The sequence below is a fragment of the Elaeis guineensis genome, chromosome 2 (genome assembly GCF_000442705.2).
Source record: "Elaeis guineensis isolate ETL-2024a chromosome 2, EG11, whole genome shotgun sequence".
Lineage (NCBI taxonomy): Eukaryota > Viridiplantae > Streptophyta > Magnoliopsida > Arecales > Arecaceae > Elaeis > Elaeis guineensis.
Genome location: NC_025994.2, coordinates 54,718,923 through 54,779,870, shown reverse-complemented (window position 1 = coordinate 54,779,870; position 60,948 = coordinate 54,718,923). Strand labels below are relative to the sequence as shown.

The following is a 60,948-nucleotide window of genomic DNA, read 5'->3' as shown; positions in this document are numbered from 1 at the left end:
TTGATGCATGAATTATGTTAATTGCCTCATGTTTGAATTTTGAAGTACATGCCTCTGTTTTATGTCATGCAGAACCCTATGAGCTGATCCCTACTTCCAGAATGTAACTCTTTCTCAAACTTATTTGGCGTTATAAAACATTGCATGAAGAACCCATTATTATAGCTCACTGATTTTACAACAAATTGAGGAGCCCTCTGTTTCGGGTTGATAAGGAAAGCAATGGGGTTGGATTTGGTGCACCATGGTGTTGGTTCATGGGACTTCGTCTTTTCAAACTTGAAATGTGTTTATGGAACCATGGCTGTTAGCGGTGGGTAGAATGTCATTATCGACCTCAACTGAGCTTGAGAATCGATTCAGCATCAACGGTTCTTCAAATGGTAGAGTGTCAATCTCTGGTTTAGGCATCGTCGAAGGGTGGAAGAGGAACTATGGCTGGTCTCATTGCCAGCCTTCACGCCGGATTCCTCGCTCCTGTAGACGGTGGTTGACGAGGAAGGAGACCTCTGCGTGGCTGCTGCTTGAATGAGGCCGCAAAAATCGTGGTCTTGATCCACTTTTGCCAGATTTCTCACCATTCAGTAGATGGTGGTTGAGAGTCCCATCGATGAGTATGAAGAAGACAAGCTGCGGTGGCTCAAGGGTTCATAAGGATGATGTTAGTATGTTAGGGTTTTCTTTTAAGGTATTTTGGGCTTTAGGCCCATCCGACAAAGTATGATTAAAAATAAAATTAAAGAAAAAAAAATCTGTGCTAACTGCTCGTTTAGTCTTTTATCTTATATAATATTTACTTGAATGCTTTCTGCTGTTTATTTATTATTTTATCTTTGTACTCCTCACTTAGATTTAGGACTTTATCCGCTGTATATTATATTTAAGTGATCAGTACATTAAGATTAAGGAGTAGCCACAGTATCCTTAGTTATAACTATACTTAAGGAAGATCACATCTTGGTTAAATATAATAAATTGTAATTAGTCATGATTAGTATAATAAAGTTACCCACAGGAATTTGTTATAATTTTCATGATTAATTAGGATAAGATAACTGAATTATTTTTATCTCTTAGTTAGCCCATAGGTATTAAGAGGTATTAGTGATTTGTTAGTTTCATCATAAGGAATTTTTAAATGAATCTATTTGCATTAAAATCTTAGCCCATAGGTAGATTTTGATGATATATTGATTCATGTATGTATAACTTGCATTAGTGAGTATACTAGTAGTTTGCCTTGAAATTAATTGACATAAGCATGTTTTATTTCTCAATTTGCAGCAATTCAATCTTTGATAATCTCTGATGACAAAAATGAAATTTTCTTTTTAACCGGTGACAACTACAAGACATGGAAGGAAAGAATCCTTCTCCATTTAGGGTGCATAGACATTGATTATGCTCTTCACAAGGATGAGCCATCTGAGCTCACTGATACCAGTACTCCAGATGAAGTTGCATTGTACGAACCATGGAAAAGATCTAACCATCTTTCAATAATGTTCTTCAAGACATGCATCTCCACTAATATCCATGGTTCAATTTCTGACTGTAAGAATGTCAAGGACTTCATGAAGGCTATTGATGAGCAATTCAAGTCCTCTGATAAGGTACTAGTTAGCACTCTGATGGCAAAGTTGTCATCCATGAAGCTCACTGAAGTCAAAGGTGTGAGACAACATATAATGAAAATGAGAGACTTATTAGCTCAACTTAAGTTCTTAGAGGTTGAGATTTCTGATTTTTTTTCTAGTGCACTTGATCCTGAACTCGCTCCCACCATAATATGATCTTTTAAAAAATTTTTATGACACACATAAGCACAAATGGTCAATCAATAGATTTCCAACCATGTGTGTTCAAGAGGAAGGGAGACTGTCTCAAGAGATTGGTGAAGGTGCACTTATGGTGACTCATGATCAGAGTCAAGGGAAGAAGAAGAAAGGAAAGGGAAAGAGGGGCATACCTCCTATTGCCAAGATCAAGGAGTTTAGGTGTTTCTTCTGTAAAAAGAAGGGGCACATGAAGAAAGATTGCCACAAATACAAGGCTTGGCTCGAGAAGAAAGATATTCCATTCTCTTATATATGTTATGAATCTAATATGGTTTATGTTTGTCATAGCACATGGTGGATTGATTTTGGTTCTACAATCCATATTTGTAATACCATGCAGGGCTTCATAAGTCAAAGAAAACCGATGGAAAGTGAACGCTACATCTATTCAGGAAACTGGATGCGTTCATATGTGGAAGTTGTTGCACATGTAGACTTGTTTTAGATTCCATATTTGTATTAGATTTGAATAATGCCTTTTATATTCCTGAGTTTTTTTGAAATTTAATTCCTGTTTCAAAACTTGTTCCTTTTGGATATTCAATAAAGTTTAATGCATCCGATTTTGATTTATTATTTAAGTCTACTATTGTTGGAAATGGTGTGTTGAATGATGATTTGTTCAAAATTAATTTAGCCAACATAATTTCTTACAATTTAATGGTTATGCAACAAAATACTGGTATTAAACGTTGTGTTATGAATGAAAATTTCTCAGTGTTATGGCATAGGAGATTAGGACACATCTTTATAGAAAGAATTAAGAGATTGGTAAATGATGAAGTACTTGAGACTCTTGATTTTGCTGATTCTGACACTTGTATAGACTGCATAAAGGGAAAGCGGACTAACAAGTCAAAGAAAAATGTCAAGAGGACTTTAGAAATATTAGAGATCATACATACGGACATGTGTTGTCCTGATATGGAGTCACATGGTCAAAAATACTTCATCTTCTTCATAGACAACTACTCATGATTTATGTATCTCTACTTACTTGATAATAAAAATGAGGCTTGGATGTTTTTAAAGTTTTCAAGGCAAAAGTAGAGAAACAATATGGAAAATAAATCAAGATTGTGAGATCAGATAGAGGTAGAGAATTTTATGGTAGATATACTAAAAGTGGACAAGCATCTGGTCCATTTGTAAAGTTTCTCGAAGAGCATGGTATTATGGCCCAATATACTATGCCTGACTCATCAGATCAAAATGGTGTAACTGAAAGGAGAAACCGAACCTTGATGGACATGGTGAGGAGTATGTTCAGCAACTCCAAATTTTCTTGTTCGCTATAGAGCGAAGCTCTTAAAATAGCAGCATACATATTAAATTGAGTTCCAAATAAAGCAGTTCTTAAAACTCCTTTTGAATTGTAGAAAGATTAGAAACCAAGTTTGAAATATATACATGTTTGGGGTTGCCCAACTGAAGTTAGGATTTATAATCCATATGAGAGGAAGTTAAACCTAAGGACTATTAGTGCATATTGTATTGGTTATGCCGAAAAGTCCAAGGGATACAGATTTTATAGTCCAACTCATAGTACTAGAATTGTAGAATCAAGAAATGCCAAATTTTTTGAGAATGATGTGGTTAGTGGGAGTGATCTACCTCAAGACTTAGGTTTTGAGAAAGATTAATGTAATGATACAACTCCTACATCAAGTTACAAATTGATTGTTTCTAATGACACTCACCAAAGGCAGGTGAACTTGGAACAACCAGTAATTGAAGTTCCACGTCAAGCTAAGAATACTCTAGGAGATTTGGTTGAACAACATGTTAGAATTTCAGTGCAGGGGTAAAACGGTAATTTTAAAATTTTTTCAAAATTATAATTTTACAGCAGAAATTATTAATTAATCTAATTAATTAATATATATTAACTCTACATAAAGATCTAAATATGATATATATAACATGCATTTAAATTTAAAATTTTGAATTCTATAGTAAATATTTTACTATTATGTGTTCAGAACACATTACCTTCATGCAGGTAGTCCATCGCTGCAGTCTGTTCACCGTCGAAAAAGTCTGATCATCACAATGCAACCACACAGTATGTCTGACCTCTGCGGATCATCCACACGAAGCTCCCAGTCTGATCGGCTCCTTACGAATGCTAGTTCGTTGCAGAACCCTTTCGACGGTTGATGCTGATTGAACTCCTTCGATCGGTGTCTGTTGATTTCTTGGATACTCTGGATCATCAACAGAGTAGAGAGGTTGATGAAGTTTTTTCTGAAGTTTGGTGGGCTCACGACACTCGTAGCTCATCTTCTCACTTTCCGAACCCTAGGCAGAAATCCTAGGATACTCACAAAAGACCCTGTGCCCTTTCTCTCTTCTTTTCTTTTCTCTTCTTTTCTTTTCTTTTCTCACGTAGAAGCCTTTCTCACACCATCCTTTCTCTCTAAGAAAATCATGCACACGCCCCACCTTCTCTTCCCTTTTTAAAACAGTGCAAGACCGCATCTTCATCGCATGAGAGGATAAAGCTACGTGGTTGCTCACTTGAATTCAAATCAAATTTGAATTCAAATGCCAACCAACCAATCTTTATCCACTCTTGGCGTGAGAAGAAGGGGGTGTGGATTCTTTGTGCGTGGAGAATTTACATGAAAATTTTTTTCTCGTGTAGAGTAAGTGGCGCACAAGTGGATATGGTGGCGCATGAGATTAGTTGCCCATTCAAATTCAAACATCATTTGAATTTGAATGGCCAACCAACCATCTTTAGCCACTCAAAATGACGCATACAGGTGAGGCGTGGGAAGGCTTCTGCATGGGAGAAAATTTATGAGAACTCGTTTCTCATGAATTCAAATAGGCGAAGGTGGGTGAGGTGGCGCAGAGAGATAAGTCAAAGTGGTTTAAAATTTTAAACCAATCTAATTGAACCAACTTTATCAAAATAGGTTAGGCACAATTAGACTAAGTTAAACCCAACACAATTAGGCTTAATTAGACTCAATAAAATCCTAATCAAATCAGGAATTGACTAAGCCCAATCCTTGATCAGATCAGGGACCAAACCACCTTGGCGATTAGGTCAACTCTTAACCTAATCGGATCAAACCCAACTAAATCCAATTCAATTGGACTTGAACCAAAAATAATTACTCAATTAAATTGAGTTAATTAGCGATCAAATTATTAATTAAATCTCTCATAAATACTGAGTCCAAATTTGATGGACAATCAGACATCAAAGTCCATCGATATGAAATCCTGATCGAAGAGTCCCAAACCAGTGGGACTCTTGACCCGGTACCCAAAATATGTAAAACTCATGATCAGAGAATCTTGATTCTCAATCACAGAGTTTCAGACACGTAGGACTCAGTGTCCCCAAGCATTAGGACTCTTGGTCGAAGAGTCCCAGTCTAGTGGGACTCTTCACCAGCCATCAGATCAGATAGGAACCTCTAATGTGTGTGACTCCGTAGGTTCGAATCTAAGTCAGTAGCATAGGAATCAATTTCTGTACTAATCAAAATGACCATCTAGCAATGATACCCGACATCTGGATAGGTCGAATAGTCGCAATCGCAACACTCAGAACCTACGTGAATATGGTTACTCACAACACAGGAGTTCATTAAAAGATGAAATAATTTGTGATGAAAAATATCAAAATAATTTTTATTTATTTATAATTCATATACTAATACAAGAAAGAGCACAACCGTCAACAGGCTGACGATTGGCTTTGGGACACTATTCCCAATACAACATCCAACACAAGATGTTGAACAACAACCTCCCCAAGAGGTTGAAGATACAACATTAAGAAGATCAACTAGAATAAGGAAATTAGCAATATCTAGTGACTATTATGTGTATCTGCAAGAGTCTGGGTCTAAGTTAGGAGTTGAGAATGATCCAGAGATGTTTTCACAAGCAGGAGTTGAGAATGATCCAGAGATGTTTTCACAAGCTATTAACAGTAGTAATTCGGAGTTGTGGGACAATGCAATGAAAGATGAATTAGATTCAATGGCAAATAAAGGGGTCTGGGAGCTTGTTGAGTTGCCTAATGGAGTAAAGGCTGTTAGCTGTAAATGGAGCTTTAAGACCAAGAAAGACTCATTGGGCAACATTGAGTGATACAAAGCCCGATTGGTTGCTAAAGGATTTATCCAGAAGGAAGAAATTGATTACAGAGAAATCATTTCTCCTATGTCTAAGAAAGATTCTTTTCGCATCATACTAGCATTGGTTGCCCATTTTGATTTAGAATTGCATCAAATAGGTGTGAAAATAGTATTTTTTTAATGGAGACCTAGAGGAAGAGATTTATATAAAACAACGTGAAGGTTTTTCCTCTAGTGATGGGGCTCATTTGGTTTGTAAGCTAAAGAAATCTATATATGGACTAAAATAAGCTTCCCGTCAATAGTATTTGAAATTCCATAATGTCATATCTTCATTTGGTTTCGTTGAGAACACTATGGATCAATACATATACCATAAGGTTAGTGGGAGTAAAATTATTTTTCTAATCTTATATGTGGATGATATCCTTCTTGCAACCAATAACTTGGGGTTGTTGCATGAGGTGAAGCAATTTCTCTCTAAGAATTTTGACATGAAAGATATGGGCGAGGCTTCTTATGTCATTGGCATTGAGATCCATAGAAATAGACCTCAAGGAATTCTTGGTCTGTCTTAGAAAGCCTATATCAATAAGGTTCTAGAGAGATTTTGGATGAAAGATTGTTCACCAAGTGTGGCACCTATTGTGAAGGGTGATAAGTTCAACTTGAACCAATGCCCTAAAAATAAGCTTGAAAGGGAGCAAATGAAGAACATTCCATATGCTTATGCTATTGGAAGCCTTATGTATGCTTAGGTTTGTACAAAACCTGACATTGCATTTGCTGTTGGAATGTTTGGAAGATATCAAAGTAATCCAAGCTTGGATTACTGGAGAGTTGCGAAGAAAGTATTGAAATATCTTCAAGGAACCAAAGACTACATGCTTATGTATAGGAGATCTGACATTTTGGAAGTTGTTGGTTACTCGAACTCAGGTTTTACTAGTTGCACTGACTCTCGTAAGTCAACTTCAGGATACGTCTTCATGTTGGCTAATGGAGCTATAAGTTGGAGAAGTGCTAAGCAATCATTAATTACCACTTCTACTGTGGAAGCTGAGTTCGTTTCTTATTTTGAGGTAACATCACAGGGTATCTGGTTGAAGAGTTTTATTATGGGGTTGTGAGTGGTTGATACCATCTCTAGGCCATTAAAGATATTTTGTGACAATTCAGCTACTGTTTTTCTAGCTAAAAACAATAAAAGTGGAAGTCGAAGTAAATACATCGACATAAAGTATTTAACCATGAGGGAACATGTTAAAGCAAATGAGATCATCATTGAACACATTAGCACTAAATTGATGATTGCAGATCCTTTGATGAAAGGCATGCCACTAAAGTTGTTCAAGGATCATGTAGTACATATGGGACTTGACTTAGTTATGTAAAGTTCCATTTGGTTGTAATGAAACTCTAATCTAATTTTATTTTTGTCTTCTCATTTTTGATGTATACATTTGGCTTGAGAATGACATGTATTATTTTGGACCCAGAATAAGTATTGGACTTATTCATTCAGTTAAATTGAAGCTTTTTGCTAAGAGAAAATTACATAATACATAGAACGTAATACTCATATATAGAGAACTTACCGCTATGATTCATGTGATCAAATCTCTTGGATATAAGCATAAGGATGTAAGTGTTGTGAATATCATAAAGTGTAAGAAAATATTTGGACCAAGTGGGAGAATATTAGAATTTTAAAATTCAAATTTCATAAAGTGGTCCCATATTTTCTGCCTACCTTCTACTCTCTTTTACGAAGTCAAAGGTGGTGACGGATGTGATAAGCCAGTTACTCAGTTGGACTAGATAGTTCTGATTGAGGGAATAGTAGAGATATCCACTCCAAAGACAGTGGGAGAATTTCTCTGATGGACATATATATATATATATATATATATATATATATATATATATATATATATATATATATATATATATATATATATATATACATACATATGTACACACACACACATATATATGTATATATATATGTATATATATGTATATGTATATATATGTATATGTATATATATGTTGATTAGATCCGGAGCCCATTGTTCAAGCACCCTTAAGGCGATCTGGTAGAGTATCACGTCAACCGGACAGATATTATGGTTTCTTGGTCCGGGATGGCGATCCTATCGAACTTGATGAAAACGATGAGGATCCGATCACCTACATGGATGCAATACAGAGACCCGACTCTGAGAAATGGTTGGAGGCCATGAAATTCGAAATGAAGTCCATGAAGGTCAACGATGTGTGGACATTGGTTAACCCACCCGAAGAAGTAAAACCCATAGGGTGTAAGTGGGTCTTCAAGAGGAAGAGAGACGCAGACGGAAAGGTGGAAACCTATAAAGCCTGTCTGGTTGCCAAAGGATATCATCAATGTTATGATATAGACTATGATGAGACGTTTTCTCCTATGGCAATACTCAAATCCATTCGGATTATGCTTGCGATAGCTGCCCATCTGGACTATGAAATCTGGCAGATGGATATGAAGACAGCTTTTCTAAATAGAGAGCTGGATGAAGAGGGGTATATGATACAATCTGAATGTTGCCCAGCTATGCAACCCAAGAGGGGGGGTGAATTGGGTTTCTAAAAAATTTTAAGCCCAACAGATAACTTATGAAGAACAAAACAATGGCTTTAAATCAATATTAATTAACTAAAGCAGTATTGCAAGGATATAATAAAGAAATAAGATAAAGCGATAAAGCACACCACAAACACAAGGATTTATAGTGGTTCGGTGCTAACCTTGCACCTACATCCACTCCCCAAGATCCCACTTGGGAATTTTAATCCACTCTCCTTTGTATTCAACCCGAATACAAAACGTCGGAAACTCCGACACTAGCTATCCCAAGCTAGAATACAAGACGTCGGAAACTCCGACCCTAGCTATCCCAAGCTAGAACACTTGTTTCCCGGGTACAAGCAAACCCAAAACACTCCGATTTCAGGTTCGGATCAACCTTTCCTTGTTTTGGAAATCCTCCAAAAACAAGAGCAAAAACTCACAAAGAGTAAGAATATTTAGAGCACAGATGAATACAAAAACAGCTCCTTAAATGAGCAAATATAACAATAAAAGCTTTACTCAAATGAAGAACCCCTTTTTCAGATTTTTTCAAGATGAATGAACGGTTGAACGCTTGAGAAGAGGTTGATTGTTGATTGAAGATCTCTTGAAAGCTTTGAACGATCTCTAGATCAAGGTTGAAACGATAGGCGTGAAGAATTCTCTCCTTGAAAGATCTTCCTTTTCTCTTTCACAATCTCTCTGGTATATTGTGGATCCTCTCTCTTTTTCTCTATGGATATTTCGTTGATCTCAGGCTTTTTCTTGCAAATTTCGGATCCTCTCTTCTGTTCTTCTCTTTTTCCTCTCTTTTTCTCTTCACATTTGATTTCACGTTTGATCCGCTATTTAATCTGCAATTTCTTTCATCATTTAAAGCATTTTGTAGCATTAGAAGCAAGAGAAAATAATTTAGGCAGATAAAGAGCCGTTAGAGGATTTTTAGGAAGCATAAATGGCAATTAAAACGGACAAAAAAATAGCCGTTGCTGACATTTCCCGTCGCAGGGGTCGACTCATGAGTCGACTCATGCTTCAGGAGTCGACTCATGAGTCGACTTCTGTTGCAACAGACCAGAAGATCTGATTTCTGGATTTTTCGGCTCAAATCAGCAGAGGTCGACTCATGAGTCGACTCATGCCTTGTGGGTCGACTCATGAGTCGACTCACAGGTCGTGCCAAGTCAAAAATCTAGCGTGCCATGGGAATTTTTTGCGTGCCATTCAGCTCATAGTGCCATGAGTTGACTCATGCACTTCAAACCTTCATAACTTCAAAAATATTAGTCCAAACACAATGAAATTTTCACCAATAGATTTCAAATCATTTGTTCTACCAAATGGTACTATCAAATCAGGATTTTAGCAAAATTATGATTTTGCCCTTGAAGAGCATAAGGACTTTTTCAATTGTTTGTATCCCTTCAATCTGCTTTGTAATCATCAAAATCAATCTAGGAGCAACAATCTCCCCCTTTTTGATGATGACAAAACATATGAACAAAAATATTTATGTTAATGCATTAATTTCAAAAGAATCCATTATGGGTGTATATGCTTGAAAAGAGTATGATTCTTTTGGCATGTAATATAAATGCAAAAATAGTTTGTCCATTTTCTTAAAGATTTGAAAAGGGTATTAGATCATTTTGAGTTCAAGATTTTTCAGAGCAAGAGAAGATAAATAACTTTTTCTATGTATCAGAGCAAAAATAATTTTTACAATGATATCAGAAAAGATTTTATAATGTATCAGAGCAAGAAAATTTTTAATGTATCAGAGAAAATTTCATACAGTATCAGAGCAAATGTTATAATATTTTAGAGAAACCTTCACACTGTATCGGATCAAATGTTATCATGTATCAGATCAAGTTGAAAGAAATTGTAGGATGTATCAGAGTAAAACAAATTTCTTATTGATGTCTCAAGGTGAGTAAAATTTCAAAAGCAAGTTTGAATATCAGAGCATATATATAAAAAATACTTATTTACATTGTACTCATGATTTTGCTTTTGATGGATTAAAGTTCTGTCTGATACCAAATTTCTCTGTCTGATACCAAATTTCGATACCAAAATTTCTCAAAGTTTTGTTTAATCTTTCAATCCTTGTTTTTGTCTAATTTCTCCAATATTTGTTTAAATTTAATTTCTCCCCCTTTTTCTCATAATTTAGGGTTTTGCTTTTTGTCTAATTTCAATTTTTGTTTAATTTTAATTTCTCCCCCTTTTTGACATCATCAAACATAGTTAACTCTTTCTTTTCCTTTTCTGAAAATATTCTTTAATTTCTTCCTCTTTAGAGTTTTTCACAGATGTTTGCTCCCCCTTAATATAGCAATTAGCAATAGCAAACAACAATAAGGAGAAGATAATATTTCAACAGATGTATCAGAGATTGAAATATAACCAAAATATAATCATTACAAAGTGGTAGAAATATAGGTAAAAGATGATTCCATTAATATCATAATTGTTTCAATACATAAAATTCAACCAGCTAAATGTCAATACATGGCCCCAAGGTATAGATCCTAGAACAAGATACTAACTCCTAGAACCTAGTAAAGATCAAGATAAGTCAATGATCAAGACAAATCATGGATCGGAGTCATCAGATATGGTATGAGAAGATGATGGATCAGAAGTGCGTCCTCTACCCCGTCTGCCTCTGCCACGAGTAGGAGAACGAGATGAACTGGGAGGCTGAGAACGCTGAGATACTAGGGCTGATACCATGAGTCTGATAGAATCAAGTACGTTCAGTGCTCTGGAAATAGATTGAAGTAGAGCAGTGAACTGGGTGGTAGCATGCTCACTCGATCCTCTGATCTCTTTCCTCAGTAGCTCATATCCACCTTCTAATGCTCCTCTGAGCCTTCCAGCCTCTGCAGTGAGGTCTATGACCTCAATAGTAGACTCCTGTGGCTGGAGATGGGCCAATGCAAGAACTTGCCCCTGCAAGTCAAGAACTCTGCCAGTAAGTCTCCAGACTGTATCCTCAAGCTGCTGTATCCTGACGGACTGATCTGAAATCATCTGAAATATAGTGGAGATGTGGGGAGTAATGGTCTGATCAGAAGAAGTAGCTCCAGGTGCAAAAGAAGTACTACTCCACTGGCTAGACAACAAAGAAGCCACACGCTGAGATATATGCTCGATCTGATCGTCAGCCAGTCTGAACTCTGAATGAGGTGCTCTGCTCTCTGGCTGATACACTGGTGTGGGCATCCTAGTAAACGCAGAAGGGCCAGCCTCAGTATCATGAATGAACTGGGTATCTGGTGAAGCTGCCCTAAAATCATGTACAGGAGAAGATGGACCTTCTTCTTCTACTCTGCCTTCAGTTCTGTCTTCAGCTCTTTCCTCAGCTCTCTCTTCAGAGCCCTTGATCCAACCACCAACAGTCTTTGTAATTCCCATTCGGTGTAGGCTGTGTTGGTTGAAAGTGTCCACATGTGAGAGCTTGGTAGGTGTCTCCCCTTCACAGCTAACTCCAAACCTCCTAAAAACTCTAGTAAGGGCCATACCATAAGGCAAGTGTGCCTTGGATCTGTTCAAAGTTTCTCTCATGGCCTCTATCATAAGTGTAGGGAGGTTTAAGGGGGTCTGAGTGATGATATGAAACATGACACATACATCTCTGCCAGATAGTAAGTCATGTCTACCACTCCTAGGAAAGAAAAGTTTTGTCACAATCTGATGCAGGACCCTCATTTCAATGGACAGTAGCTTTGCTTCCAATCTGTTTAAACTTCCTGAAAAATCTTCTCCTAAGATAATTCTGATCCCTTCTTCTTTAATTGGGAGTTCCATATATGAGTATCCTTCACTAGGCAACTGAAGTATCTCTCCCAATATCCTAGAATCCAAACAGATGTCAATCTCCTTTACAGTTGAAGTCACAGACCCGTTTCCATAATTTAGGTTCTGGTAGAAATCTCTGACTAGATCAACATAGGTGACTTCCTTAAGAGAGCAATAAAGTTCCCATCCTTGATTTTTGATCTTACTTGCAAAAGTAAAGCCTTCTTTCTCAAAGAACCGAAAATCTATATTTTTCCCAGTTTCTACTTTTCTATCAGAAAGAAGATTTACACTGGGGCTTATGGAGGGTTGAGAGGGACCTTGAGCAGGTACTGAAACTGGATTGGGAACAGTGGAAGACTGAGCATGCCTTTTCTTTCGGACAATTTCCTCAGGCTCTCGGATTGATTTCCTTCTTTGGGGAAGTTTTATCTTTGGAGCCATATCCAATAAGGTAGCAGACAAGAAGACTTGAATTCAGTGGAGGAGGGATCACAAAAGAGTAAAGAAGAATTTTGGTGGAGAAAAGAAGTGGATTTTGAATGAACGGTGAAGTTCTAGGGCACGTTCCACCCGCGCCTATCACTGCGAGAAAGCACAGAAAAATCCTTTTCAAGGAGACGATTTTTGGTGGAGAGGAGGAGGGAGAATTGCCTCGAAATTAATCCTTGGATTTGGAGCAAAACAGAAGTTTGGAGAGGACGGCTTTCGGAAGGAAGACGACGAGAAGATGAGTCGTCTCATAAACAAGGTTTCCCGTTTTAAAAACAATGAACCCGATGGAAGTTGGTGGGATTAACAAGTTTGCCATTGAGTTGACTCATGGGGGTCGACTCATGAAGTTCAGAAAATCAGGAAAAATGCAAATAAATTCCAGAAAAATTCAAAATTTTGGGAGAAAAAATTTTGCTCAATGATAAGTTTTTAGAGTGATAAAACTGAGCTTTTGGAACCAGGATAGATGTTGAAAATTGAGCTCTAAGAATATTTGATAATAATTAAGAGAAGTTTAGGCAAATGGATCTAGAATTCCTAGATTTCTCCTAATTTCACAGAATCTATCCTCACTAAGGGCCTTTGTAAAGATATCAGCTAATTGATTTTCAGTGCAAACATATTCAAGAATTATATTTTTGTTTTGAACATGTTCTCTTATGAAATGATGTCTTATCTCAATATGTTTAGATCTTGAGTGTTGTATTGGATTTTTAGATAGATTTATAGCACTTGTATTATCACATTTTATTGGTGTTTCATTAAGTTTGATTCCAAAATCTTCGAGTTGTTGCTTAATCCACAAGATTTGAGCACAGCAACTTCCGGCTGCAATATATTCGGCCTCAGCCGTAGACAGTGCCACCGAATTTTGTTTCTTGCTAAACCATGAGATTAGGTTAACTCCAAGAAATTGGCAAGTTCCACTTGTGCTTTTTCTATCTAATTTACATCCAGCAAAATCAGCATCAGAATATCCTAACAAATTAATTTGTGAGTCCTTAGAGTACCATAACCCTATAGTTTGTGTACCATTTAAGTATCTAAGGATTCTTTTAACAGCATTCAAATGAGATTCCTTAGGATTAGATTGATATCTTGCACATAAGCAAACACTAAACATGATATCAGGCCTACTTGCAGTTAAATATAATAATGAGCCAATCATACCTCTATAGTATTTTAAGTCTACGCTTTTACCTTCATCATCCTTGTCAAGCTTACATGAGGGACTCATTGGTGTGCCAATTGGTTTGCAGTTCTCCATTCCAAATCTTTTGAGTAGTTCCTTGGTGTACTTGCTTTGGGTGATGGAGATTCCCTCTTTTGATTGTTTGATTTGGAGTCTGAGGAAGAAGGTGAGTTCTCCCATCATGCTCATCTCGAACTCTCCCTGCATAAGCTTAGCAAAGTCTTGACAAAGGGATTCATTAGTAGACCCAAAAATTATGTCATCAACATAAATTTGTATAATTAGCATATCATTTTGGTTTCTTTTAATAAATAGAGTTGTATCCACATTGCCTCTTGAGAAACCATTATTTAGTAGAAATTTGCTTAGCCTTTCATACCATGCTCTAGGTGCTTGTTTTAGACCATATAAAGCTTTATTTAATCTAAAGACATGATTGGGAAAAGCATGATTTTCAAATCCAGGGGGTTGTTCTACATATACTTCTTCAGAAATATATCCATTTAAAAATACACTTTTAACATCCATTTGAAATAGTTTGAATTTCATAAAGCAAGCATAAGCAAGTAGAAGTCTAATGGCTTCTAATCTAGCAACAGGTGCAAAGGTTTCATCAAAATCAATTCCTTCTTCTTGATTATATCCCTTAGCAACCAGTCTTGCTTTATTTCTAATTACATTTCCATGCTCATCTAATTGTTTCTAAAGACCCATTTTGTGCCAATTATTGAATAATCTTTAGGTCTTTTCACTAAGGTCCAAACATTATTTCTTTCAAATTGACTGAGTTCTTCTTGCATAGCATTAATCCAGTTATGATCATTTTCAGCTTCTTCAAAAGTTTTAGGTTCAAGTTGAGATACAAAAGCACAATGATTAAGTACATCTCTAAGTGAAGAACGTGTTTTTACCCCATGCATAGGATCACCGATAATTAATTCCTTAGGGTGGTTGTGAACATACCTCCATTCCTTGGGTAAGTCATTTGTACCTTGAGGTTGTTCTTGAATTTCTTCACCTTTCTCATTTTGTTCATCTTCTTGATCCTTGTCTTCTGGAGTTGCTGAATCTTTTAGAGTGATCTCCTTCATACCTTCTATTAGTGGATCTGCATCATCAACACCCTTATTCTTCCTTGAAGGAAGATCGTTAGATTCATCAAAGACAACATGTATGGACTCCTCAACTACTAAGGTTCTTTTGTTGAACACTCTAAATGCTTTACTAGTGGAGGAGTAACCTAGAAGGATTGCTTCATCTGATTTTGCATCAAATTTACCAAGTTTTTCTTTGCCATTATTTAATACAAAACATCGGCAACCAAAAACATGAAAATAGGCAATATTTGGTTTTCTTCCTTTCCAAAGTTCATAGGGGGTTTTCTTTAAAAATTGTCTTATTAAAGCACGATTTAAAATGTAACATGCTGTGTTAATAGCTTCCGCCCAAAAATATTTTGGAAGGTTGCTTTCACAGAGCATGGTACGGGCCATTTCTTCTAAGGTTCTATTTTTCCTTTCAACTACCCCATTTTGTTGGGGTGTCCTAGGAGCAGAGAAGTTGTGGCCAATTCCATTTTCATCACAAAAATTTTCAAAGTCATGATTTTCAAATTCTGTTCCATGATCACTTCTAATATTTTGAATTGAAAACCCTTTTTCATTAGTGACTTTTTGATGAAATTTCGTGAAAATTTGAAAAGTTTCATTTTTGTGAGCTAAAAAGAAAACCCAAGTAAAACGAGAGTAATCATCAATTATTACAAATCCATATCGTTTTCCTCCTAGACTAGTGGTTTTAGTTGGTCCAAATAAATCCATATGTAAGAGCTCTAAAGGTCTAGAAGTTGAAATAGTGTTTTTGGATTTAAATGATATTCTAGTTTGTTTACCTAATTGGCATGCATCACAAATTCTATCCTTTTCAAAATTTAATTTTGGCAAATCGAGAACTAAATCCTTTTTGATTAATTTTGAAAGAGAATGCATGCTAATATGTGCAAGTCTACGATGCCACAGCCAACTAGTCTCATTTATTTTAGTATTTAAGGAAACTAGGCATTGCATGTCTAATTTAGTTAAATCATTCAAGTCTACCATATAAACATTGCCATGCCTATGTCCTATAAATTTAATGCCATCGTTAATAGGACTCGTCACAATGCATACAGATGATTCAAAACTTACTTTATACCCTTTATCACAGAATTGACTAATGCTAAGTAAGTTATGCTTTAAACCTTTAACAAGTAAAACATTCTCAATGTATTTGGAGGGAGTGATACCAATGTTACCTATCCCGATGATCTTTCCTTTGCCATTATCTCCAAAGGTGACCATCCCTCCATCCTTAGCATCAAGCGTGATGAATTGTGATTCATCACCAGTCATGTGTCTCGAGCATCCGCTGTCAAGATACCATTTCCTGTTTCCTTCTTGGGATGCTAGACACACCTGCAAGCACAGATCAAGTTTCTGTCTTAGGTACCCAAGCTTTCTTGGGTCCTTTCAGGTTAGTCAGAATGGTTCCTTTTGGAACCCATATTTTCTTTGTGTTTGCATATTTGTTAATAAGACATGTGTATGATTTATGTCCTATTCTTCCACATTTAAAACAAGTAATATTTGTAGGCTTTTTGCTTGAATAATTTGCATAAATATCCTTCAAAAATTTTTGTTTCTTCAGGGGTTTATAACCAAGTCCAGCCTTATCATATATAGCTTTCTGATTATCAAGGATCATATTTAGCTTGTTTGAACTTAAGGTGAACTTATCTACTATAGATTTCAGTCTGTTAATTTCATCCTTAAAGTTTTGATTTTCTTGAATCAATGTGAATTTTTCAATTGAAAGAATTTCAGCTTGTTTCACTAAGGACTGATTTTTCAATTTTAGCTCTTTGTTTTTCTTCCCTAGTTTCTTTAATTCATCAATTGAATCATAGAAAGCTTCATGCAATTCTTCAAAAGTAAATTCACTAGTGGATTCAGAAGTTACCTCATTTTCATGTGCCATCAGGCACAGATTGGCTTGTTCGGTTGAGGTTTCCTCGTCGGAGCTTGAGTCATCACTCGCACTCCAGGTCGCCATCATTGCCTTCTTTTTGAATTTCTTTGGACCTTTCTTCAATTGAGGACATTCGGATCTGAAATGTCCTGGCTTCTTGCACTCGTAGCATATAGGGGTTTGATCTTTCTCCTTTTCTATGCTTTGATCCCCTTTTGTAAATTTCTTTCTCATCCCCTGTTTCCTTTTTCTTAGAAACTTCTTGAATTTCCGGGTGATGAGAGCCATCTCCTCATCCTGATCTTCATCTTCAGAGTCATCTGTTTCATAATCAGGTGAAGTTGTGGATTTGAGGGCAATGGTTCTTTTTTTTTTGATTTCATCCTCTTGATGTTGCATCATGCTAAGTTCATGAGTCATCAAGGATCCAAGAAGCTCTTCTAGAGGTAGAGTGTTCAAGTCCTTTGCTTCTTGGATGGCAGTCACCTTGGCTTCCCAAGTTCTTGGCAGTGACCTGAGAATCTTCCTTACAAGTTCATTGTTAGTATAAGATTTGCCAAGACTCTTTAAACCATTGATTATATCAGTAAAACGAGTAAACATAGCAGTTATGGACTCATCATGCTCTATTTTGAACAATTCATATTTATGTACAAGCATGTTTATTTTAGACTCTTTTACTTGATTTGTTCCTTCATGGGTGACTTCTAACCTATTCCATATTTCTTTAGCAGATGCACAAGTAGAAATGCGATTAAATTCACTAGCATCTAGTGCACAATAAAGAACATTCATAGCTTTGGCATTTAATTGTGCCAATTTCTTGTCAACCTCATCCCATTCTTTCTCGGGTTTGGTTGACTCCTCACCATCTATAATCTTGGTGGGTGTGTGAGGACCATTCACTATGATACTCCACATATCATAGTCGAGTGCTTGTATGAAAATCTTCATCCGAGCTTTCCAATAGGTGTAATTAGACCCATTGAAAAGTGGAGGTCGGTTTGTTGATTGCCCCTCAGCTAGAGAAGTTCCAACATGGGTTGCCATAGATCTTTGGCTCTTTGATTGTTAGATCAAAGAAGGGCTAGAGCACTGGCTCTGATACCACTTGTTGCCCAGCTATGCAACCCAAGAGGGGGGATGAATTGGGTTTCTAAAAAATTTTAAGCCCAACAGATAACTTATGAAGAACAAAACAATGGCTTTAAATCAATATTAATTAACTAAAGCAGTATTGCAAGGATATAATAAAGAAATAAGATAAAGCGATAAAGCACACCACAAACACAAGGATTTATAGTGGTTCGGTGCTAACCTTGCACCTACATCCACTCCCCAAGATCCCACTTGAGAATTTTAATCCACTCTCCTTTGTATTCAACCCGAATACAAAACGTCGGAAACTCCGACACTAGCTATCCCAAGCTAGAATACAAGACGTCGGAAACTCCGACCCTAGCTATCCCAAGCTAGAACACTTGTTTCCCGGGTACAAGCAAACCCAAAACACTCCGATTTCAGGTTCGGATCAACCTTTCCTTGTTTTGGAAATCCTCCAAAAACAAGAGCAAAAACTCATAAAGAGTAAGAATATTTAGAGCACAGATGAATACAAAAACAGCTCCTTAAATGAGCAAATATAACAATAAAAGCTTTACTCAAATGAAGAACCCCTTTTTCAGATTTTCTCAAGATGAATGAACGGTTGAACGCTTGAGAAGAGGTTGATTATTGATTGAAGATCTCTTGAAAGCTTTGAACGATCTCTAGATCAAGGTTGAAACGATAGGCGTGAAGAATTCTCTCCTTGAAAGATCTTCCTTTTCTCTTTCACAATCTCTCTGGTATATTGTGGATCCTCTCTCTTTTTCTCTATGGATATTTCGTTGATCTCAGGCTTTTTCTTGCAAATTTCGGATCCTCTCTTCTGTTCTTCTCTTTTTCCTCTCTTTTTCTCTTCACATTTGATTTCACGTTTGATCCGCTATTTAATCTGCAATTTCTTTCATCATTTAAAGCATTTTGTAGCATTAGAAGCAAGAGAAAACAATTTAGGCAGATAAAGAGCCGTTAGAGGATTTTTAGGAAGCATAAATGGCAATTAAAACGGGCAAAAAAATAGCCGTTGCTGACATTTCCCGTCGCAGGGGTCGACTCATGAGTCGACTCATGCTTCAGGAGTCGACTCATGAGTCGACTTCTGTTGCAACAGACCAGAAGATCTGATTTCTGGATTTTTCGGCTCAAATCAGCAGAGGTCGACTCATGAGTCGACTCATGCCTTGTGGGACGACTCATGAGTCGACTCACAGGTCGTGCCAAGTCAAAAATCCAGCGTGCCATGGGAATTTTTTGCGTGCCATTCAGCTCATAGTGCCATGAGTTGACTCATGCACTTCAAACCTTCATAACTTCAAAAATATTAGTCCAAACACAATGAAATTTTCATCAATAGATTTCAAATCATTTGTTCTACCAAATGGTACTATCAAATCAGGATTTTAGCAAAATTATGATTTTACCCTTGAAGAGCATAAGGACTTTTTCAATTGTTTGTATCCCTTCAATCTGCTTTGTAATCATCAAAATCAATCTAGGAGCAACACTGAAGGATTTACATCCACAGATAAGTCTAAGGTGTGCAGACTACAGAGGTTCATTTATGGACTTAAGCAGGCATCACGGAGTTGGAACATATGTTTTGATAAGACGATCAAGATGTATGGCTTCGTTAAGAACGGAGAAGATGTTGCCCAGCTATGCAACCCAAGAGGGGGGGTGAATTGGGTTTCTAAAAATTTTAAGCCCAACTGATTACTTATGAAGAACAAAACAAAGACTTTAATTCAATATTAATTACCTAAAGCAGGAATGCAAGAATATAATAAAGAAATAAAGTAAAGCGATAAAGCACACCACAAACACACGGATTTATAGTGGTTCGGTGCTAACCTTGCACCTACATCCACTCCCCAAGATCCTACTTGGGAATTTTAATCCACTATACTTTGTATTCAACCCAAATACAAAACATCGGAAACTCCGACACTAGCTATCCCAAGCTAGATCACTTATTTCTCGGGTACAAGTAAACCCAAAATACTCCGATTTCAGGTTCGGATCAACCTTTCCTTATTTTGGAAATCCTCCAAAAACAAGAACAAAAACTCACAAAGAGTTAGAAAAATTTTGAGCACAAATTAATACAATAACAGCTCCTTTAAATGAGCGAATATAACAATAAAAACTTTACTCAAATGAAGAACCCCTTTTCGGATTTTCTCAAAGTGGATGAACGCTTGAACGAATGCTTGAGAAGAGGTTGATTGTTGATTGAAGATCTCTTTAAAGCTTTGGAAGATCTCTAGATCAAGGTTGAACAATAGGCTTGAAAGATCCTCTCTTTGAAAGCTCTTGAATCTCTTTCACAATCTCTCGTGTGGATTTTGGATCCTCTTTTCTTTTTCTCTCAAATTATCTCGTGGATCTTCTCAATGAATTTTATCTCTCTTTTGATCTGCCGATTGATCTTCTTTTTTTTTTTCTCTCCAATTTGATCTGCTATTTAATCTGCAATTTCTTTCACCATTTCAAGCATTTTATAGCATTAAAAGTAAGAAAAAATAATTTAGGCAGATAAAGAGCCGTTAGAGCAATTTTAGGAAGCATAAAAGGCAATTAAAACGGGCAAAAAACTATCCGTTGAAGACATTTTCCATCGCAGGGGTCGACTCATGAGTCGACTCATGTATCAGGAGTCGACTCATGAGTCGACTTCTGTTGCATTTACCAGAGAATGCGTTTCTGGAAATTCTTGGCTCAAATCAGCAGGGGTCGACTCATGAGTCGACTCATGCCTTGTGGGTCGACTCATGAGTCGACTCACAGGTCGTGCCAAGCCAGAAAACTAGCGTGCCAAGGAGAATTTTTGCGTGCCAATCAGCTCACAGTGCCATGAGTTGACTCATGAGTCGACTCATGCACTTCAAACCTTCATAACTTCAAAAATATAAGTCCAAAAACAATGAAATTTTCACCAATAGTTTTCAAATCATTTGTTTTATCAAATGATACTATCAAATCAGGATTTTAGTGAAATTATGATTTTGCCCTTGAAGAGCATAAGGACTTTTTCATTTTAAAATTATTTGTATCCCTTCAATCTGCTTTGTAATCATCAAAATCAATCTAGGAGCAACAATCTCCCCCTTTTTGATGATGACAAAACATTTGAACAAAAACATTTATGTGAATCACTAATTTCAAAAGAATGCATTATAGGTGTATATGCTTGAAAAGAGTATGATTCTTTTGGCATATTTATGCAAAAATAGTTTGTCCATTTTCTTAAAGATTTGAAAAGGGTATTAGATCATTTTGAGTTTAAGATATATCAGAGCAAGAGAAAAGAAATAAATTTTGCAATGTATCAGAGCAAGAAAAATAATTTTTACAATGTTATCAGAAAAGATTTTACAATGTATCAGAGAAAATTTCACACTGTATCAGAGCAAATTTTATAATGTATCAGAGCAAGAAAAATAATTTTTACAATGTTATCAGAAAAGATTTTACAATGTATCAGAGAAAATTTCACACTGTATCAGAGCAAATTTTATAATGTATCAGAGCAAGTTAAAAGAAATTTTAGGGAAATTTTAAGGAGTATCAGAGTAAGTTAAATTTCTTAAGATGTATCAAGGTAAATAAAATTTCAAAAGTTGTATCAAGGTGAGCATGTGTAAAGCATCGTGTTTAGCATTGTATTTTTGATATTGTTCTGTAAATTTTCAATTCATTCATTAATTTCCCATAATTTGTAGTTTTGATTGCTTTTTTTCTTTAAATGCTCATAATTTTTCTTTAATTGCTAATAATTTATGGTTTTGCTTTTTATGGATGGCTTTTTGTTTAATTTCTGTCTGATACCAAATTTCGATACCAAATTTTTTTAATTTCTCCAATTTTTGTTTAATTTTAATTTTTGTTTTTGTTTAATTTCTCCCCCTTTTTGACATCATCAAACATGGTTAACTCTTTCTTTTTCTGAAACATTTTTTAATTTCTTCCCCTTTAGAGTTTTTCACAGATGTTTGCTCCCCCTTAATATAGCAATTATCAACAGCAAACAACAACAAGGAGAAGACAATATTTCAACAAGAAGAAAATATATAACCAAAATATGATCGATATCATTACAAAAAGGTAGAAATATAAGTAAAAGATGATTCCATTAAAATCATAATTGTTTCAATACATAGTTCATATTATAAAAATCAACCAGCTAATTGTCAATACATGGTCCCAAGGTACAGATCCTAGAACAAGATACTAACTCCTAGGACCTAGTAATGATCAAGACAAATCATGGATCGGAGTCATCAGATATGGTATGAGAAGCTGATGGATCAGAAGTGCGTCCTCTACCCCGTCTGCCTCTGGCACGAGCAGGAGAACGAGATGAACTGGGAGGCTGAGAATGCTGAGATGCTAAGGACTGAACAGAAAGGGTGAGTCTGATAGAATCAAGTACGTTCAGTGCTCTGGAAATAGATTGAAGTAGAGCAGTGAACTGAGTGGTAGCATGCTCACTCGATCCTCGGATTTCTTTCCTCAGCAATTCATATCCACCTTCTAGTGCTCCTCTGAGTCTGCCAGCCTCTGCAGTGAGGTCTGTGACCTCAATAGTTGACTCCTGTGGCTTGGGATGGGCCAATGCAAGGACTTGCCCCTGCAAGTCAAGAACTCTATCAGTCAGTCTTCAGACTGTGTCCTCAAGCTACTGTATCCTGATGGACTGATCTGAAATCATCTGAAACACAGTGGAGATGTGGGGAGTAATGGTCTGATCAGAAGAGGTGGCTCTAGGTGCAAAAGAAGTACTACCCCACTGACTAGACAGCAAAGAAGCCACACGCTGTGATATATGCTCGATCTGATCGTCAGCCAGTCTGAACTCTGAATGAGGTGCTCTGCTCTCTGGCTGATACACTGGTGTGGGCATTCTAGTAAACTCTGAAGGGCCAGCCTCAGTATCAGGAATGAACTGGGTATCTGGTGAAGCTGCCCTGAAGTCATGTACAGGAGAAGATGACCTTCTTCTTCTACTCTGCCTTCAGTTCTGTCCTCAGCTCTTATTTCAGCTCTATCCTCAGCTCTTTCTTCAGAGCCCTTGATCCAACCACCATCAGTCTTTGTAATTCCCATTCGGTGCAGGCTGTGTTGGTTGAAAGTGTCCACATGTGAGAGCTTGGTAGGTGCCTCCCCCTCACAGCTAACTCCAAACCTCCTAAATACTCTAGTAAGGGCCATACCATAAGGCAAGTGTGCCTTGGATCTGTTCAAAGTTTCTCTCATGGCCTCTATCATAAGTGCAGGGAGGTTTAGGGGGGTCTGAGTGATGACATGAAACATGACACATACATCTCTGCTGGAAAGTAAGTCATGTCTACCACTCCTAGGAAAGAAGAGCTTTGTTACCATCTGATGCAGGACCCTCATCTCAATGGACAAAATCTTTGCTTCCAATTTGTTTAAACTTTCTGAATAGGTTTCTCCTAAAATAATTCTGATCCCCTCTTCTTTAATTGGGAGTTCCATATATGAGTATCCTTCACTAGGCAACTGAAGTATTTCTCCCAATATTCTAGAATCCAAGCAGATATCAATTCCCTTGACAGTTGAAGTCACTGACCCGTTTCCATAATGTAGATTCTGGTAGAATTCTCTAACTAGGTCAACATAGGTGACTTTCTTAAGGGAGCAGTAGAGTTCCCATCCTTGATTTTTAATTTTACTTGCAAAAGTAAAACCTTCTTTCTCAAAGAACCGAAAATCTATATTTTTCCCGGTTTCTACTTTTCTATCAGAAAGAGGATTTACACTGGGGCTTATGAAGGATTGAGAGGGACCTTGAGCAGGTACTGAAACTGGAGTGGGAGCAGTTGAAGATTGAGCGGCTTGCCTTTTCTTTCTGACAATTTCTTCAGGCTCACGGATTGATTTTCTTCTTTGGGGAAGTTTCATCTTTGGAGCCATATCCACTATACTAGCAGACAAGGAAACTTGAATTGAGTGGAGGAGGGATCACAAGAGAGTGAAGAAGGATTTTGGTGGAGAAAAGAAGTGGATTTTGGAAGATCCGTAAAGTGCTAGGGCACGTTCCAACCGCGCCAAGCAATGCGAGAAAGCACAGAAAATCTTTTCAAGGAGGCGATTTTTGGAGGAGAGGAGGAGGGAGAATTGCCTCGAAATTAATCCTTGGATTTGGAGCAAAAAGAGTTGGAGAAGATGGCTTTTGGAAGAAGGACGATGGGAAGATGAGTCGTCTCACAAACAGTAACCCTTATAAAAACAATGAACCCGTTGAAAGTTGGTGGGATTTACAAGTTTGCCATTGAGTCGACTCATGGGGGTCGACTCATGAAGTTCAGAAATTCAGAAAAAATGCAAATAAATTCCAGAAAAATTCGAAATTTTGGGTGAAAGAATTTTGCTTAATGATATGTTTTTAGAATGATAAATTTGAGCTTTTGGGACCAGAATAGTTGTTGAAATTGGGCTCCAAGAATATTTGATATCAATTAAGAGAAGTTTAGGCATATGGATCTAGAAATCCTAGATTTCTCCTAATTTCACAGAATCTATCCTCACTAAGGGCCTTTATAAAGATATCAGCTAATTGATTTTCAGTGCAAACATATTCAAGAATTATATTTTTGTTTTGAACATGTTCTCTTATGAAATGATGTCTTATTTCAATATGTTTGGATCTTGAGTGTTGTATTAGATTTTTAGATAGATTTATGGCACTTGTATTATCACATCTTATTGGTGTTTTATTAAGTTTGATTCCAAAGTCTTCGAGTTGTTGCTTAATCCACAAGATTTGAGCACAACAACTACCGGCTGCAATGTATTCGGCCTCAGCCATAGACAGTGCCACCGAATTTTGTTTCTTGCTAAACCATGAGATTAGGTTAACTCCAAGAAATTGGCAAGTTCCACTTGTGCTTTTTCTATCTAATTTACATCCAGCAAAATCAGCATCTGAATATCCTAATAAATTAATTTGTGAGTCCTTAGAGTACCATAACCCTAGAGTTTGAGTACCATTTAAGTATCTAAGGATTCTTTTAACAGCATTCAAATGAGATTCCTTAGGATTAGATTGATATCTAGCACATAAACAAACACTAAACATGATATCAGGCCTACTTGCAGTTAAATATAGTAATGAACCAATTATACCTCTATAGTATTTTAAGTCTACGCTTTTACCTTCATCATCCTTGTCAAGCTTATATGAGGGACTCATTGGTGTGCCAATTGGTTTGCAGTTCTCCATTCCAAATCTTTTGAGTAGTTCCTTGGTGTACTTGCTTTGGGTGATGGAGATTCCCTCTTTTGATTGTTTGATTTGGAGTCCGAGGAAGAAGGTGAGTTCTCCCATCATGCTCATCTCGAATTCTCCCTGCATAAGCTTAGCAAAGTCTTGACAAAGGGATTCATTAGTAGACCCAAAAATTATGTCATCAACATAAATTTGTATAATTAGCATATCATTTTGATTTCTTTTAATAAATAGGGTTGTATCTACATTACCTCTTGTAAAATCATTATTTAGTAGAAATTTACTTAGCCTTTCATACCATACTCTAGGTGCTTGTTTTAATCCATATAAAGCTTTATTTAATCTAAAGACATGATTAGGAAAAGTATGATTTTCAAATCCAGGGGGTTGTTCTACATATCCTTCTTCAGAGATATAACCATTTAAAAATGCACTTTTAACATCCATTTGAAATAATTTGAATTTCATAAAGCAAGCATATGCAAGTAGAAGTCTAATAGCTTCTAATCTAGCAACAGGTGCAAAAGTTTCATCAAAATCAATTCCTTCTTCTTGATTATATCCCTTAGCAACCAGTCTTGCTTTATTTCTAATTACATTTCCATGCTCATCTAATTTGTTTCTAAAGACCCATTTTGTGCCAATTATTGAATAATCTTTAGGTCTTGTCACTAAGGTCCAAACATTATTTCTTTCAAATTGATTAAGTTCTTCTTGCATAGCATTAATCCAGTTATGATCATTTTCAGCTTCTTCAAAAGTTTTAGGTTCAAATTGAGATACAAAAGCACAATGATTAAGTACATCTCTAAGTGAAGAACGTGTTTTTACCCCATGCATAGGATCACCGATAATTAACTCCTTAGGGTGGTTGTGAACATACCTCCATTCCTTGGATAGGTCATTTGTACCTTGAGGTTGTTCTTGAATTTCTTCACTTCTCTCATCTTGTTTATCTTCTTGATCCTTGTCTTCTGGAGTTGCTGAGTCTTTCAGAGTGATCTCCTTCATACCTTCTATTAGTGGCTCTGCATCATCAACACCCTCATTCTTCCTTGAAGGAAGATCGTTAGATTCATCAAAAACAACATGTATGGACTCCTCAACTACTAAAGTTCTTTTGTTGAAAACTTTAAATGCTTTACTAGTAGAGGAGTAACCTAGAAAGATTGCTTCATCTGATTTTGCATCAAATTTACTAAGTTTTTCTTTGCCATTAATTAATACGAAACATCGGCAACCAAAAATATGAAAATATGCAATATTTGGTTTTCTTCCTTTCCAAAGTTCATAGGGGGTTTTCTTTAAAAATTGTCTAATTAAAGCACGATTTAAAATGTAACATGCTGTGTTAATTGCTTCCGCCCAAAAATATCTTGGAAGGTTGCTTTCACACAACATGGTACGGGCCATTTCTTCTAAGGTTCTATTTTTCCTTTCAACTACCCCATTCTGTTGGGGTGTCCTAGGAGCAGAGAAGTTATGGCCAATTCCATTTTCATCACAAAAATTTTCAAAGTCATGATTTTCAAATTCAGTTCCATGATCACTTCTAATATTTTGAATTGAAAACCCTTTTTCATTAGTGACTTTTCGATGAAATTTAGTAAAATATGAAAAGTTTCATTTTTGTGAGCTAAAAAGAAAATCCAAGTAAAACGAGAGTAATCATCTATTATTACAAAGCCATATCATTTTCCTCCTAGACTAGTGGTTCTTGTTGATCCAAATAAGTCCATATGTAAGAGCTCTAAAGGTCTAGAAGTTGAAACAGTGTTTTTGGATTTAAATGATACTCTAGTTTGTTTACCTAATTGGCATGCATCACAAATTCTATCCTTTTCAAAATTCAGTTTTGGCAAACCAAGAACTAAATCTTTCTTAAATAATTTTGAAAGAGAGTGCATGCTAATATGTGCAAGTCTACGATGCCACAGCCAACTAGTCTCATTAATTTTAGTATTCAAAGATACTAGGCATTGCATGTCTAATTTGGCTAAATCATTTAAATCTACCATATAAATATTGCCATGCCTATGTCCTATAAATTTAATGCCATCGTTAATAGGACTCGTCACAATGCAAACAGATGATTCAAAAACTACTTTATACCCTTTATCACAGAATTGACTAATGCTAAGTAACTTATGCTTTAAACCTTTAACTAATAAAACATTCTCAATGTATTTGGAGGGAGTGATACCAATGTTACCTATCCCGATGGTCTTTCCTTTGCCATTATCTCCAAAGGTGACCATCCCTCCATCCTTAGCATCAAGCGTGATGAATTGTGATTCATCACCAGTCATGTGTCTCGAGCATCCACTGTCAAGATACCATTTCCTGTTTCCTTCTTGGGATGCTAGACACACCTGCAAGCAAAGATCAAGTTTCTGTCTTAGGTACCCAAGCTTTCTTGGGTCCTTTTAGGTTAGTCAAGATGGTTCCTTTTGGAACCCATATTTTCTTTGTGTTTGCATATTTGTTAATAAGACATGTGTATGATTTATGTCCTATTCTTCCACATTTAAAACAAGTAATACTTGTAGACTTGTTACTTGAATAATTTACATAAATATTCTTCAGAAATTTTTATTTCTTCAGGGGTTTATAGCCAAGTCCAGCCTTATCATATATAGCTTTCTGATTATCAAGGATCATATTTAGTTTGTTTGAACTTAAGGTGAACTTATCTACTATAGATTTTAGTTGTTAATTTCATCCTTAAAGTTCTGATTTTCTTGAATCAATGTGAATTTTTCAATTGAAAGGTTTTCAGCTTGTTTTATTAAGGATTGATTTTCCAATTTTAGTTCTTTGTTTTTCTTTCCTAGTTTCTTTAATTCATCAATTGAATCATAGAATGCTTCATGCAATTCTTCAAAAGTAAATTCACTAGTGGATTCAGAAGTTACCTCATTTTCGTGTGCCATCAGGCACAGGTTGGCTTGTTCTGTTGAGGTTTCCTCGTCGGAGCTTGAGTCATCACTCGCACTCCAGGTCGCCATCATTGCTTCTTTTTGAACTTCTTTGGACCTTTCTTCAATTGTGGACATTCGGATCTGACATGTCCCAGCTTCTTGCACTCGTAGCATATAAGGGGTTGATCTTTCTCCTTTTCTTTGCTTTGATCCCCTTTTGTGAATTTCTTTCTCATCCCCTGTTTCTTTTTCTTAGAAACTTCTTAAATTTTGGGTGATGAGTGCCATCTCTTCATCCTGTTCTTCATCTTCAGAGTCATCCGTTTCATAATCAGGCGAAGTTGTGGATTTGAGGGCAATGGTTCTTTTCTTTTTGACTTCATCCTCTTGATGTTGCTTCATGCTAAGTTCATGAGTCATCAAGGATCCAAGAAGCTCTTCTAGAGGTAGAGTGTTCAAGTCCTTTGCTTCTTGGATGGCAGTCACCTTGGCTTCCCAAGTTCTTGGCAGTGACCTGAGAATCTTCCTTACAAGTTCACTGTTAGTATAAGATTTGCCAAGACTCTTTAAATCATTAATTATATCAGTAAAACGAGTAAACATAGCAGTTATGGACTCATCATGCTCTATTTTGAACAATTCATATTTATGTACAAGCATGTTTATTTTAGACTCTTTTACTTGATTTGTTCCCTCATGGGTTACTTCTAACCTATCCCATATTTCTTTAGCAGATGCATAAGTAGAAATATGATTAAATTCACTTGCATCTAGTGCACAATAAAGGACATTCATGGCTTTGGCATTTAATTATGCCAATTTCTTGTCAATCTCATCCCATTCTTTTTCGGGTTTGGTTGACTCCTCACCATCTATAATCTTGGTGGGTGTGTGAGGACCGTTCACTATGATACTCCACATATCATAGTCGAGTGCTTGTATGAATATCTTCATCCGAGCTTTCCAATAGGTGTAATTAGACCCATTGAAAAGTGGAGGTCTGTTTGTAGATTGCCCCTCGGCTAGAGAAGTACCGACATGGGTTGCCATAGATCTTTGGCTCTTTGATTGTTAGATCAAAGAAGGGCTAGAGCACCGGCTCTGATACCACTTGTTGCCCAGCTATGCAACCCAAGAGGGGGGTGAATTGGGTTTCTAAAAATTTTAAGCCCAACTGATTACTTATGAAGAACAAAACAAAGACTTTAATTCAATATTAATTACCTAAAGCAAGAATGCAAGAATATAATAAAGAAATAAAGTAAAGCGATAAAGCACACCACAAACACACGGATTTATAGTGGTTCGGTGCTAACCTTGCACCTACATCCACTCCCCAAGATCCTACTTGGGAATTTCAATCCACTATACTTTGTATTCAACCCGAATACAAAACGTCGGAAACTCCGACACTAGCTATCCCAAGCTAGATCACTTGTTTCTCGGGTACAAGTAAACCCAAAACACTCCGATTTCAGGTTCGGATCAACCTTTCCTTGTTTTGGAAATCCTCCAAAAACAAGAACAAAAACTCACAAAGAGTTAGAAAAATTTTGAGCACAGATTAATACAATAACAGCTCCTTTAAATGAGCGAATATAACAATAAAAACTTTACTCAAATGAAGAACCCCTTTTCGGATTTTCTCAAAGTGGATGAACGCTTGAACGAATGCTTGAGAAGAGGTTGATTGTTGATTGAAGATCTCTTTAAAGCTTTGGAAGATCTCTAGATCAAGGTTGAACAATAGGCTTGAAAGATCCTCTCTTTGAAAGCTCTTGAATCTCTTTCACAATCTCTCGTGTGGATTTTGGATCCTCTTTTCTTTTTCTCTCAAATTATCTCGTGGATCTTCTCAATGAATTTTATCTCTCTTTTGATCTGTCGATTGATCTTCTTTTTTTTTTTTCTCTCCAATTTGATCTGCTATTTAATCTGTAATTTCTTTCACCATTTCAAGCATTTTATAGCATTAAAAGCAAGAGAAAATAATTTAGGTAGATAAAGAGCCGTTAGAGCAATTTTAGGAAGCATAAAAGGCAATTAAAACGGGCAAAAAACTATCCGTTGAAGATATTTTCCGTCGCAGGGGTCGACTCATGAGTCGACTCATGCATCAGGAGTCGACTCATGAGTCGACTTCTGTTGCATTTACCAGAGAATGCATTTCTGAAAATTCTTGGCTCAAATCAGTAGGGGTCGACTCATGAGTCGACTCATGCCTTGTGGGTCGACTCATGAGTCGACTCACAGGTCGTGCCAAGCCAGAAAACTAGCATGCCAAGGAGAATTTTTGCGTGCCAATCAGCTCACAGTGCCATGAGTTGACTCATGAGTCGACTCATGCACTTCAAACCTTCATAACTTCAAAAGTATAAGTCCAAAAATAATGAAATTTTCATCAATAGTTTTCAAATCATTTGTTTTATCAAATGATACTATCAAATCAAAATTTTAGTGAAATTATGATTTTGCCCTTGAAGAGCATAAGGACTTTTTCATTTTAAAATTATTTGTATCCCTTCAATCTGCTTTGTAATCATCAAAATCAATCTAGGAGCAACAGAAGAGCCATGCATTTATAAATGGGCTAATGGTCCAGTAGTAGTATTTCTTGTATTATATGTGGATGACATTCTCTTAATCCGGAATGATGTCCCTGCATTACAGGGAATAAAGATTTGGCTGTCGTCACAGTTCTCCATGAAGGATCTGGGAGAAGCTTCTTACATCCTAGGGATGAGGATCTATAGGGATAGATCTAAAAGGTTGCTTGGTTTATCTCAGTCCATGTACATTGATACTATGCTGAATAGGTTCAGCATGGAGAATTTCAAGAAAGGCTATCTTCCGATAGGCCATGGAATTTCTTTCTCAAAAAGGGATTGTCCGACAACACCTCAAGAGAGAGAACGTATGAGTAGGATTCTATATGCTTCGACAGTAGGATCTATCATGTACGCCATGACATGTACATGATCAGATGTAGCATACTCACTAGGGGTAGTGAGCAGATACCAATCTGATCCAAGGGAGAATCACTGGAAGGTTGTTAAAACCATCCTGAAGTATTTAAGAAATACTAAGGATCAGTGACTTGTTTATGGTGAATTGGACTTGAGACTTATAGGATTTACAGACTCTAGTTTCCAGTCTGATCATGATGACAGCAAAAGTATGTCAGGATTTATTTTTACCCTTAATGGTGGGGCTATCTGCTGGAAGAGTTCCAAACAACACACATTAGAGGTGACGTCGACCTTCAGAAGATCGATGGAAAGGAGAACCTGGCCGTCCCATTCACTAAAGCCATTGCGGTGAAGGAGTTTGACGACTACAAGTCGAAGATGGGTATTAGATACTGCACCGATTGGCTTTAGGCCAAGTGAGAGATTGTTGGGAATAGTGTCCCAAAGTCAATCGTCAGTCTGTTGATGGTTGTACTCATTTTTATATTTGTACATAAATTATGAATTAATAAAAATTATTTTGATATTTTTCATCATAAAATATTTCATCTTCTAATGAACTCCTATGTTGTGGTGAAGTCCTTAGGACTATTTAGACTCGACAAAGGAGGATTTGTCGTTTAGTCCTTAAATCTGTTCGCGATCAAATGATACGTTGTTACCAAGGATGACAATATTTATCAAGCATAAGTCGTTGTGTGCTATATAGGTTGGTTGTCCTCTTAACCAATAAGTGTGGAGATACTGGTATGCCATACAGGTGAGATGTAAGGGTACATCTGCACTGAACGTGACCGACTCCGGAGCTATTTCTGCTGTCAAGATTTGCTCCGATGGAATATGGGTATAAATATCTCTCCGATCTGAGACCGCCATGGTGACTTGCAAGCAACTCACTGCACTTAGGCACTGGACTACCTGAATTTTTAATTCAGTGAGGGAAGGCTGCTGGGTGTAGTCAAGTACTTGACTTGTCGGTGCGTGTGTCAAGATGGGATTGACCACTCTAGTTTAGGAGCTGTGTACAGTTGTGTTTCAATTTAGCAAAACCTTGGCCAGGGTAGTCCTTGTGAGGAGTCACAGGACTGTTTGAGTTGAGCACGAATCGGATGATCTGATCAGGGTTGACAGTTTAACCCTGAGTCGTCCTAAACACAGGGGTCAAAAGGATGAATTATACAGTAACCATATTCATGTAGGTTCTGAGTGTTGCGATTGTGACTCTTCGACCTATCCGGACGTCGGGTATCATTGCTAGATGGTCACTTCAATTAGTACAGGAATTGGTTCCTGTGCTACTGGCTTAGGTTCGAACCTGTGGGGTCACACACATTAGAGGTTCCTATCTGATCTGATGGCTGATGTAGAATCCTACATATTTGAGACTCGATGATCAAGAATCAAAATTCTCTGATCATGAGTTCCACACATTATGGGTACCGGAGTCAAGAGTCCCACTGGTTGGGACTTTTTGATCAGGGTTACATATTGATGAATTCTGATGCCCGATTGCCCATCGGATTTGGACTCAATATTTATGAGAGATTTAATTAATGATTTGATCTCTAATTAACTCAATTTGATGGAGTAATTATTTTTGGATCAAGTCCAATTGAATTGGATTCAGTTAGGTTTGACCCGATTAGGTTAAGAGTTGACCTAATCGTCAAGATGGTTTGGTTCCTGATTTGATCAGGGGTTGGGCTTAGTCAATTTCTGATTTGATTAAGATTTTATTAAGCCTAATTAAGCCTAATTATATTGAGTTTAAATTAGTCTAATTGGACCTAACTTATTTGGTCAATTAGGTTGGTTTAAATAATTAAACCACCTTGACCCAATCTCCATGCGCCACCTCACTTCCATTGCACCCATTTGAATTCATGAGAAGGAACTTCTCATGAATTTTTTTCTCACACCAAGCCCTCTCCACACCCCACTTTAATGTGCCATATGAATGGATAAGGATGATTGGTTGGCCATTTAAATTCAAAATAAAGTTTGAATTTGAATGGGCAATCAATCTTTACGCCTTATCTTTTTTTTTACGCTCCATTTATTACATGAGAAAAGATTTCTCATGAAATCACTCCATACACAATTTAAGCCACGCCTCACACCTTTAGTGGATAAGGGATGAGTTGGTGTCGATTTGAATTCAAAATTTGATTTGAATTCAAATGTGCAATTACTCATCTTTATCCTTTCTTTTGGATAAGATGTTTGACGTTGCTATAAAAAGAGGAGAAGAGTGGGGCGTGTAAGAAGAAGATTTTTGGAGAAAAATTATGAGGTGTGAGAAGTCTTGTGCGTGAGAAGAAAGTCCATATCCTTCTAAGAGAAAAAGAAAGAAAAGAAAGAAAAGTGGGTGCAAGGTTTCCGGTGAGTTCCCTAGAGTTTTATCCTGGGGTTCGGAAAGTGAGAAAGTGAGCTACGAGTATCGTGAGCCCATAAAATCTCAGAGAGATCTTCAACATCCTCTCAAATACGTCTGCTGATGATCCAGAGCATCCAAAGAATCGACAGACATCGATCGAAGAAGTTCGATCAGCATCGACCGTCAAAAGGGCTCTACAATGAGCTAGCACTCGTGAGGAGTCGATCAGACCGAGAGCTTCGTGTGGATGATCCACAGAGGTCAGACATGCTGTGTGACTGTGTCACGATGATCAGACTCTCCCGACAGTGATCAGATTGTGGCGATCTACTACCCGCACAAAGATATTGTATTTTGAACATATTACAATAAAGTATTTATTGTTCAAATTCGAATTTCAAATTTAAATGCATGCATGCTATATATCATATTTAGATCTTAGTGTAGGATAAATTTATGTTAATTAATTAAATTAATTAATATTTTTTCACTGTAAAATCATGATTTTGAAAAAAATTTAAAATTACTATTTTACCCCTGCACTGAATTTTTCCACATGTATGTATGTGTGTGTGTGTGTGTGCGTGTGTATATATGTATGTATGTATGTATGTTTGTATGTATGTATGTATGTATGTATGTATATATATATATATATATATGTTTGTTTGTATGTATGTATGTATGTATGTATATATATATATATGTATTATGTGTGTGTGTGTGTGTGTGTGTGTGTGTATATATATAGGTATATATATATATATATATATATATATATATATATATATATATATATATATATATCTATGTATGTATGTTTGTATGTATGTATGTATGTATGTATGTATGTATATATATATATATGTATGTATGTATATATATATATATATATTTATGTATGTATGTATGTATGTATATGTATGTATATATATGTATGCATGTATGTATGTGTGTGTGTATAATATGTATGTGTGTATGTATGTATATATATATATGTATGTATGTATGTATGTATGTTTGTATGTATGCATATATATATATATATATGTATGTATGTATGTATGTATGTATGTATGTATGTATGTATATATAAAGGCTGCAAATGGATCGGGTTGATCCGTGATCCGACCCGATTAGATCCAACCCGAACCCATTTAAATGACCTATGGAATCAGATTGGGTTCAAAAATTAGACCTGTTCTCTTTTTCGGGTCGGATTTGGATTTTCTGAATTTAGATCCGATCCGACCCGATCTGACCCGTGGAAACTTTTGGGTTAATTTTGATCTTAAGATATATGACCCGATCTGATCCATCCTGATCTGGATCCAAATATAGGACCGAAACCTAGTTTAACTATTTGAGTGGCTCACCCAAAGCCTCATTACCCTCCGCCTCCGGTTCTTCATTTGTTCCGGATCTCAGTCTTCCTCTTCCCCATTAAATCCCAAATTTTTCTTGTCTGTTCTCTGGTCTTCATGGGAAAAATTTTTCCCAAATTTATTCAGATCTCGATTCTCCGATCGACATCTCTCTCAAGCTTTCTCGATTCTCTCTGTCTCGGTGTCTCCCTCAAGCTTTCTCTCCATCTCGACGTCTCTCTCGGGCTTTCATCTCGATGTCTCTCTCTTAAGTATGAACTCCTCCCCACCATCCTTCTCCCCACCATCCTCTTCCAACTTCATTGTCGTGGCCTCGCATCTACCACGATCAGTCTACTGCACCTACGGTGGTTGTGGGAAAATTCAGTGCAGGGATAAAATGGTAATTTTAAAACTTTTTCAAAATCATGATTTTACAGTAAAAAAATATTAATTAATCTAATTAATTAATATGAATTTATCCTATACTAGGATCAAAATATGATATATAGCATGCATGCATTTAAATTTGAAATTCAAATTCGAATAGTAAATACTTTAATGTAATGTGTTCAGAACACAATACCTTTATGCGGGTAGTAGATTGCCGCAATCTGATCACCATCAGGAGAGTCTGATCATCGCAATGTAGTCACACAGTGTGTCTGGCCTCTGCAGATCATCCACACGAAGCTTCCGATCTGATCGACTCCTTACGAGTGCTAGCTCATTGTAGAGTCCTTTTGACGACAGATGCTGATCGAACTCCTTCGATCGATGTCTGTCGATTCTTTGGATGCTTCGGATCATCAACAGACATGCTTGAGAGGATGTTGAAGATCTCTTTGAGATTTTGTGGGCTCATGACATTCGTAGCTCACTTTCTCACTTCCCGAACCCCAGGCTAAAACTCTAGGGAACTCATCGGAAATCTTGCACCCACTTTTTTTTCTTTTCTTTCTTTTTTCTCTTGGAATGATATGGACTTCCTTCTCACGCACAAGACTTCTCATGCCCCAAAATTTTTCTCCAAAAATCTTCTTCTTACAAGCCCCATTCTTCTCCTCCTTTTATAACAACGTCAAACGTCTTATCCAAAAGAAAGGATAAAGATGAGTAATTGCACATTTGAATTCAAATTAAATTTTGAATTCAAATGGACACCAACTCATCCCTTATCCACTAAAGGCATGAGGCGTGGCTTAAATTATGCATGGAGTGATTTCATGAGAAACCTTTTCTCATGTAATAAATGGGGCGTAAAAAAAGGGATAAGGTGCAAAGATTGATTGCCCATTCAAATTCAAACTTTATTTTGAATTTGAATGGCCAACCAATCATCCTTATCCATTTTAAATTTAAATTTGGCACATTAAAGTGGGGCGTGGATAAGGGCTTGGCATGAGAAAAAAATTCATGAGAAGTTCTTTCTCATGAATTCAAATGGGTGCAATGGAAGTGAGGTGGCGCATGGAGATTGGGTCAAGGTGGTTTCATTATTTAAACCAACCTAACTGAACCAAATAAGTTAGGTCCAATTAGACTAATTTAAACCCAACTTAATTAGTCTTAATTAGGCTCAATAAAATCCTAATCAAATAAAAAATTGACTAAGCCCAACCCCTGATCAAATCAGGGACCAAACCATCTTGACGATTAGGTCAACTCTTAACCTAATCGGGTCAAACCCAACTGAATCCAATTCAATTGGACTTGATCCAAAAATAATTACTCAATCAAATTGAGTTAATTAATGATCAAATCACTAATTAAACCTCTCATAAATACTGAGTCCAAATTTGATGGGCAATCGGGCATCAGAATTCATCGATATGTAACCCTGATCGAAAAATCCCAACCAGTGGGACTCTTGACCCCGATACCCATAATGTGTGGAACTCGTGATCAGAGAATTCTGATTCTCGATCATCGAGTCTCAAACATGTAGGATTCAACATCAGCCTTCAGATCATATAGGAACCTCTAATGTGTGTGACCCCGCAGGTTCGAACCTAAGCCGGTAGCACAGGAACCAATTCCTGTACTAATCGAAGTGACCATCTAGCAATGGTACCCGACGTCCGGATAGGTCGAAGAGTCACAATCGCAACACTCGGAACCTACATGAATATGGTTACTGTATAATTCATCCTTTTGACCCCTGTGTTTAGGATGACTCAGGGTTAAACTATCAACCCTGATCAGATCATCCGAATCGTGCTCAACTCCAACAGTCCTGTGACTCCTCACAAGGACTACCTTGGCCAAGATTTTGCTAAATTGAAACACGACTGTACACAGCTCCTAAACTGGAGTGGTCAATCCCATCTTGACACACGCACTGACAAATCAAGTACTTGACTACACCCAGCAGCCTTCCATCACTGAATTAAAAATTCAGGTAGTCCAGTGCCTAAGTGCAGTGAGTTACTTGCAAGTCATCATGGCTGTCTCAGATCGAAGGGATATTTATACCCATATTCGATTGGAGCAAATCTTGACAGTAGAAATAGCTCCGGAGTCGGTCACGTTCAGTGCAGATGTACCCTTACATCTCACCTGTATGCCATACCAGTGTCTCTACACTCATTGGTTAAGAGGACAACCAACCTATATGGCACACAACGACCTATGCTTGATAAACGTTGTCATCCTTGGTAACAACGTATCATGTGATCGCGAACAGATTTAAGGACTAAACGATAAATCCTCCTTTGTCATGTCTAAATAGTCCTAAGGACTTCACCACAATATAGGAGTTCATTAGAAGATGAAACATTTTATGATGAAAAATATCAAAATAATTTTTATTAATTCATAATTCATGTATAAATATAAAAATGAGCACAACCATCAATAGGCTGACGATTGACTTTGGGATACTATTCCCAACAATCTCCCACTTGGCCTAAAGCCAATCGGTGCAGTATCTAATACCCATCTTCGACTTGTAGTTGTCGAACTCCTTCACCGCAATGGCTTTAGTGAATGGGTCAGCCAGGTTCTCTTTTCCGTTGATCTTCTGAAGATCGATGTCACCTCTATCCATAATTTTTCGAATGAGATGGTAGCGGCGCAGAATATGCTTCGTCCGCTGGTGTGCCTTTGGTTCCTTTGCCTGAGAAATGGCTCTAGAGCTGTCACAGTAGAGCAGAACTGGACCAACAAGGGAGGGTGCTACTTTGAGCTTGATGATGAATTTTTTCAGCCACACCACTTCTTTGGCAGCATCTGATGCGGCGACATACTCCACCTCGCAAACTGAATCAGCCACTTGTGCTGCTTGGAACTTTTCTAGTAGATAGCCCCACCATTAAGGATAAAAATAAATCCCGACACACTTTTGCTGTCATCTTGATCAGACTGAAAACTAGAGTCTGTAAACCCTATAAGTCTCAAGTCCGATTCACCATAAACAAGCCACTGATCCTTAGTATTTCTTAAATACTTCAGGATGGTTTTAACAACCTTCCAGTGATTCTCCCCTGGATCAGATTGGTATCTACTCACTACCCCTATGAGTATGCCACATCTGATCGTGTACATGTCATGACGTACATGATAGATCCCACTGCCGAAGCATATAGAATCCTACCCATATGCTCTCTCTCTTGAGGTGTTGTCGGACAATTCCTCTTTGAGAGAAAAATTCCATGGCCTATCAGAAGATAGCCTTTCTTGAAATTCTCCATGCTAAACCTCTTCAGCATAGTATCAATGTACGTGGATTGAGATAAACCAAGTAACCTTTCAGATCTATCCCTATAGATCCTCATCCCTAGGATGTAGGAAGCTTCTCCAAGATCCTTCATGGAGAACTGTGACGACAACCAAATCTTTATTCCCTGTAATGCAGGGACATCATTCTCGATTAAGAGAATATCATCCACATACAATACAAGAAATATTACTACTGGACTATTAGCCCACTTATAAATGCATGGCTCTTCTCCGTTCTTAACGAAGCCATATGTCTTGATCGTCTTATCAAAATGTATGTTCCAACTTCGTGATGCCTGCTTAAGTCCATAAATGGACCTCTGTAGCCTGCACACCTTAGACTCATCTGTGGATGTGAATCCTTCAGATTGTATCATATACACCTCTTCGTCCAGCTCTCCATTTAGGAAAGCTGTCTTCACATCCATCTGTCAGATTTCATTGTCCAGATGGGCAGCTATCGCAAGTATAATCCGAATGGATTTGAGCATTGCCACAGGAGAAAATGTCTCATCATAGTCTATACCATAACGTTGACGATATCCCTTGGCAACCAGATGAGCTTTATAGGTTTACATCTTTCCGTCTGTGCCTCTCTTCCTCTTAAAGACCCACTTACACCCTATGGGTTTTACTACTTCGGGTGGGTCAACCAATGTCCACACATCGTTGACCTTCATGGACTCCATTTCAGATTTCATGGCCTCCAGTCATTTCTCAGAGTTGGGTCTCTGCATTGCATCCATGTAGGTGATCGGATCCTCATCGTTTTCATCAAGTTCGATAGGATCACCGTCCCGGACCAAGAAACCATAATATCTATCCGGTTGACGTGGTACTCTACCAGATCGCCTTAAGGGTGCTTGAACAATGGGCTCCGGATCTGATCTAACCAAATCCGGTTCAGGATCAGCAACTTGTGTCGGTTTTTCCACCAGCCGAACTTCGTCAAGTTCGATCTTAGAGGCAACAGTCCCTTCACCAAGGAACTCCTTTTCTAAAAAGATTGCCTTAAGGCTGACAAACACTTTTTGCTCATCAGCTAGGTAGAAGTAATACCCTTTGGTCTCTTTTGGGTATCCTATAAAATTATACTTGTCAGACCTAGGTCCAAGCTTGTCCGTAATTAAACATTTAACATAAGCCGGACACCCCCAAACCCTAAGGTGCGAGAGTACTTGCTTACGTCCTATCCATATCTCATATGGTGTTTTGGTTACAGACTTACTCAGAACTCTATTTAGAAGATAACAAGCCGATTCAAGCGCATATCCCCAGAGGGAGATCGGCAGACTAGCAAACCCCATCATGGATCGAACCATGTCCAACAAGGTCTGATTCCTCCTTTCAAATACACCATTATGTTGTGGTGTTCCAAAAGGAGTCCACTGAGAGAGAATCCCATTCTCTCCAAGATATGTCAAAAAATCATTGGAAAGGTATTCACCTCCTCGATCAGATCGAAGAATTTTAATACACTTTTCAGTTTATTTTTCTACCTCATTTCGGAATAGTTTGAACATTTCAAACGACTCTGATTTATGCTTCATTAAATAGACATACCCATACCTCGATAGGTCGTCTGTGAAGGTTATGAAGAAGAAATATCCACCTCTTGCACTTGAGCTCATGGGTCCACATACATCAGAATGTACCAAACCCAAGAGTTCACTGGCTCGCTTACCTTTTCTAGTAAAAGATGATTTGATCATTTTACCAAGAAGACAGGACTCACAGGTTGGAAGTGATTCATAATCACCTACTTCAAGAATTCCTTCTTGAGCCAACCTGTTTATCCTGTTCTTATTGATATGACCTAGCCTACAGTGCCAAAGGTAGACTTCTGACACATTATCTATTCTAGGGCATTTACCGAAGGTTTTAACCACATTAACAGGTTGTGATAGAAAGTAAATTTCATTATTAAGTTGTCCAACAAATATTGTAACACCATTCAAAATGATATTGCAAACGTTTTGTTTTATTAAAAATTGATAACCGTTCATGGCCAAAAGGCCTACAGAAATAATATTTAATAAAAAGCTTGGACAATAGTGACATTCACTCAGAATTATATTTCGAGAATTGATTACAAGGTTTATGATTCCTAATGCTAGAACTGAAACTTTACTTCCATCTTCAACATTCAGGAATCTATCGCCTTCATCAAATCTCCTACTGACCTGCAGACCCTGCATCGAATTGCAAATATGATAAGGACTTCTGGTATCCAATACCCAGACAGTAGTATCACAAATGAAAAAGTTGCAAGGTGTTATCATATAAGTATCTTGCTTCTTCTTTGGCCTGTTCGGATCCACGGAGGCAATGTATAGAGGATAGTTCCTCTTCCAGTACCCCTGCTTCTTGCAAAAGAAGCACTCCGCCTGGCTCTGGTTGGGCTTGTGTTTCTTGGTCTGACCCTGTGCAGACGTCCCAGCATGCAGCTGCACCTTGTTATTCTTCTTCTTCTTGTTCTTCTTCTTCCCTTTCTTAAAGGGTCGATGACCTGAAGACCCTCCCACAACATTCACCGACTCCTTATGGAGCTGGTGATCCTTCTCAAAGTTCTGCAGCAACCCCAACAAGCCGTGGTAGTTCACTACAGGATTTGTCTTCCGAAAATAAGTAAGAAAAGGGAGGAAGGACTTGGGCAATGAATTAAGGATCGCATCCTTACTGAGTTGCTCATGTAGGAAAAAGCCCAGTTTACTTAGGCGCTTAATCATTTTGATCATGTACAGTACATGATCAGTGACTGAGGCTCCATCCCTCATCCGAGCATTGAAAATGGCACAACTAGTTTTGTGCCTTTCAACGTTGTCAGGCATGCCAAAGGAGTCATTCAATATTTGAAGCATCTCCTGTGGCTGGGCGTTCTCGAACCTGCGGCTGAACTCATCATTCATTGCCGCCAGCATAATGCACCGAACGGTGGTGCGATTGTTGAACCACTTCTGATAAGTGTCTCGGACCATCCCTCTAACATTCGGGGCTGGCTCCTCAGGTGCTGGATCCGTTACTACATAAAGGATCCGCTCATGCTCAAGGGCGATTTTTAATTTTTGGTACCAGCTATCGAAATTAGGTCCCATGAGCTTGTCATTATCTAATAATGACTGGAGGGACAGGGTAGTGGCCATAGCTGCATAAAGAAAAATCAGACCTCTATTAGTACATAAATTATAAATACTAAAGACTTGGACTTTAGTCTAAAGTTTCTCCCAGTATTTTTACGAACTGGTAGCCTCAACCTCCAATTCGAGGAATTACTTTAATTTCTTAGTGGGTACTAGAATCCACACAGACTACACACGAGCCCAACTTTGGTTGGTCAACCCATGTGCATCTATGGGTAGGTTCATAATCAGTTGTTTCTCTAAACAACTTCTAGTAATTGATTTTGCCCCTGAACCTAATCAGTAGGCTTTGGTCTCCACTGAAAAGATCTGGTTAGGTCCAACCATTAACATGATTTGATTTGGTGAATCGGATCAATAAATGATCAGGCCCGACTTTGGCCGGCCAACCTGATCACCATCAGAAAGACTCAAATCAAATTATCATATTATGAATGATAATTCCATTAGTCAATAAGCACCAGGCCTTTGGGCCTCCAATGATTATTAAACTAATGGACTCATTATCACTCATTTAATGGGAGGCTATGACTTAGTTATCAATATAACTTAATCATTTTTAGGGACCTAATAATTTTTTGAGGATTTTATTAAAGGATAGATGAGAAGAAAATATCCAGCCAATTTCAATCCTCCCACTGACTTCACCAAGTCAGATTAAAAAGGATTTAATTAAAGCTGGCATTAGGAGCACCTAAATCAGTCAAACTGATTTACCTAATGACATGGGTAAGCCCTAATCACCAAGTGATCTAATCAAAACCTAATTCACCAGGTTGGCCAGGTAAGTGAGATCAGTGGTGGGGATAAGCCATTAACTCGTCAGAGATCAAATCATTGCGAGTAGCTCCCGCTTAAAAACCACTGGTCAAACTGCCAAACTTATCTTAGACACCAACCGGTTCATTAGTTTTAATTTGATCAACTTAGTAAATAGGGTTCCACTGTGTAACCATGAATTAAGTCCATCTTGGTCTAGTTAAAGGCATGGACCCATTCAACTACAACTATTGGAGTTGAGTCTAGAGTATCCTTGACCTAATCTAATTTAACTTTTGATTAGATTTGACCAATTACTCTAATTTAGTCCATTTCTTTAAGCTAACCTTAGGTCTAACCCAATTAGGGACCTAATCCATCTAACCCATTGACCCACAAGTTTATGCAATTATCTTAGGTCTTAATTCACAATTCTAGACCTACTAGACAAAACTTAATTCTTTTAATTAAGTATTTGGGCTGATGGGTCAGAGTTTGACATTTAGAAAATAATTTTTAAATTTGAAAGGTTTTATTTTTTGTTCACCAAATATGTTGACTCATTTCACAAATAGATCAGCATATTTCATAAATAGCAATCCTATTGCTAATTACATAACAGAAAATAACTCAATCAAAATAAATCATGAATATTTCTTTAGATCTAATCTAACACATTCATGATAAATTTTACAATTGAACCTTTACAATTTATTCCTTTCGCTGCTTCATCTGCATGAGATATAATTGCAGCAGCACCCCTACCACCATAGGAGACCCCATCGAATGGGAGGAGAGGGCCTTTAAACCCTACTTTTCTCCTATGACCGGATGGCCATGGCAACCAACCCAATTCGATTACTTGCTACTTGGATCAAGTATATCTAAATATACTAATTTCAAATTTTAAATTTTAAATTTTGAATTTCAAATTTCAAATTTTGAATTTCAAATTTCAAAATTTTGAATTTCAAATTTTGAATTTCAAATTTCAAATTTTAAATTTTGAATTTTAAATTTGAAATTTCAACCAAATTTCAAATTTTAAATTTTGAATTTTGAATTTCAAATTTCTAAATTTTAAAATTTAAATTTTAAATTTCAAATTTCAAATTTCAAATTTTGAATTTCAAATTTTTGAATTTTGAATTTTGAACAACTTTCAAAATTTAAATTTCAAATTTTAAATTTAAACTTTTAGATTACAACTTAATCTATGCATGCAAATATATATATCATATTTAAGAACCCGCTCTGATACCATTTCTAGGGAAATTCAGTGCGGGGATAAAATGATAATTTTAAAACTTTTTCAAAATTATGATTTTACAGTGGAAAAATATTAATTAATCTAATTAATTAATATAAATTTATCCTACATTAAGATCTAAATATGATATATAGCATGCATGCATTTAAATTTAAAAATCAAATTCAAACAGTAAACACTTTACTGTAATATGTTCAGAACACAATACCTTTGTGCGGGTAGTAGATCGCCGTAATCTGATCACCATCGGAAGAGTCTGATCATCATGATGCAGCCATACAGTGTGTCTGGCCTTTGTGGATCATCCACATGAAGCTCTCGATCTGATCGACTCCTCACGAGTGCTAGCTCGTTGTAGAGTCCTTTTGACGGCAGATGCTGATCAAACTCCTTCGATCGATGTCTGTCGATTCTTTGGATGCTTCGGATCATCAACAGACATGTTTGAGAGGATGTTGAAGATCTCCTTGAGATTTTGTGGGCTCACGATACTCGTAGCTCACTTTCTCACTTTTCGAACCCCAGGCTAAAACTCTAGGGAACTCACCGAAAATCTTGCATCCACTTTTCTTTCTTTTTTTTCTTAGAAGGATATGAACTTTCTTCTCACGCACAAGACTTCTCATGCCCTAGAATTTTTCTCCAAAAATCTTCTTCTTACACGCTCCACTCTTCTCCTCCTTTTATAACAACGTCAAACGTCTTATCCAAAAGAAAGGATAAAGATGAGTAATTGCATATTTGAATTCAAATCAAATTTTGAATTCAAATGGACACCAACTCATCCCTTATCCATTAAAGGCGTGAGGCGTGGCTTAAATTGTGCATGGAATGATTTCATGAGAAATCTTTTCTCATGTAATAAATGGGGCGTAAAAAAAGGGATAAGGTGCAAAGATTGATTGCCCATTCAAATTCAAACTTTATTTTGAATTTGAATGGCCAACCAATCATCCTTATCCATTTTGAATTTGAATTTGGCACATTAAAGTGGGATGTGGAGAAGGGCTTGGCATGAGAAAAAAATTCATGAGAAGTTCCTTCTCATGAATTCAAATGGGTGCAATGGAAGTGAGGTGGCGCATGGAGATTGGATCAAGGTGGTTTCATTATTTAAACCAACCTAATTGAACCAAATAAGTTAGGTCCAATTAGATTAATTTAAATCCAACTTAATTAAGCTTAATTAGGCTCAATAAAATTTTAATCAAATCAAAAATTGACTAAGTCCAACCCCTGATCAAATCAGGGACCAAACCATCTTGACGATTAGGTCAACTCTTAACCTAATCGGTCAAACCCAACTGAATCCAATTCAATTGGACTTGATCCAAAAATAATTACTCAATCAAATTGAGTTAATTAGTGATCAAATCACTAATTAAACCTCTCATAAATACTGAGTCCAAATCTGATGGGCAATCGGGCATCAAAATTCATCGATATGTAATCCCGATCGAAAAGTTCCAACCAGTGGGACTCTTGACCCCGGTATCCATAATGTGTGGAACTCATGATCAGACAATCCTGATTCTCGATCATCGAGTTTCAAACATGTAGGATTCAACATCAGCCATCAGATCAGATAGGAACTTCTAATGTGTGTGACCCCACAGGTTCAAACCTAAGCCGGTAGCACAGGAACCAATTCCTGTACTAATGGAAGTGACCATCTAGCAATGGTACCCAACATCTGGATAGGTCGAAGAGTCACAATCGCAATACTCAGAACCTACATGAATATGGTTACTGTATAATTCATCCTTTTGACCCCTGTGTTTAGGACGACTCAGGGTTAAACTGTCAACCCTGATCAGATCATCCGAATCATGCTCAACTCAAACAGTCCTGTGACTCCTCACAAGGACTACCCTGGCCAAAGTTTTGCTAAATTGAAACACGACTGTACACAGCTCCTAAACTGGAGTGGTCAATTCCATCTTGACACACGCATCGACAAGTCAAGTACTTGATTACACCCAGCAGCCTTCCGTCACTGAATTAAAAATTTAGGTAGTCCAGTGCCTAAGTACAGTGAGTTGCTTGCAAGTCATCGTGGCGGTCTCAGGTCGGAGGGATATTTATACCCATATTCCATCGGAGTAAATCTTGACAGTAGAAATAGCTCCGGAGTCGGTCACGTTCAGTGTAGATGTACCCTTACATCTCACTTGTATGCCATACTAGTGTCTCCACACTCATTGGTTAAGAGGACAACCAACCTATATGGCATACAATGATCTATGCTTGATAAACATTGTCATCCTTGGTAACAACGTATTATTTGGTCTCGAACAGATTTAAGGACTAAACGACAAATCCTCCTTTGTCGAGTCTAAATAGTCCTAAGGACTTTACCACAACATAGGAGTTCATTAGAAGATGAAATATTTTGTGATGAAAAATATCAAAATAATTTTTATTAATTTATAATTCATGTACAAATACAAAAATGAGCACAATCGTCAACAGACTGACGATTGGCTTTGGGACACTATTCCCAACAGTGGCCCCATCGCCTCCGTGGCCTCCCGCCGCCTTCGTAAGCTGACACATCCTCACCACCGATGTCCGATCTGCATGCATGCAACCCCCCTACCCCATCATCATAGGCAACCCCCCCACCCCCCTCGGGGCTCCACCTTCCTCCCCCGTCGCCGCAGGCAACCCCCCTGCCCCCCTCCTCCTCCATGCTTGGAGATCGATGCCCTCATGCCCCCATCCAGCTCCTTCTCCTTCCTCTTTCTCTGCTCGGATGCACCCCGCTTGGGGCTCCACCTTCCTCCTCCTCTACCCTCGGATGCCCCTCCCTCTCCTGATGATACCCGTCGCTTGCGCTCCTCTGATTCTGGCTGCCACTTCCTTAGCTTCATCGCTGCCCTCTCCCACTCCATTCATAGCCAGAAGCTCTCAGACCTGATTGTAGTAGACTTTTAGTTTTATTTATTTAATTATTTTAGATTTTTAGTTTCTATGTTCTTTTATGTGCCTGAAGATATAGATTGATATAGGTTTTGTTTCATTTTATATTTCTAATGTAATTAGTTATAATTTATGCTTATTTATTTTTATTTAATTTTATATGAAATAGGTTTATATCTGTGATGGATAGCAATGAAAATATAGTTGAAGTTTCAAGTGCACTTGGTTATAGTAGTTCGCAACCAGTAGAGCCCTCTAATACAGATAGCTCTAAAACGAGCAAAAAAAGAAGGTTGGAGATATGGAATCGTTATTCTAAGATAGAAAACCAAAAAGACAAGGCTAAATGCAATTATTGCCATGTTATTTTTTCAGCTGATCCTAAAAATGGAATAAGTCATCTTCACAAACATACAAAGAACTGTAAGCCAAAAAAAATCTTGATAAGAGGCAAAAATAGTTAATAGATAATATAACATCAAAAGATGGTGTTGTATTGAATGAGTTAACTCCTTATTCATTTGATCAAGAGAAAAGCCGTGAGGACCTTACAAGAATGATAATTCTACAAGAGATGCCATTTACAACAAATGAACATCTGACTTTTTCGATGTTTGTTAGAAATCTTAGACTTGAATTTCATATTGTTTCAAGGACAACATTGGCATTTGATTGCTTGAAAGCATATGAAAGGGAAAACAAACACTATATGAGTTGTTTAAAGCAAATTATGGAACAATTAGCTTAACATCTGACATATAGACATCAAATCAGATATTGGGATATATGTGTCTTACTGCACATTACATCACTAATGATTGGAAACTTAAAAAGCATATTATCAATTTTAAGATGGTGCCTTCACCACACACAGGCTTAGTCATTAGTGATTGTATTGCAAGCTGCATTTCATCTTGGAACATTAAAAGAAGGTTAGGTTCAATCATCCTTGATAATTTGTCAGCAAACACAATTGTGGCCATGGAACTTCAAAGACAATTTAGAAGAGACTTACTTTTGGATGGTAGGTTCTTTCATGTGTGTTGTTGTGCACATATTCTTAATTTGATTGTGAAGGATGGGCTGAAGGCAGTGGAGGGTGCTATTATTAGGATCCGAGAGGCTGTTAAATTTATAAAGTCATCTCAAGCAAGATTGAAAATATTTATGGGAATTGTCAAACAATTAAAAATGAATGGTAAGAAAAGAATATGCATAGATGTATCTGCTCATTGGAATTCTGTGTATCTCATGCTAAATGATGTTATACAATTCAAAGAAGTATTTATGCAACTTGAGGCTCGAGATCCTAATTTTGAAAATGCACCAATTGAAGAAGATTGGTCTCAAGGCACCATAATTTACAACTTTTTAAAGGTTTTCCATCATATAACTGAATTATTTTCACAAACAAAAAATACAACTGCAAATTTATATTTCTATGAGATTTGGAGAATACAAATGCTTCTAATTCAAGAATCTAGGAGTTCAAATATAGTTGTGATGATGATGATCTTAAAAATGCAAGAAAAATTTGATAAGTATTGAAAAGATTGCTCTCACATTCTTGCTGTCAGTGTTGTTCTTGATCCAAGACATAAGATGAAGCTTATTAAGTATTGCTTTCAAAAAATTTATAGTAATGGTGATCGTGCTTCAATTAAGATCAATAAGGTGCGTGATGTTATTCAAAATCTTTATGATCATTATACAATTTTGTATGATGCACATGGCTCTCATGTTCAAGTGGAGGAGATGGTGTCTACATTTCAAGATAGAGGAGATGAGAGTCTTTTCAGACAAGATTATGAAGAATTTATTCAAGAAGAAGAAGTTGCCCAACCATCTAAATCAGAATTAGAGATCTATTTAGAAGAGAAGGTATTTTATGATCTCTAATTTATATATCTGCATGAAAATATAATTCAATATTGCTAATAAAATAACTTGCAATGTATTTTTTTTAAAAAATAGGTTCATCCTCTAGGAGATCAAAAATTTGACATTCTTGACTATTAGAGAATCAACGAATCAAAATATCCAATATTGTCTAAGATGGTTCGTGATATATTGGCTATTCCAGTGTCTACTGTTGCACTGAGTCTGCCTTCAGCACTGTTGAAAGGGTTTTAGATGATTTTCATAGTAGCCTATCCTCCAATATAGTTGAGGCCTTAATATGCACTCAAGATTGGCTTCGAAACACCTCGCCTTATATTACAGGTTCAATTTCTAAAATATTCATAAATTTTATCATACACTATGTTATTAAAATTTTATAATTTTTACTTTCATTATTTTTTTATATATAGATACAAACTACAAGATTGAAGATTATGAAACGGCTATTATCATTGATGCTGATGATTAGCTCATGCTAGTAACAATTAACTTTATTATTATGTTTATATTATTAATTTTTATCTTAAAAGTACTTGCATATTTTTTTACCTTCTATATATTTTTATGTTTCACTTTTTTTGGTTGTAACAGGTGCTACATCATCTTGGGAGATCTTATTTACAGCTAGAGTGTGGATATCATTCTGATTCACTAATATTTTTTTAGTTTATCCTATATTTTCTCAAGCAAGATACTGTATTTTCATGATACTGTATTTAATTTTGCTATATTGTTACAAGTTGGTGCCACACTCATATTGCTACTGCATTTTATCTAATTTGGTTGTTGAATGCTCAAGTTTAGTTTATGAATATTTTTTTTCTAAAGTAAAAATGAACATTGTAGCTTGATATAATCTTGAGAGCAATGGATGTTGATATTAAAGGTTGCATTATGATTCTTGACGAGGCCCAATATGACTTCAGTTTTTTTTTTCTTTAAAGAAGAAAATAAAAACTTTGTTGTCTATGAATTGTACAATAGTCATAGTATTTTAAAGACAAAAAATTTATTCTGAACCACATCTCTTACTAACTTGCACATATCTAAATAAACCATTTTAACTACTTAGTGTGATATTTAATGATTTTGAAATCATATAATCTTTTCTTGATTCCTGCAAACATCATGACCTTGGAACACCTGGACAATGTTGTCCATACAATACATATTGAAGAAGCTTCAACCAGAATGGTGCATAAATCTAACTTCCTATGTGCATTCTCACTTCTTTTCTATATCATTTTATAGCAACATAGAGGACATGGCACGGGATGGTGATAATATTTAGATACTTAAGAAAAAGTTATTTTTAGTAAGTGGTTGGCATGCATCTTCTCTTTCATTGGTGTCATATAGGATCTAATATGGCGCCTACTGCTGTTATTTGCTGTCATAGAGATGCAAACAGAGCTAGGGCAATTATGCATGATTGACAGTGTTGCAATGATATACCGACCCTTATATGACATGATCCAGGTGTGTTTTTAGCAGATATATTGTAAATTATATAATTTTCTAAATCTAATCAAGTCTCAGATCTGTAAATTGTACAGGGAATTATAAGTTGGATAAGTGAGAGGAAAAACAACTTGCAAAAGCGTGAATTTGAGAATTACTCTTCATGGTGAGTGAATCGTGTTATTTTTTTTATTTCCATTATAGCAACTTCAAATTTCATAGTTAACTTGGGTGTCAAAGTAACCCCATTCAAAAGAACCACGACTGCTGGATTTGGATGACTAATGAATAAGAGGAAATTAGCAGTCAGGTTATTTATTAAGCTATCTAGCTGGATAAGGGCATCTTTGGCATCTGCTTTCTGTATACTACATTATTTTAGTCTGGGCTATATTTCATTTATTCCTGTCCTGAACAACAAAAACCATCATAAGAATGCTTGGAAGGAGCCAAATTAGTAATTATTAATTATAGAAATTGAATCAGAGCTGTACAACCAAAACTACAGTGCACTATAGTTTATAACAGTTGCACACTCGCACCAATTTTTGTCTTTAGGATTTAAAGTCCGGAACTTGAATTTGCTAAAATTAGAGATTTTTTTTGAAGCTTGAAGCGTACTTTTCACTTACTATTGAATTGTCAACAAGAGGCCAGACAAAAAGGTGTTAACAGGACTTAAAGATATTTCCGGAATAGCATCTTGTCTTTTATTTATTGGCCAACTTGTGTATTGTATGATAATCTCTTTAACAGTAAATTGCAAACTCCATAATTTATTCTTTAATTGGTTCTTAGTTGGACTGGGGATAAAGCTATCGAGAGCTTCAGCAAGCTGGAATTACTCAGCAATGCTTTCCAATCTTACAAGAATGTGCCACAAAGGTGCTAACTGCATATCAAGTATTCTTGTTTATATTATTGCATCATATACTTTCTACCGATATTCTTATTTTTTATTTGCCTTTGTGGTCAAGGCAATTAAAGCTGCTACAGATGTAGAGCCAAGAGAAGTTTATTTAAGTGGCATCTCAGCTATAACACAGGATTGGTGTAAGTTTTGGCATCAAATTAATTATATTAATTTTAACAAATGCATAATTCACCTAGCACATTATAAAGAAAGTGCAGGATTTTTTTATTTTTATTTATTTATTTACTATCTACATGAATAGTTTTTTTACTTCATAATGTGCTCCATTTAAAAACTAAACAGGATTGGATTTGAACCGGACCTGACCCGAATCGGATCCAAATTGGACCTGTATTTCATAGATTGGGGTTGGGTTATATATGGACCCGATCTGACCAGAATGATTCAGTGGATCAATAAATTTGGCCATGAACCCGATCCGACCTGATCTGATTTTTTATCAGGATGGGTATGGGTCCAATATCAAGACCCGATCAAGAAATTGGATTGGATTGGGATCACTAAAGATCCGGTCCAACCCGACCCATTTGCAGACCTATATATATATATATATATATATATATATATATATATATATGTATGTATGTATGTATGTATGTCTGTGTGTGTGTCTATATATATATATATATATATATATATGTATATATATATATATACATATATGTATATATATACATACATATATGTATGTATACATATACATACATATATGTATGTATACATATACATACATATATGTATGTATACATATACATACATATATGTATGTATACATATACATACATATATGTATGTATACATATACATACATATATGTATGTATACATATACATACATATATGTATGTATACATATACATACATATATGTATGTATACATATACATACATATATGTATGTATACATATACATACATATATGTATGTATACATATACATACATATATGTATGTATATATATACATATATATATGTATATATATGTACATATATATACACATATATATATGTATATATATACACATTGTTGGGTATAAAATACCCATAGCCGGAACCCTCAGCGGAATCGACTACAGAACAGCTCTGCCCGGACTCCTACAGGAGTCGGACTCCGCCTCCGACATCAGCTACAGAACAGCTCCGCCCAGACTCCTACGGGAGCTGGGCTCTTCCTCCGACATCAGCTACAGAACAGCTCCGCCCGGACTCCTATGGGAGCCGGGCTCCGCCTCCGACATCAGCTACAGAACAGCTCCGCCCGAACTCCTACGGGAGTCGGGCTCCGCCTCCGACATCAGCTACAGAACAGCTTCGCCCGGACTCCTACGGGAGCCAGGCTCCGCCTCCGACATCAGCTACAGAACAGCTCCGCCCGGACTCCTACGGGAGCCAGGCTCTGCCTCCGACATCAGCTACAGAACAGCTCCGCCCGGACTCCTACGGGAGTCGGGCTCCACCTCCGACATCAGCTACAGAACAGCTCCGCCCGGACTCCTACGGGAGCCGGGCTCCGCCTCCGACATCAGCTACAGAACAGCTCCGCCCGGACTCCTACGGGAGCCGGGCTCTGCCTCTGACATCAGCTACAGAACAGCTCCGCCCGGACTCCTACGGGAGTCGGGCTCCGCCTCCGACATCAGCTACAGAGCAGCTCCGCCCGGACTCCTACGGGAGCCGGGCTCCGCCTCCGACATCAGCTACAGAACAGCTCCGCCCGGACTCCTACGGGAGCCGGGCTCCGCCTCCAACATCAACTACAGCACAGCTCCGCCCGGACTCCTATGGGAGCCGGGCTCCGCTCTCGATGTCGACTGCTGGTAAGCTCCGTCCGGACTCCTACGGGAGCCGGACTTCACCTTTAACTTTGATTGCAGAGGACTCCGCCCGGACTCCTATGGGAGCCGGGCTCTGCTCTCGATGTCAACTGCTGGTAAGCTCCGTCCGGACTCCTATGGGAGCCGGACTTCATCAGACTCCTACGGGAGCCAGACTTCACCTTTAACTTCGATTGCAGAGGACTCCGCCCGGACTCCTATGGGAGCCGGGCTCCGCTCTCGGTGTCAACTGCTGGTAAGCTCCGTCCGGACTCCTACGGGAGCCGGACCTCACCTTTAACTTCGATTGCAGAGGACTTCGCCCGGACTCCTACGGGAGCCGGGCTCCGCCCGCAGCTTCAGCTTCGAGAGGGTTCCGCCCGGACTCCCACGGAAGTCGGGCTCCACCCACGACCCCAACCGCCAGGAGGACCCCTCCCGGACCTCTACAGAGGCCGGACTCCGACCGTTGTCAAGCTTCAATCAACAGATCCACGCCCCCTGGCAGGACACAATAACAACCATGATCCTGTTCCACTTCCTGTAGCGGATTCCGCACGGCTCCATCACCCCCTTCGGCGGACCCATTACTCTCTGACAGGCTGTGTCAACAGCTACGATTCTGCTCCACTCCCTGCGGCAGATGCTGCGCGACTCCACTACTCCCTGACAACTAGCGGCAATGGACGCCGCTCCACTACCTGCAACTGGCTCTACGTGGCAGGCCGTAGCAATAGCCGCGTGTCTACTCCACTATCCTTCGCAATAAACTCCCCTGACCATGGGCGGCCCACTACCAGACGGTTACAAATGTCGCCATCAATCCGTTGCCTCCTCCGCCTATAAAAGGGGGACCCAGATACGTTATTCTCTAAGCTCATTTCTTATCTCAAAACTCTGTTAAATTCTCCGTTCGAGCACTCCATTCTTATTGAGGCAGAGAACTGACTTGAGCGTCGGAGGGTCTTGCCGGAGCAACCCCACCTCCGGTTTAGACTTCCTTTGCAGGTCCCGACGGCTACCGCGGCTTCCCCGACTCCAACTTCTCCGGTGCAAGCAGATTTTCGCACCAACAGGATTGGATTGGCACTAGAGGAAGGGGCTGTGCCTTCGCAGTACCTTTATTCTTAAAGGAGCGCTCAATGGATCCGCTTCCGGCCATCTTTTCCGGCGCCCAATCCTTCTTCCCTCATCTGATGCCCTCTCACGAGGTCTCTGCACAACTACCTCCGGCTATGGTCACCAATAAGGGGTGGCCGGATGACCGGTCTCTGCCGGATTTCATCAACATCATCTCGGGGGAATCCCGACGGGAGGCAATCAGCGTACCAGCTGCATCCCCCAAGTGACAAAAAGTTGAAGAACCCATAACCTTCACTGAAGTGGACACCCAGGGAGTCCAATTTCCTCATAATGACGCGGTCGTAGTTTCCTTGAACATAGCAAATTACGACGTCCGTCGCATTCTCGTCGACAACGGGAGTTCGGCCGACATCCTGTTCTACAACGCCTTTTCAAGAATGGCCACTCTTAGCGGTCATCTGAGACCAATTTGCTCCCCCTTGATAGGGTTCACCGGTGACACCGTTCCAACGGAGGGAATGATAGCTCTGACCGTGACCGCAGGTCAGTATCCAAAGCAGTCCAGAGCTTTGGTGAATTTTCTGGTGGTAAAGGCACCATCTGCCTACAATGCAATCCTTGGCCGACCCGACCTCAATGCCCTCAGAGCTGTTGTTTCAACCTATCATTTGAAATTGAAGTTCCCCACCGACCAGGGGATCAGAGAAGTCCGGGGAGACCAAGCCCTGGCCAGACATTGCTACAACATCGCCTTGCAAAGGAGCGATCAAGCAGACCTCTGTCCGGTCGATGGATTGGATGCTCGCGATGACCTCACTGAAGAGAGGGGCGGTCCTATCGAAGACCTAATACCAATCCCTTTGAATGATGGGAACACGGAGCATGTGGTGTTAATTGGCTCCAACCTGGCGGAGGAGGTGCGGATGCATCTCGTAGATTTCCTTCGAAGGAATGCGGACATTTTCGCATGGGTCCCGACAGATATGCCGGGGATCGACACAGAAGTTATGGAACATCATCTGGCGGTCGACCCTAAACATCGGCCGACAAAAGAAAAAATCCGGAGTCATGCCCCGGAGAGGCAGAAGGCGATAGCCGAGGAAGTAGATAAGCTTCTCAAGGCCGGATTTATTAAGGAAGTCAATTATCCTGAGTGGATCTCCAATGTTGTTTTGGTCAAGAAAGCAAACGGCAAGTGGAGGATGTGTATCGACTTCAAAAAGCTGAATAAGGCTTGTCCAAAGGATAGCTACCCCCTTCCCAGAATCGACCAACTGGTGGATGCTACCTCAGGCCATGAGCTCCTAACTTTTATGGACGCGTTCTCCGGCTATAACCAGATTAGAATGGCATCGAAAGATGAAGAAAAGACAGCTTTCATCACTAATCGCGGCTTTTACTGCTATAGGGTCATGCCGTTCGGCCTCAAGAATGCGGGCGCTACCTATCAACGACTGGTGAACAAAATCTTCAAAGAGCAGATCGGTCGAAACATGGAGGTTTATGTGGACGATATGCTTGTAAAAAGCAGGTCTTCCAGAAACCATGTCGCCGACCTCGAGGAAACCTTTGGCGCTCTCCGAAGGTATAAAATGAAGCTGAACCCGACCAAATATGCTTTTGGGGTAACCTCAGGAAAGTTCCTGGGCTTCATGGTATCGGGGCGCGGGATTGAGGTCAATCCAGAGAAAATTCGTGCCATCCAAGAGATGACCGCCCCAAGGTCGATCAAGGAAGTTCAGTGCCTCACGGGAAGGATTGCGGCTCTTAATCGCTTTGTCGCGAGGTCGGCCGAACGATGTTTGCCCTTCTTTCAAACCCTCAAGCAGCCGAAGAACTTCTGTTGGACCTCTGAATGCCAACAGGCATTCGAAGAATTAAAAGGCTACCTTAGCTCACCCCCACTCCTGGCGAAGTCCGAACCTGGGGAGGAACTATTTTTGTACCTGGCAGTCTCTCCCACAGCCCTTGCAGCTGTCCTTGTCAAAGAAGAAATGAAAGTCCAGCGACCGGTCTACTACATTAGCCGCGCGCTGAGGGACGTCGAGACCAGGTATACTAAATTAGAAAAACTGACCTACGCCTTGTTGATTGCAGCTCGGAGACTCCGACCTTACTTTCAAGGGCACACGGTGACGCTACTTACCGATCAACCGATCAAGGCGGTTTTGCACCGAGCTGATACCTCTGGAAGAATGGCAAAATGGGCAATCGAGCTCACAGAATTCGACATCAACTACAAACCTAGACCAGCAATAAAGGCCCAAATATTGGCAGATTTCATAGTAGAGTGCACCATCCCCGAGGAGGCCGAACCTGAGCAAAGCAAAGTTGACGACCTGAAGACTCAACCGAACTCCCCCAACGAAGAAGCCAGTCCCTCCGATTGCTTTTGGACCCTCTATATGGATGGATCTTCCAACATGGCAGGCGCGGGTGCAGGCCTGATCTTGGTCAGCCCGGAGGGAGTCGTCGCGGAGTACGCTCTGCGTTTCGAGTTCCCCACAACAAACAATGGAGCGAAATATGAAGCTCTGATTGCAGGATTAAGGGTCACCAAAGAGCTTGGAATAGGTCAACTCCGGGTGCACAGCGACTCCCAACTTGTGGTGGGACAAGTCAGCGGGAGCTATGAAGCATGGGAGGATAGTATGGCCAAATATTTTGAGAAAGTAAAGGAGTTCACCCCCACCTTTAGCAGTTTCGACATCAGGCAGATTCCAAGGTCGGAGAATACCAGAGCCGATCTTCTCTCCAAGCTGGCGACATCGGCTCCGGCCGAATTGCCCAAAGGCGTCCTCTTTGAAGTTCTAAAACATCCAAGTACAGAAGAACCGCAGCCCATAATGGAGATCGACCACGAGCCCAGCTGGGTCGACCCACTGATAACCTATCTTAGGGATGGAGTTCTCCCCCGGAACGCGAAAGAGGCCCGGAAACTCCGAAATCAAGTCTCCCGATACATCCTTTATGAGGGCAAATTATACAAAAGATCATACTCCTTGCCCCTCTTAAGGTGTCTCCGGCCCTCAGAAGCTGACTACGCTTTATGGGAAGTACACGAGGGGGCTTGCGGAAACTATTTGGGTGCCAGATCTTTATCCCACAAGCTACTCCGCCAAGGGTATTACTGGCCAACAATGCATCATGATTCGATTGAATATGTCAAAAAGTGTGATCGATGCTAGAGATACGCCAACGTCCAGAGACAACCCGCTACCGAGCTCACACCTTTGAGTGCCCCATGGCCTTTTGCACAATAGGGGATGGATATTCTCGGCCCCTTTCCCATGGCGTCTGGGCAAAGGAAGTTCCTCCTTGTAGCAATCGACTACTTCACCAAATGGATCGAGGCCGAACCACTAGCAAAAATCACAGAAGCAAAAGTACAAGATTTCATTTGGAAGTCAATTGTGTGCAGGTTCGGTCTGCCTAGAACCCTAATCACTGATAACGGACGGCAGTTTGTGGGAGCAAGATTCGCCAAATTTTGTGAAGATCTAAACATCTCCCACAACTTCACATCAGTAGCCCACCCTCAGGCGATCGGCGAAGCTGAGGTAACTAACAGAACCCTGTTGCAGGGAATTAAGACAAGGCTTGAAAAAGCAAAAGGAACTTGGGCGGACGAGCTTTATCATGTGCTATGGGCGTATCGAACCACCCAGAGGTTACCTACAGGGGAGACTCCCTTTGCTTTAGCCTTCGGTACGGAAGCCGTCATCCCGATCGAGCTTAAACTCCCATCGGCACGAGTCGTGACATTCGATGAACCCCAAAATGCACAAAGTCTCAGAGCCAACCTCGACCTGCTGGAAGAAAGGCGGAAGATTGCTCAGGTTCGAATGACAGCCTACAGATAGAAAGTTGCCCGATATTACAATGCCCGGGTCAAGAGCAAAGCCTTTAAAGCAGGAGATCTGGTGCTTCGACGAGCTGCTGTCTCACAACCTCAGGACCGGGGGAAGCTTGCCCCGAACTGGGAGGGACCTTACGAGGTCAAAGAAGTAGTTCGGCCCGGAACTTATTATCTCAAGGAGCTCGGAGGAGCTGACCTCCTGCGATCGTGGAGCTCAGAAAACTTACGGATGTACTACCAGTAACTTCGTTTTAGTCGAAAATCGCATACCCATGTGTCTTTAGACAATTCAAGCAAACTGTGTCAAAAACAAAAGGGCAATCTCATAAAGTCGAAGGTCCGGTTCCTTTTAGACCAGATGGAGGGAGAGGCCTTACAACACCCATGTGTGCCCCCACAGCCCTGTTAGGGACAGGAGGAGAACCTCGTCCTAACTTGAGCAAAGTCAAAGGCCCGGTTCTTTTAGACCGGATGGGGGGAGAGGCCTTACAACGCCCATATGTGCCCCCACAGTCCTGTTAGGGACAGGAGGAGAACCTTGCCCTAACTTGAGCAAAGTCAAAGGCCCGGTTCTTTTAGACCGGATGGGGGGAGAGGCCCTACAACGCCCATATGTGCCCCCACAGCCTTGTTAGGGACAGGAGGAGAACCTCGCCCTAACTTGAGCAAAGTCGAAGGCCCAGTTCTTTTAGACCGGATGGGGGGAGAGGCCTTACAACGCCCTAATGTGCCCCCACAGCCATGTCAGGAACAGGAGGAGAACCTCGTCCTGACATGAGCAAAGTCGAAGGCCCGGTTCTTTTAGACCGGATGGGGGAGAGGCCTTACAGCGCCCTAACGCGCCCCCACAAGCCAGGCTGATAACGAGAGGAAAACCTCACGCCGTCTCGAGCAAATGAAAGGTCGGGACTCCTACGGGAGCCGGGTTCCAACGACAAAGAAGACTCCACCCGGACTCCTACGGGAGCCGGGTTCCAACGACAAAGAAGACTTCACCCGGACTCCTATGGGAGCCGGGTTCCAACGACAAAGAAGACTTCACCCGGACTCCTACGGGAGCCGGGTTCCAACGACAAAGAAGTTTTCATCCGGACTCCTACGGGAGCCGGGTTCCGACGCCAAGGAAGGCTTCACCCGGACTCCTACGGGAGCCGGGTTCCGTCCACAACGCCAAGGAAGGCTTCACCCAGAATCCTACGGGAGCCGGGTTCCGTCGCCGACATCAGCTACAGGACAACCCCGCTCGAACTCCTACGGGAGCCGGGCTCCACTGACAACAGCAACTACCGATAGGCCTTGTCCAGACCCCTACGGGACCCGAACTTTGCCTACGACTTTGATTGCAGGAAGACTTCGCCCTGACCCCTACGAGAGCCAGGCTACTCCAACTTCAGGAGGGCTTCTCCGTTCGAACTCCAAAGGGAGCCGAACTTAGCTCCGACTTCAGCAGAGAAAAAAAAAACCCAAGCAAAAAAGGAAAGCAAACAGTGCCCGAAGGCAACGGAAGCTCGAATCCCCAAATTCAAGCCCTAGGAAGGACTTCGGGCCCGAAGGGCCCCAAGCGAACCTGCAACCATCGACGGAATGACAGTCGGGTATCTTCGAACGGCGTAAGAGCCGAAAAGTAGCTCGAAAAATGACAACCCCACATGAATAGAAGAGGTCGTCGATGACCCTGGGACGACGTGAAAAAGAAAGGAAGAAGAGAAGGAAGAAAGAGGAAAGGAAAATGAAGAAGTTCGGCAGACAACTATTTAATGTGAGATGCAGACGAGGTAACAAAATCTCTTTTTCATTTAACAAGAGTATACGTTACAGGACCCGATGGGTCAGAAAAAAAAGAAGAAGAAGAAGAAGATACACGTCATCGCAAGCCTCGCAAACACAGTTCGGGAAGGGTGCATTGGAGGCTGCTCCGAGCTACGAGCTCCTCTTCCCATCTCTGTCCTTCTCAATCACATTCTCCAGTGCGTGTAACAGCTCTCGCCCCATCTCGCCTCATTCTGTCTCCGAAGTCCCAACCCTAGCGAGAAAAGGGTGGGATAGATCTCCGGAGGCGGTAAGGGCAACGGCGGCAGTAGCGAAGACCTGTTTCAAGAAGAACCAGAGTCACCTTGGAAGCGGTAGCGACGCCAGAGATGTGCCTCATCTCCGAATGCTCCGCGACAGTCGCCACCCAAAATGCTCCGGCAAGGTCGGCATGCGCTACTTCCACCATCCCCGCAACAAGTTCCACTGTCCCACCGTCGATGCCGACCGCCTCCGGTCCCTCGACCCCGACGGCGTCAAGGATCCCGTCATGGCTTATGACGGCAACTCTGCCCTCTTGACCGGTATCACCCCGCCTTGCTACTCCGAAATTCGCGGGCAGAATAACTTCACCGACAGCCCCCGTTACTAAACTCCTGTTGTTGAAGGAATTCTTTCCTGAGCCCCCTTTAAAGCGACGGAGATTCTCACCGGCCGCCGTTCTCCTCCTCACCTTCCTCCAAGCCCTAGAAATCCCCTCAAGAACAGCCTTCGGGGTAGAGGACATGGTGTAGAAACCCTCAGAGAAGAATTGGGGGGCTGAAGAAGGCAAGGACTGGTGCGAGGGAAGCAAGGCTCTCAGGCGAAAGAAAGGCGCCAGGATGAAGCCATGAAAGGACTAGGGGGTTTAAATAGCCGACGGATCCTAGCGCAGTTATGGCGGCGAGTCTTCCTGGGCCAACTGGTGCGTGCCACGTGTCGCGCTTATCCCCTTTATCGCTATCGAGGGTTGACCGTTTGCAAATTCTCATGGCACGGTGCTTGGGGATCGCATTTCGACGGGGGTTTCGAAAAGGCTCTTCAGGTCACCTTCATCGAAAAGCGGGCTCTGACGTACACACATTAAATGCCAAAATATCTGGAGGTGACAGTGCGCAAGATTCGAAGAGACGGTTCTGGCTGTGCCCATCTCTCTCTGTACTTCCTTCGTTTGAAATTCAAACTCGGAAGTAGGGGGACTGGTGTTGGGTATAAAATACTCACAGCCGGAACCCTCAGCGGAATCGACTACAGAA

General features: G+C 39.2%; 1 pseudogene; it reads left to right on the top strand.

The window, feature by feature from the left end:
- Positions 1-222: 222 nt before the first annotated feature.
- LOC114913612 (zinc finger BED domain-containing protein RICESLEEPER 2-like) lies at positions 223-49,224 on the top strand (annotated as a pseudogene).
- Positions 49,225-60,948: the final 11,724 nt, after the last annotated feature.